This window comes from Pelmatolapia mariae, linkage group LG7 (assembly GCF_036321145.2).
Source record: "Pelmatolapia mariae isolate MD_Pm_ZW linkage group LG7, Pm_UMD_F_2, whole genome shotgun sequence".
Lineage (NCBI taxonomy): Eukaryota > Metazoa > Chordata > Actinopteri > Cichliformes > Cichlidae > Pelmatolapia > Pelmatolapia mariae.
The window spans coordinates 36,170,889-36,242,977 of NC_086233.1; the positions used below are offsets into that span (position 1 = coordinate 36,170,889).

Here is a 72,089-nt window from a genome sequence, read left to right on the forward strand (position 1 = left end):
ATTTTAGAAAAGTTATTTGTTAATAGACTTGATAAATATATAGAGAAGCATAATCTCCTAAGTGATTACCAATATGGCTTTAGAGTGAAAAGGTCCACTTCAATGGCAGTGATGGAACTTGTAGAAGGGATATCTAATGCAATAGATAATAAGGAATATACTGTTGGTGTTTTTATAGACTTACAAAAGGCGTTTGATACAATTGACCATTCTATATTAATGAATAAACTAGAGAGATATGGCATAAGAGGGATTGCATATAAGTGGATGAAAAGTTACCTGGATGACAGATATCAATATGTTGAAATCAATAATGTAAAATCTAATCAGTTGAAGGTAACTTGTGGTGTTCCTCAGGGCTCTGTGCTGGACCCTAAATTATTCATATTATATATAAATGACATATGTAGTGTTTCCAAACTGTTAAAATGTGTATTGTTCGCTGATGATACCACTCTGTATTGCTCAGGTAAAGACCTAGAACAGCTTCTGACTACAGCGGAAAAGGAGTTAAATATATTAAAAAACTGGTTTGATGTAAATAAGTTATCGTTAAATATAAAGAAAACAAAATTGATTATTTTTGGCACTAGACAAATGAAAAATGTATCTAAAATCAGGGTTAATGGAATTGAAATTGAAAGAGTGTATGAAAATAAATTTCTTGGAGTGATAATTGATGATAAGCTGAGCTGGAAGTCTCATATAAATCATCTGACAACAAAAATGTCAAAAACAATTGCTATTCTCTACAAAACAAAGCATGTCCTGAACAAAAAATCATTATACACACTTTATTGTTCTCTGTTGCTTCCATATATGACTTATTGTCTGGAGATATGGGGTAATGCATATAAAACAAATACTCTTCCTATTTTCAAGTTACAAAAAAGAGCTATAAGAATTATAAATCAATCAAACTATATAGAACCAACTAACATTTTGTTTATTAATCTGAATACCCTAAAATTTTATGATTTAGTTGAATATAAAATGGCACAGATAATGTATAAAGCACAAAATAACTTGCTTTGCCGCAGTATTCAGAAGCTGTTTAAAGTCAGAGAGAGTCAATATGACTTAAGGGGAACAGATGTCTTTAAAAAAAACAAGATAAGGACAAATATAAAGCAGAGATGTGTTTCTGTTAGAGGAGTTAACCTGTGGAATAGTTATGACAGTGATTTAAAAAGGTGTAGTTCATTTTCCTTGTTTAAAAACATGTTTAAAAATAGAGTATTAGAAAAATATATTAATCAAGAATGAAAAGAGCAAAAATAATAATTCTGAAACTCTTGATTCTTTTGCTTTGATGTAGTTATCTAAGGTGGAAAGTTTTTTGTTTGTTTGTTTGTTTGTTTTTGCTTTGCTTTGTTTTATTCTTTGCTTCGAGCCCTGTGTACAGGAGCTGCATGCAAAAGATTTTTTGTTAAAAGGGTTGGCGTAATAAGCAAATGCTTCAGCCAATACCTTTTGATTAGCCTTGTCTCATGATTTTTTGCTTTGTGGTAATCTTTATTTTGTATTCTGTATTCACTGAGATATTTAAATGCTAATCAATAAAATCAATCAATCAATCAAATCAAAAGAAACAGAGAGAGTGTGCAGGACAGACAGACAGGTGACAGTCTCAGGTGTATACACTGCTACAAAACAGCACAAGAGAAGGAGGATTTAGTCTTTGTGTTATTACGAGTGCTAAACAAGAAGAGTTCCCAGATGGTACAGTGGACACATGTGTGACTCCTGTGATTAAAGCATCTTTCTTTCAGCTTAACGAGTGAACCGTCAGCTCGTTCAAACACACGTTAAAGTCCGTTTGGCTCGACACCACCGAACAGAGGCAGCAATATAACATAGCTAACATTAACAGTGCAGTGAATCCTGCTTGTGCCGTGATATTCAGGACTGCAAACCGAGCAGCATCACTGACTTTCAGCTTGTTGTGTTTGTGGATATATGACTGACTTTAATTATCCATAAAATCATCACATTCTCTGTACGATTAAGGTCGACTATATATATATATATAGGAGTAAAGGCTTTAAAACCAAGTGAAAGTGCAAACATCACTAATGTCACATAACTTTGCCGACATGTGGCCAACAGTAATGTTTTCATGTTCTTCATTATTAAACATTCGCACATAAATAAGTGACATAATATTCAGTACTTACTTTTGCCAGTTCATTCTTCGGCCGCTCCCTTCTGCCGTATTTTGCGGCAAAATTATCCACACCCACCGCTGCGCTATGAATTGTGGGATATATGGGACCACGAAGCGTACACCGGACCACGCTTGATATTTGGGGAAATCGACGGCGCATTTGGAGTATGAATTTGAAGTACACTTTGAATTGGGACAGCCGTCGTCGCGTGGCGGTGACGTATTCGCACTTGAAATGCGTACTTCAAGCGTGCATACCCTGGCCGCATATGAAGGCCGATTACGTCACAGCCAGGCGACGAAGGCTGTCCCAATTCGTCGACTCCTTCAAATGCGGCCAACAAATGCGTCCTTCATTTACCCGAATTTGAAGGATGGGTCCGGTGTGTCCTTGGCGGCCCACCATATCCCAGAATTCATAGCGCGGCCCAGCCAAATTTCAGCTGCCAACAATGGCGGCCGCTACTAAGTTTTAAAATTAGTCTTATTAATCTTTCTGGGTCGCAAAATAAACTTTTAACATATTTTCAGGCGAGAAAGTTGCTGTGTAAATTACAAATATCTGCTTGGTTTATCAAGACATCGTATATTTGCAAAACTGTGCCGACGTTTTCGGAGACGTCTGTTACCCACCCGCTCGATAGCAAGCCGGGGGGTTCAATGGTCACTCCAGCCGGCGCGAGCAGCGGACTCCCGGCTTCATCGTTTTCAGACCCTCGCTCTTTCGCTACTCAGGTTAAACATGATATATAAGTCAATCGGATAACATAAAAATGTAATTGTTTGCCATTTTCGGTGTTTTATTTGTTCCGGAGTAAATCGGTTTGGCTGAGATCAAAGTTATTAGATTATTAGATTAAATAAAACTTTATTAATCCATCGGGTGGGTTCCTCCGGGATTTTCACACAGCTGAATAAACGTTAAACAGAAAACTGATTAAACAGAAATGTGAGCCGGTTGAGAATTTATGCCTGTTATATTTTAGATAGCAAGGAGCAGACGGCCGAGTTTATTAAACTCCACCACAGCGGTGACGCAAATCTGAAGGCTAGACCGTCCCATTTCACAACCTCGCTCTTCCGGCCTTCTTGGTCTGTGGAGGACCCGGCTCACGTATACCGCGAAGCCCAGGTCCTCCGAAGGATGCAGCCGACGTTTTGGGACACAGCTTCAGAATTGGGACACAGCCATAGGCTGCTCCGAATGCAGCCGACAAATGGGTCCTCATTTTCTCCGAATTTGAGGATGGGTCTGATGTATCCTTCTTTGCCCACCATATCCTAGAATTCATAGCGCGGCCCAGCCAAACTCTAGTTTCCGGTAATGGCGGCCGGTACTACGTTTTAAAATTACTCTTATTAATTTTTCTGGGTCACAAAATAAACTTTTAACATATTTTCAGGCGAGAAAGTAGCTGTGTAAACATCAAATATCTGCTCGGTTTATCAAGATATCGCATATTTGGAAAAGTGCTTCGACGTTTTCGGAGACGCCTGCTACCCACCAGCTCGATAGCGAGCCGGGAGCTCGAGGGTCACTGAAGCCGCTGAGAACGGCACAACTCCCGGCACATCATTTTCAGATCACCGCGGACTTTCGCTACTCGGGTTAAACGTAGTATATAAGTATAATCATGAAATATAACCTGAGACAACCTAAAAATGCTATTGTTGGGCTTTTTCAGTGTTTTGTTTGTTCGTGAGTAAATCGGTTTGGCTGAGATTAAAGTTATTAGATTAGATTAGATAAAATAAAACTTTATTAATCCCCCAAGTGGGTTCCTCCTTGGTTTTTATACAGATGACTAAACGTCAAACAGAAAACTGATTAAACAGAAGTGTGAGACGGTCGAGAATTTACTCCAGTGTCCTGTTATATTTTATATAGCAAGGAGCAGACGGCCGAGTTTATTAAACTCCACCGAGACAGCGGTGACGTTAATCAGAAGGCTGGACCGTCCAATTTCACTGCCGTTTACTTCTGGCCTACCCGACCGTCTGAGGACCCGGCCCACTTAGATTGCGAAGGCCCGGTCCTCAGGAGGATGCAGCCCATGAATTTGGACACGACCAATGGCTGTATCCCAATTCAGGGTCTGCAGCCTTAAAGGCCGCATTTTAAGGCCGATTACGTCACAGCGACGCGACGAAGGCTGTCCCAATTCGAAGGCTGCTCGAAATGCGGCCCTCAAATGCGTCCTTCATTTCCCTGAATTTTAAGGACGTGGCGGTGTAGACTTCGTGGCCCAACATATCCCAGAATGCATAGCGCGGCGGTGGGTGTGGATAATTTTGCCGAAGAAAAACGGCGGATGAGGGGCGCCCGAAGAGTAAACTTTAAGTAAGTACTGAATATTATGTCACTTATTTATGTGCAAATGTTTAATAACGAAGAACATTAAAACATTACTGTTGGCCACATGTCGGCAAAGTTATGTGACATTAGTGACGTTTGTATTAACTTGGTTTTAAAGCCTTTACTTTAAAATATATGCCGTTCAATAGCTGACCTTAATCTTACAGAGAATGATCAAAGCTCATGTAGAAACAAACAAACAAATGAACAAAAGATTTTCTCCTTCATTTCTGTCAAACAATGCTGTATGAAACGTTTCCAGCTGTTAGTATCATGGTTGCTAGGCAACCTGGGCAGCGCGACGGAGGCTAGACCGTCCCATTTCACAAGCCTCGCACTTCCGGCCTTAGCGGTCTTTGAGTACGCGGCCCTTGTGGACCGTTAAGGCTGCGTACTTTAAGGCTACAGCCAATGTTAAGAAAATGAAATAACGCGATAGAATAAGGGTAAAATGCGCATGCGCAGTGCCTTTGTTTTCATATGCACATGGCGGAAAAAGCGTGGTGGCGACGGAGAATGAGAAGAGCGATAGCGGATCGTTGAATGAAACAGATGAACCGGAATTGGTTTGTAAAAATGCTGCGACTTCAGTGGTGTGGAACCGGTTTGGGTTTCGTCTGTCAGATACCCACCACAACCTTGAGACCTCAGAATTAGGGAGACATTCAAAAGGGCTTTTGGGGTGGGGGTATACATATACATATATATACAAAAAAACTTGAATTTTACAATGTTTATTTATCGGATAAAATAAGTTAAATGTCACCGTTATTATTGTCCGGCCGGAAACAGCGGGGGTGTCCAAATTCAGAGGCTGCGTCCACCTGAGGATCTGGCCTTCGTGGTGTAAGTGGGCCGGGTCCTCCGAAAGCCGGGTAGACCGGAAATGAGCGACTGAAACTGGACGGTCTAGCCTTCAGAATTACGTCACGAGCTCTCTCGGTGGAGTTGAATAAACTCAGCCGTCTGCTCCTTGCTATCTAAAATATAACCGGACGCTGGCGTAAATTTTAGACCATCTCACACTTCTGTTTAATCAGTTTTCTGTTTGACGTTTATTCAGCTGTGTGAAAACCCCGGAGGAATCCTCCCGAGGGATTAATAAAGTTTTATTTAATCTAATCTAATAACTTTAATCTCAGCCAAACCGATTTACTCACGAACAAATAAAACACTGAAAAAGGCCAAACAATAACATGTTTAAGTTATTTAAGTGACTTATATATCATGTTTAACCTGAGTAGCAAAAGACCGCGGGGGTTTGAAAACGATGTGCTGGGAGTTTGCTGTTCTCCCCGGCTCAGATATTTGAAGTTTACACAGCTACATTCTCGCCTGAAAATATGTTAAAAGTTTATTTTGCGACCCAGAAAGGGTAATAAGAGTAATATTAAAACTAAGTAGCTGCAGTAGTAGTAGCCATTGTTGGAAACTGGAATTGGTTGGGCCAATCTGGGATATGGTTTTTCAATTTTGTCTGGGTGGAAATTCGGGATTCTCCTGGAAAAATCGGGAGGATTGGCATGTATGCCATAATTAGTACAGTGTTTTTCGGAAAACAAGGCACTCTTAAAATCAATCCTTCGATTTTCTGAAAAATCGACAGTGCGCCTTATGTATGAATTCTGGTTGTGCTTACTGAACTTAACCGATTTTATGTGGTACACGGCGCTCAAATCTCAAAAAATGGCGGGCCTGTTCCGACTTTCAAACTCAGTAAGTCCAACTTTGGGGGCTATCTAGTCGAAAGCTCCAACTCAGACATTGCCTCCCACTTCAAATGGAACACATTATTATAACAACACCTGGCTAATGGTAGCTAGTTAGCCTCTTTATACTGTTACACAATTTAATGGTGGAAAAAAAACATTTAACATTACATCACTTGTTTTTAGGTTAGCTTGCTAGCATTACTATAATAATTAACCTTAAACTGAAAGTTAACTTCCTGTTTATTCAAATAGACATCATCAGATTAAACTGGATTTTCTCTGGTTGATGTTAGTTGCTAACATGGGCACGCTAGTTGACTTAGAATTTATCAGCTAGCTGGCTGACCTTCGCTTGCTCTCAGATGTTTACCCTCATTTACTGATGTACCATATGAAAACATCCATGTGCCCTGTGTATGTTAGCAAATCAGAATCAGTGTGAAGCAGCTGGACTGTGCAATCTGCATACAGTCACGCCCCCATTTTTCTACATTAGGAAACACCTTTACCTGGATGTGAAGCAGAGACATTGGTGATGATGTAAGAGCAGCTCTGAGGCTTTACTGCTACTTTTGTTCTTTTGTCCAGTATCCCTCTCCTCCCCCTTAGCAGGTGGCAGCCCCTCCCTGAGCCTTTTTATGGCCAGAGGTTTCTTCCTGTTAAAAGGGCGTTTTTCCTCCCCACTCTCACCAACTGCTTGTTCACTGTTGGGATTTCTCTGCATGATTGTGGGATTTTTATCTTACAATATAAAACACCTTGATGTGACTGATGCTGTGGCTTGGCGTTATAAGTAAAACTGATTCTGAGCATCTTGTTACCTATGACGTTTAGGACTATAATGATGTATGGTTTGGAGATGGTGGCACTAAGGGTGTCTTAAGATGATAAGATCTTTAATGGCAGTGGGCAGGATGACATCAGAGGAGAGTGGACATATCTGACAAAGGCTGATGAAGATGGAGGAAAAGAGGAAGAGCTTGGGGGAGGTTCGTAGTCTTGCTGACTGTTGATGTTGTGAACATAAGCTCACAAAAAGAGCAGCACTGCTGCTGAGCACCTGTGGCGAGCTGTAGATCACCCGAGATCAAGAAGAGGATGCGAGGCAGCGAGGTAAAAATCAATGAGGTTTATTTGCAGTCACAATGCTTACACTATATGTAGCAGACATCCAAACAACTCAAACAGCTACTCACTCTATGGACCCAACACATTCACATCAGGGACACAAGCCAAAAAATTAGGAACTCAATAAACATCCGTGAGTGCTGACATGGTTAGAGATGAGCTAGTTGTCACAAACAGTTAGCAGCAACATCGTAGAGAGTAACACAAGTTGCTAATAGACTCCACTTCCTGCTTCTCTTTGTACACCTTCTGCCAAGGTTTGACGACCGATCCGGGCACCTTCGCCGCACTCCCGCCTCGATGGTTTCCCCTTGTTGCTTCCCGCTTGGCAGCTCGGACCTTGGCTGTTTGAGCTCCATCGCGGGTTCAAGCCGTCGCAGCACCGTGAGACACCACATACACGCACGCCAGGCAACAGAGAGCCACTCCACTCCACGCACACGCAAACACACACAACATCAACGCACACACCAAAAAGGACTCCCTAAAAAAGGGGGGCAGGCCGAGACCTGGTCCGAGGAATCCAGAGTGTAAACAAAATGGTGGAAACTGCACCCAGCCTACCAGAGGGGAAAATGTAGCTGTGACCATGTTGCTTACACGTTCATCAAGCAGCAGGCGTGCGACACCTGCAGGACGTCACCACCGGCGCAGCCGCCATGCTCAGAGGAAGGCAGAGCCGCGGCGATGCAGACGGGCGCCTTAAAGGGAAGTTCTGCTGCTTTTTTTTTTTTTTTTTTACAAAAAAAACAAAAAAACAAAAAACCCCTCCATCAGTTTCTGTGAATTCAGTCAGCTGACCCTGGAGAGGATTTCACGTTTTTAACTGCATGAAAACGACAAATAACGTGGTGAAACCTGAAATTTCGGAAATTATGACCTTATGTACTCCAAAAACCGTCAAAGAAACAATTCATGTGGCGATGAACAAACGGTGACCCTCCTCCCTGACTTCCTGTGTGGTTTTTCTTGGTCATTAGTCTTTAAACGCCGTCATGTCGCCGTATTCGACTTGAGACTTGGTAGAAATTGGTGCTGCCTGAAGATCTGTGGAGGTTTCAGCTCAGCTTTAAACGTTTTCCTCAATCAGTGGATTCAGTGTTTTGGACTTTGTTCTGTCGGTCAGACACTCAAGAACGTCAACACAGAAAACCTCTGAGATATGAACTCTATTAACCCGACAACATCCTGTAAAAGTCGCAATATTAAACCAGTCGTCAAGGCGAATCGGGGTAATACTGTAATGTTACCATGTGATCACTTTAACAGTGTTTTTCCTGAGTTTGAAGAGTCGTTTAAAGGCTCGTGTGGTTCTGTTTTAGTCAAGCTGAAGCCGATAACAGCAGCTGGTGATCATGATGAACACTCGGGTCACGAGTCAACGAGAAGCTGAAGTTAAAACATGCAGATTCTTAGAGGACGTCTGCACTCCGACACTCCTGATGTCAAAGCAGATTTACGGAGGTTTAAACATGTTGCTTTTATGATCCGTTTAAAGTCTGTCTGAAAAAGAATCCTCACATCTAGTTTTACATGATTCATTGTGTTAATTTAACTGAAAATATGATAACTGAGCGTGATTATATCCTCATTTTCTGCTGGTTTCATTGGGAAAGTTTATTTTCATTACAAAGGAAAAAAAAATCTACAGAAAGCATGAGAATTTTTAAGGTGAAGATATCGGAGAGCTGAAAACTCACTCAGGGACTGTTAAGTGGGGCGAAAGCAGGAAGTCCCCCAGGACTCGAGTCTGAAATGTTTGTTTGAAATGCTGCAGATCATTTTGTCTGATAAATGAATAACATCTGAATAACAGGGAAAAAATGAAAAAAATTTAAGGAGACGTCTTCAGATGTTTGACAAACGTTTAAAAATCCAAAGATGAATCATTTAAAATAACGCAGCTTAAATTAATCATCAGAACGAGCAAATTAATAATCTGCTTTAGTATTGCGGGAAAAAGAAAAGCTGGAACTCAAGAAAAACAAAATATCTAAAAGTTCAACATTTGAAACATTTTGAGGCTGAAAACTTTTACGACCCTTCGTCACAACAGAAGCTCTAATCAAGGAATAATCAGCAGATTATTATATCAAAAATCTGACTGAAGATATTTAATAATTATGTCCAGCTTTGTGTCGCCACTAAAATCGTCACTGCAGCTCCAGTAATAATAATATAATTATTATTATCATCATCATCATACTAATACGGCTTTGATGAAGCCTCTCTGAGGATTTCCTCTGTATTTGCAAACCTGGGTCGTGACCTCCTGTCAGCCTGATGACACCCTGAACTTCCCTGAACGTTGAAATGTCAGTCTGTGTGTTGTGTGATCGCTTGTTTTACTGTAAACTTAAAGAGGTAAAGTTTTGTTTTGATCACGCTTTAGTCAAACTGAAGTTGATGAAGTGCCAGCTTATTGTTCTGCAGCTTACAGTTCTAATAATAATAATAATAATAATAATAATAATGACGACGACAACCACGGGGGTTTTGATGAATCTTTTTAAATGATGGCTAGACAAAAAGTGTCACGTGACCAAGAAAAACAGGAGCTAATCACTATTTCTGCCTTTAAATCATTTTTATGACGCTCTGACAAACATGCTGACATTAGACCAACTTTAAGCTGAAGGTTTAGCGAGCCTTCACAATAAAAGCGGCTCTAACGAAAGATGTTTGGTCTGCTGAAGGTGTTTAATTTTGTCCGAGCACCACGGAAAAGCCCAAAGACCTCCAGGTTAGTGTTTATGGGCAAAGAAAAACAGGAAATGAGGATGGAGGTGGCGTTTTTCTACCTCGCCGTGACCAAAATGTGACGGTTTTGTGACGCCAAGGAGGAAAAGCAGCAGGACGGTCCCTCTGAGGCCGTCATTCGGGAATATTTACATCACTTCAAGCAGCAGAGACAGAGAAAAATGTACAACATGGATGCTCTGAGCCTCCCTTTCCGTTAGTGTGTGTACCTCTGCTTCCTGTGCTTGCCCCGCCCACCCTCCGGCCTCACGCCCACGCAGACAGACATGTGCACTAACTCACTACTCTGTAAAAAGCTCAATCACACGTTGGTTTGTCGTCTCGTCTTTGTGGGTTTTTAAAGTCGATCATTATAAACATTGTTCAAAATGTTACGAAAGAAAATGTACACTTGGTTTCTCGGGTGGTTTCTATACAAGGCAGGCAGAAGCGGATTACTACGTTTACCGGCATTCGTCCTTTCGTCCCCTCGCCGCCTCTTCTGGCTGCGGCGCACTCCACTTCCTGTCAGTGATTCAGAGTGCTCAGACATGCTCCCTCCCCCCTCCCCCCCCTCTGTTCGAGCAGCCAGGCGAGCCGGGCGCGGCGGGCTGGCTTTAAAATAGATCTGTATATATTTATATATGCTTATATCAAAAAGGAGGAGGGGGAGGGCTGAATCGGTGTCGTGGCGGGGTGATGATCCCCGGGCATCCGGGCCCGGGGGGGGAGAGGGGGATGCAGAGAGGTGAGGGGTAGGAGGCCGTGGAGAGGCGGGTCGAGGGGCCGGGCGAGCTCGGCGGGCGGCCGCGTGGAATGTCAGCTCATCATGTCGTTGCTGTTGACGCCGTATGTCGAGTTCTTCATGCTGTCGTTCACCTCCCTCCTGAACACCGACAAGTTCTGTGTGAACCTGCAGAACACACACACACACACAGCATTTTTACCTCGTCAGGCACATGAACAACTCCCCTCAGTGTTCCCCTGCAGGAGGTCAGAACCAGCTAATCCCGACTGTTAAGATCTGCCCATGTTAAAACGCGTTTATTTGTGGAAAACCTCAGAAAGGCAGCGCTCCTTCCAGGGCCTGAATTTCTGACCAGTGTGTAACGGACGTGTTTTTACAGAATAAATTTGTGGTTTTGTGAATGAAGTCTGGTGGAGAGGAGCAGATCTGCGGTATCAGCACAGAAACACTCGTTAGTTACCGAGGGCGAGGGTTACCGTGGGAATCATTAGGATTTTTCGGTTGTTACAGCGCAGACTGATGTATAACTGCTCGACTGGAGTAATGTGACCACGCACTGCACAAACAGCAGCATTATCTGCACGTCAGCCATGTTTAAAACTCTGTTTTAGGTTAGATATAGATCGCGAACAAACACAATATTTGTACAGAAATTATTTCGAGCTCATTTTTCACAGTTTTCGCCCTTTTAGGTCACCAAGACCTTCAGCTGCTGCTCCATCACGTCTTCTGCAAGTTCTCCATTAGCAGCTTTACTTTCCTAATTCAGTTCCTTCCAGCTGATGAGGAAATATGATGTGTTCGGGATCACAATGTAATCTAACATAACTGGACGACTTCCTCCATACACCGATCGTCCTGACATCCCCCTGACAGCAGGTTATATTATAATGCACAATGTGTGTCTCCAAAAATAAGGTGTGTCGCTGTTCCACATCACTAAACATTGGTCTTCATATATCTTTCAGGCTGTTTAGGATTACACAAGAAAAAAATGTTTTCCTCCAGTTTAAGTGAGTAATAAATCAGTGACAGTAGTAATCGAGTCCACAGCAGTACCTTTAGTTTGTACCTACTTCTGGGTGTGGCTTTCTGCAGGTAACCCTGTCTGTGGATCAGAACCTCATACAAGTCCTGCTGCAGAGTCTGAATGATCACAGACTGAGTGACAGTCTGTGAGTGGCTTTTATCTCTAACGCTGAGCTACGATCCTGACCGAGTCTAGCGTGTCTCACGTCTCCACCTGTTTTTCACGTTCCTGACCACCTGAGAGGATGAATGCTGCCTGCTCTCACCTGTCCCGGTTCTTTGTTAGTAGATTTCTCTCAATTCCCTCCATCAAGTTCTCGAAACATAAGTGCATGGCTTGCTGCTTCTCAGGCGGCTGGCTGTTGACGATGCTGTTCCTCAAGTCAGCAAAATACTGCAGTTAGAAAACACACGTGTTATAGCGCACATGGACCCACGCGGTGCCACCTCTGAGGCGAGTGCGAGCGGCAGTTACCTTCTCGTTGAGCAGGATGAGGCCTAAGAGAGGCCGCGACATAGACCACTGGTTCCTGCAGTCCTCGAAAATGATGATGTTCAGAACGGTGGACAGCATCTGATCAACAACAGCAGCAAGGTGTCAACACGTGTGTGTGTGTGTGGGGTCAGGTGACTCAGGTGTGATCAGCTCACCTGCTGGATCATCTCCGGGTGCTGCTGCATGATGTGCAGGAAGCGGTCATCTGTCGCCATGGGAGCGGGCCGCTTCTTGGTGGAGCGCGAAAGCTGCTTGAACAGGTAGGTGACGATGTGGTCGAGGCTGGAGCAGCAGCCGGTGCACACCATCGTATCTGAAACACACACACACACACAAAGACACAATGATGTAACTTCAACACACACGCACATACAAACACACACAAACCTGACCAACGCCGCTGCCTTACCGAGCGCCGTGAGGCCTTCTGATATGGAGGACAGGATGTACATGACCACGTGAGGCTCCAGGCTCGCAATGAAGTTCATGTGGTCCTGCGTCAGCACCTCCAGCAGAGAGTAGAAGGACTGGCTGAGCTTCGGGTAGTCCTGCAGAGACAGGACCAGAGGTCAAGGGTTAAAAACTCACTCAAACGGAGTCCACGTCTCCAAAGTCACAAAAACCTGTGAGGAGGTGGAGCATACCAGCAGGTCACTGTGAGGGATGGACAGCAGTAGTTTGATGAAGGTCTGTAAGGCGTTGTCCAGAGCGTCGTCACCATACAGACGGAAGACCCCGAAGTTGACGTAGTTCCCACTGAGCACCGCCTTCAGCATGGCAAAGCACACGCTGACGCCCTTCAGCTTCACCCCGTACACCTGGTCCTTAGGGACCTCGCCCAGCGTCAGGATCCGATTCCCTGAAGGAGAAAACAGGAACTCGATGAGCGGCCCAGAGCAAAGACACTTATCTGTTTGAGGCGGTTGAGTGGGGGTCAAAGGTTGTACCATAGGTCGTGATCATCTTGCTGGTTTCTCTGAACAGCAGGATGCCGTTTGGCGACGACACATCAAACTGAAGCCGCTGTGATCTGAAAAAACCAAACAAAAACCAAACACAGTTAGTGACCTTTCACCTCTACATTTGATCTGAAAGGAGACGCGCTTTGGTTTCCGAGCCGAGTAAAACATCACTGAAAACCATCTACATTAGTCACGCCTCACCAGAACTCTGAAAACATTAAGTGTCAGACCTCTGAGGCGGCTTCCTCATTGAAAACTTGATCATTCTGCTGACGTTCACTGTGTGCACTCTTAGAATGAACCAATGAAAACACTCCCACAGCTCCTGCTGGGAGGGGAAATGCTACAATCATAGCTGATCCCGGGCCGCCCGTGGGCTGCCTTTACTTTCTTTGAGTCGTCTGTGGATCCTCACAGGCTGAACCGTTGTAAGGATGTGACAGCACAGAGGTCAGAGGTCATACTCTTAAACCTGCCCCTCCGTCACCGGGCAGGTTTACCTGTTGTGGACGAGCTCTGCCATGAGCTTGAGGACTGGCGTGGTGCATGCTGGGTCGTGGTACCACAGCTCGATGGCCCGCTGCAGGATGGGCATGTAGGTCGGGTATCTGCGGAGCGGGTTAAGGACACACTTTCATCGTTTACACAATAAACAGAAAAACCAGGATCTGACCGCGCGCTGATCTGAAGTCAGTGTAAGGATACATCCAGTCAAACAGCATCATGAAGCTCGTCTTGGCATTGAAGGCGAATGCAATTCCTCGCAGGTCCCGGACCAAACCCACCAGAGTCCTCTGCAGGAGGAAGAGGAGGAAGGTCAATGTTTCGAAACGTGCTCAGCTGCTTCTGCTGGAGTTTTCTCGTGTTTAAGCAGCGTCACAGTTTTATTAGCACAACTCTGAGTTACACCCGCTTTATTCTTTATCCCTCCTACACCGCCATCGCTGTGTCACACGTGTGTTTACGCACACACACAGAAACACAAACACATGAGCAACACAATGTGTGTCTGTCTGCAAAAACAGAAATAAATGTTTGACAAAACTGATGCTGTTTATGTGTCTGTGTATGTGTGTGAGGGTGTTCTGACCTTGGCTTCCTGCTCGTTAAAGGTGTTTGTACTCAGCATCTGAGCCACTGCTTCAAACGCCGCCGTCAGAGGCAGCATGAACTGTTCGAACTGGTCCTCATCTTCACCTGCAGACACACACACACACACACACACACACACACACACACACACACACACACGAGGCTCAGTGTAAACTGTGTGTGTGTGTGGCTCCTGCAGACCACGTCACACTTCATTTCCTGTCTCCTGAGTTTCAGGCACCAGTGTCTCTCCTGTTTCAGCTTTTGTGTTACAAGATAACTGCTGCTTCTTCATCACAAGGGGGCGCCACAGTAGGTCGTTCTGGATCTGTGTCTCAGTGACCTTTTGCCAAGTGAAGTCTACAAAAAGTCTGAAACTGGAGAACTTGAAGCCACACCAGCGTGTGTGTTTGTGTCTGCGTACCTAAATCGACCATCAGCAGGCGTCCTAGTGCAGTGTAGAAGGTGGTCCGACACCTCATATCGCTCAGGTTGGACTGGTTGTTCACTCCCAGGAAGGAGAAGTGCTCGCTCTGACAAAGACAGCAGCAGGAAGTTCATCACAGCTCACTTTCTTCTTCTTCTGTGACGCTTGTGTGTCAGGTCAACTCGTTTTAATCAGACGTGAAACTCGGGCTCCGATAAATGTGAAGTACTCACCGTGTGGTTGTTCAGCATGAACTGGACAGCGCTGAGCTTCACCAGCTTCCTTACGCTGCTGTACGTGCAGACAGTGAAGTCAAGGAGAAAATGCTGACCCAGAGCCCCGCCCCTTCCTTTAACTCAGTGCCTGGTTTAACTTTTAAGTCCTTAAGATGGATTCATTATCCTGCTCAGTAGCTTTTCATGACTCACAGTTCATAATTATCCTTATTTATTAGGCACCAGGCCCTCAGCTCATCTGAAACAAGCTGCTCAACATTTAAAGACAACTTTCTTCTGATTGGCTGCCCCTCATTAACGATAAGATCAGGTGGGCAAGGCTTCTTTTGCTTTACTTTCACTTAGAGCTGGGCGATAGAACGATAACGATATGTATTGCGAAATATTTTCTCGATAGAAAAATTTAACTATTGCGATAGGCCTCATCTCTCTTGTCCTCTTAAAAAAAAAAAGAAAAAAAAGAACAGCCAATCCAAATTAAGTAGCGCTGAGCCTAACCAATCACAGCCGCAGCGTCACGTCACGTGACTTGTTACGTGCAGCACAAGTGCCAAGGCGCACATGTGTATTTGTTTTTGCAGCCGGGCCGCCCGGGTAATGAAGGAAATGAGTTTGCTGACTAGAGAAAAATCAACCGAGAGCGTGAGCGAAGGTTACCGAAGAAAAAACCAATGATGGTTCCAATTCCGGAGAGATTGTCGAACGGAAGGGCCATAGAAGTTCCGTAGTGTGAAGGTATTTCGGCTATTTCAAGTCTGACAAAAAACAGAGTAGCGCGCACTGTAAATTGTGCCGAAAGCAAGTCTGGAAATACAATAAACCGGTGCATGCTCAATCTCTGACTGGAAGCGCTAATTCGTCATTCGGCTTTTGTCAGACTAAAGTCACTGTTAAAACTGTTTGAAAAGCTAAGCTATACAACAAGGAGAGATTGAGAATTTCCTTTTAGTTCTCAGTTTATTTGATATTGACAAAAGTTAGTCAATTTTGTCTGTTCTTCTGTAAAACAAACTAAGATTTATTTTTAGAATTAAAATTTTGTTTCTAAGTGGAATTGACAATTTAGTAGTCTGTTTTGTTTGTTCTATTTCGAAACTTAAACGCTTTAGCGGCTGCATTTTGTGTAGTTTGCAATATTTGCCTTTATTTATCTGAAACTGAAGTCTCATGTTCCTTAAGTACATCTACCCTGTTAAACTTATTATGGGAAATAAATATTTAAATTAAAACAAGCTGATAATTATTTCACATTTTACTTGTGAGCAACAGCACATTTAAATCTTACAAATATAGTTATTTGGCTTATATCGTGATATATATCATTATCGCCAGAAATGAAAAAAACATATCGTGATATGAAAAAATCTTATATCGCCCAGCTCTACTTTCACTACACAAAAACAACAACAGCAAAGATAAAAACTAGACTAAATCAACATGAAAACATTCGTGTGGGTCACAGACATGAAGGATATCCTAAGGAGAGGTCGTTCAGGAGCTGGAGTGTCTTGGAGGTGATTGGTTCACACTGGCCCCAGTACTTCAAGTTTGTGATACTGAAAGAGAGGAAAGTTTACTTCTACATATTTACAGCGGCTGAGAGTTCGTTTAGCTTTGAACATCGGCTCTCAGGTGTGCCGGAGTTACCTGGACTTCAGTTACTCACATTTTCCCTATAAAGACGCTGAGTACCATCGTCTCGTCATTCAAGCCCAAAACTTCTGATAGTCGTCGATAAAGCTACGAACAAACACAAACAGGAAGTCACATGATCACCACACGACTGCCGCTTCAGAGGACGCTGTAAGTCATTTCTCTGTTTTCAGTTTGGAACAGTCTGCACCGAATTCTGCTTCTTCTTATTTTACTTTAGTTCCAATGAAAACAGAAACAATAATAATAAATATTTTAATAAAATAATATCAAACCTGTCCACAGTCAGTAAAATACTGAACATTTTACTGAATGCTCAATCACCCTCAGCGTTTAAAAAGGGTTTCAGGACTTTACTACTCCCCTAAATTTAGTTTTAGCCCCAAAACGCTAAATTGATTTGAATCCAGCCAGCCAGAAATCAGTAATTTGGCCCGAGCACTGTATGAACGACGCTCCAGATTTAGCCAGACTTCCCAGCCTGAGAACAGGTACTGGAACTGAATCCAAAAGTAAGGCCTCGGGTTTGACCGATGTTTTGACAAAACCGACTGAGGTTCTCCGAGCTCTGGATGCTGGAGACTTTTCCGAGTTCCTCGTGGGCATCCTGAGGCATTCCTGGGCCAGCAGAGATATATAATCATATACTCTGTGCAGTGAGTTACTGATGCGCCCCGGGGCCGGCTCACACGGAGAATCCAGGCCCCGGATCAGCCTCTCAGCTGGTTTGGGAATGCCTTGGGAACCACTGGAGGAGCAGGAGGAGGAGGCTGACCATCTGACTCACAGCTGACTCTATGCCTACCTAACGCCACATCCTGAATTTTAAACACCACCATGATGCTCTGCAAGCCAGCAGGGGGCGCTAACACCAACCACAATTTACTTTCAAGCACTTATCTGGATGTTCACACTTTGCAGTTTCTGAGCAGAGAGATCACACAGAGTCAGACCTGCTCATTCCTGTCAGCTGAAAGGGGCGGAGCTTACAGAGAGGCGCGCCTTACCTTTGATGATTTCTGCACCTGGTCACCGATGTAGATCTTTCTGAACTGCTCGAAGAAGCTGAGCATGGCGAGCTCCAGCCTCTCATTCCCAGCTTGAGCGAGCCGCGAGTCTGTCAGGTTCATGAGCTGGAGCACCCTGAGGCAAACGCAGGAAACGCAAGGTCAGGCTTTCAGCGACAGGAAGTCACGCCTCCAGACACCGGCTCACCACATTCGCACTCTTACCGACAGACTAACTCTCCATCCATGGCATCCTGCTCGTCTGTGCTCGCGAACGACACGCGTCCTCCGATCACTGCCCCGATTATGTAAACCAACCACGTGAGCCGACCTGCGGAGAAGCAGAGGAGGCGTCAGACTCCCGAAGTCCCCAAAATAGAACAGGAGTGGGGCTCGCGCTCTTACCCTCCTGCACTGTGATGTCCATGGCGCTCGAGTTGGTGGACTGCAGCAGCTCCTGGTAGGTCTGAGCCGCCTGGTCGAACAGCTGGACGAGCAGTGCGCATGTCTTCTCGTACTCGCAGCGGCCGATGGTGGAGAGCTGGTCCAGCTGCTGCTGAACGAGGCCGGCGTCGTCCAGAGGGTCCTCCAGCCCGTCCCTACGGACAGAGACATGCTCAGCTCGTCCCCAAAAACCCTCAGCTGAAGCTTGCCTGAGCCATCATCGACCCAACCGTTCAGACTCAAACCAGCGTCACTGCACCGATTCACAGCCACAAACACCGAACACATCATGGGAGTAACATCCAGAAACTGTTTCCAACACATCTAAGTTTTTATGTACATCTTATGGACGCATTAATTAAATTAATGGAATAAATGAAAATGCAGATCTTTTGCTGTAAAATCAAACGAGATGAAACGTCCTAAATCCTGTCTAACTTTAAGATTGGCAGTCTCACCTGAGGATGACGTGGACCGACTCGAGCCGGGATGTGATGTAGGCCTTGGTGACCTCCGGAGTGTACGTCTCCAGCAGATGGGGCTCCGTGGCTTTAACGTAAGGGACCGACGCTGCCAGGCGCTGCCACAGGCTCAGCAGGTAGTGAACACTGTTGGGGGCGAACTCCCAGTGCTGAGGAGGAAGAGTAGGAGTAAAGAGTCAGGTACACAACACTGCTGCTTGACCACGATGTAATTGTGTGTGTGTGTGTGTATATACACACACACACACACACACACACTTTTTTTTTTTTTTTAACATGGATGACACACACATACACTATTACAGACGGAAAAAGTTAAAAAACCCACCTGCAGACTGGTGACGGTGAAGTTGGCGATGAGGCGGATGACCTCTGGGTAGTTTTCCACTTTGACCAGCTCGCCCAGCTGGTAGTTACTCTTCAGCCTCGCCAGCAGGCGGCAGAACTCGTGGTAGTTGTTTGGATCGGGCAAACACTGAAGCACAAACACACATTGTTCAACACACACGAAGCTACAGAGGTGTGTGTGTGTTTTCAGACAGGTGTGTGTTACCTGTGGGTTTGCCAGTATCCTCTTCACTCCGTCCACCAGGTGTGACAGAAACTTTGCTCGCTCTGCATTGTTGAAGAGAGACCTCCGAACTGAGGCGATCTGAACTAGACACGACAACACCTGCACCCAGACACACACACACGAACAGTAAAGCTTCACGCCTCAGTCTGCAGGCTGCAGTCACATGACTGTGCTCACTTACCAGCGGGGAGAGGGATGGAGGGATGGAATGATATAAATTGAAAAACAGCTGCAGGGTGGAGGAATCGAGGAACGCTGCGGAAGACAAAACACAGATTTAACCGTTTTCACGTTGTCGTGAGGCAGTAAATCTCAGTAACAACGCCACATTAATCTGTAAACGGCGGGCGCCTCGCTCCTCTACCTGATCTCCATGATGTGGGGATCTGCACGGTGCACAGGTCGTCCGACGATTCGTCCGTGGAGGTTCCTATGAAGTCGTAGTTCAGGCAATTGTAGCTGAGCTTGAGGAGCTGCATCAGCAGGCCGTGCTGGGACTCATCATTCAGGTTCAGGTTCTTCCCTGAAGCCTGAAAAGCAAACGCATCATCATCATCATCATCAGCTGCTCTCAGGCATTTAATATGATCTGTTAGTGTCCACAACGAGCTGCTGAAACAAACATTCTCACGCTGCCTCACTCAAAATACATCTTTATATGAGCTTCTAGAGCAGCTTTGCGTGATCCACAGATCAAAATAATCCTTCTTTGTCCTACAATGGGCCTTAGTTCAGCCTCTGTCTCTTTAAGACCCCTATTTTCTTTTGATTGGCCAACTTCTGGAAGCCTGCTTAATGGCAGCACTTATGTTTTTCTTGCAGAGATCACATTTTCATACTTTCTGCTCTTTGTTTGAAGCATCAACTCATGTTTAATATGAACATTAAATATCTGACACAAAGAAGACAAAAGATTTATTCTCTTTGACAGTGTCAGACTAACATGGACATGCAAGTTAAGGTAGATAAATTGAGGAATTGATACAAAATTAAATACAGAACAAAAATAAAATAACACACATCTTAAATAATTAAAAAACTAAAAGAGGGAAATCAGTACAAAGATGAAATGCAGTGTAAATGTAAGCCTGTATGGGAGAAACTGCCGACAGGACGAAACAAACCTGCTTGAGGAGGTTGCAGGAAAGCGTGAAAATGTCAAAGAGCGAGGAGTCTCTGAACGAGGAGGCGATCTTCCTGTGTTTGGTCAGAGGATGCGTCGTGTCGGCCTGAGGAGAAAAAAAAAAAGATCAGAGTCGGCAGAAAATCTGAAGACCAACTGTCATGCTGGTGATTTCATCATCAACAACAAAAAACAAATAAAAATGACACTTCCAGAGTTTAGCTTCAATATCCTGCACTGTACGCTCGCGGTGCACAGATATATTTTATTTTGGAATCAAGTCACTTTATTTCTTTTAATCCACCTTACTGAACTTTTTATTTCTAAGACACTTTATTATTTCCTTGCATGTTCTTAAAGCTGCTGTACTTTTTTGAGCATTATAACTAGGTTGATTTATTTTTGCTCTACTGAGCCAGTATTTGATAACATCCCTGGAGCACGTGACACTCATAGGGATCATTTTCATGTTCTGTAGAAGAAAGGTCAAATGCCCCTTTGCGGTTGGTCAGATGCTGCCAACATCATCACTTTCGTTGAACGTGCAGCAAAACCTGGGTTAGCGAGTTACAAGTTAACGGTCATGTGACTGTTTATCCTGACTGCTGATGTTAGTGTAAGTGAATCTGGATACAGGAGAGGTATGCTGGATATGCTGAACTCGTTTTGTAGTATAGAGCCCAGTTTGGTCTGGACATGTCACCAAACATGCAAACTCTTTGGCCTGCTGTGGTCGTCGATCACCGCGAGGATCTGTTTAAATCTGCCACACCTCCATAAACTGCACACTGTGACTTACCTGATTGATCTCATTGGTCAGCTGGGACAGGATGGTGACTCCTATGATGCAGTGTTCAACGCTGTCCTGTAAAAACAACCACACAAAAGGTTAGAAACGCACACAGATCAGGTTCAACTAATCCAGGCTTAAATGATCCTGTTTCTTTCTTCTCACACATCCAATAAAACAGGTCCAGAAACAGAGTAAGCAGGTTTGAGCCATGCGGAGAAGTAAACGACTACAGGTCATTATGACATCAAAGTACGCTGCACATTTACACCAGATCAAATGAGCCTACTTAACAGTTATAAAAGCACCGAAATCACCATGGTAATGATCCAACCAATAAGCTGAATCTTCTTACTTTTAAAAACCTGTTTAAAACTTTTTATTCTGACAAATTAAATAAACAAACAAACACGAGATTCACAGGACCGAAGGGTTTCAGCGCTCTGACCTGCAGGAAGCGTGTCACGTCTGCGATCACGTTCCTGAACACGTAGTCGTCTTTCTGACAGTCGAACCAGCCCAGTTTGGTGATCCTGGCGTAGAGCTGGATCAGAGCCTGCGTCACAAACGCCGCCAACTTCGGCCGCGTCGCCAGGTAGTTCAGCACATAGTTCCCTGAAAAAACAAACAAACAAAACATTTAGCAGCGGCTTTTCAAAATAAAACACTGAAACACCCTGCTTTGCTTTACTGAAAACCCCACAACCTGTTCAACTAGTAAAATCGATTTTGTTATATTTTCAAAGACAAACATCTTCATTGTCATTATTGAGGTTTGATGAGTGCATCTCTGTTGTGACTGTTAATGCATCACTCCAGCTTCTCTTTAATCCTCAGACTGACCTGACCTGCAGGGTTTATCCGTTTTTTTTCAGGAGATACTCACGGATATCGATGCGTTGCTCGAGGGGTAGAGGGTTGCTGGTCCGAGAAACCAGTTTTGATAAACAGGTGGCTGCGAGCAGCTGAGAATATGAAGACTGACAGGAGACAAAACAGTGAGGTCAGGTTATCTCCTCTGACAGCCATCTACATGCTTTTATTCTGACAACAGAAGAGGAAGAGGAAATGGCCTTTCAGACATGAACTCCAACCTGATATGCTGGTTAGTGAGGGGATGCTCCATCGTTATCTCAGGCAGATGAAAAAAATTGAAATCTTAAAGTATACCTGCACACCTACAGAAACCTGCTCATAAATATGAAGTACGAGTTGACTCCACTTCATTTTAGAGTTACCTCCTCATTAGTGTGGGGGGTCAGTGATCTTCACCTGGATGACACGATACTTCATCCATCCCAATTAAAACAAACCCCTTGAAATATTTCAGTTTGTGTTTATCAAGTACAGAATATGATATAAATATTAAGTACAAATATTTAAAAATTTGTTGTGTTGGGATTCTTGGATTTTATCGTGTGTCTGCACGTTGTGGTCATGTATCTGTGTGATACCATTTCTCTCTATGAGAGGAAACACTGCCCACCCTTGAGGTAAAGCTTTTGCAGGTGAACCTGTGGATGGATTAGTCGGTGCTCAGCTAACCCTCATCAGGGCGTGACTCCTCCCCCTCATTTTTCACTGACTTGACTTTTGTCCGAGTGAAAGATGGAGCACAAAACTGAAAGTCTTCATGCTTTCAGCTTCTCCAAAAATCCCCCATCATGTCTGCTGAGTCTGATCTGAGTCTGCAGGGTCAGGCACAGGACTGTCTGACCCTGCAGAGCATCATCTCTGCTAACGTGGGAAAGTTAAACTGAAGCTGCTCGGACAGTCCGGCTGTAGTTTATACTCACGCTGCCTCTCTCCAGCAGCAGCTGACATTTGCTGAGACAGTCGGGGCTGTTGGTGAATTCCACCAGAGCTTTCTCAGCCTGGTGTCGGACGGCGGTGTCGGTGGTCTCGTACAGCTGCTTACACAGGATCTCCAGCTGGGCGAGGCCCTGGATAAGACAGAGGGAGACAGCGCAGGCTTATCAGCGAGCCGCAGCCGGCTCGAGTCTTTCATCGTTTCAGACAAACAGAGATCACAGCAGATAAGACGGGCGGCCACGCTGAGCTTTACACACTCATAATCACAGACAAACATGCCGAGCGCCGTCTGCTCCAACTGTCTCGGGTTACTTTCTAGGAAAACTACACCGACAGGGCCAAAGATGGGGGACAGCGGCATGAGTGCAGGTGGAAGCTGATGGTCTGATGGTGTTTACAGCCTCCACCTAGGTGCGCTAGCCACCTCCACTCGTGTGATGCGTTGAGGGTACATGGAGTGAGGTATGACAGAGCACTGCATCATGTGCGTCGCACTTCTGCAGGCGTCAGATAAGCGGCGAGCACCAAACCCCGCCCACGGTGATGCCCGCAGACCCTCAGCTTACACTCAGCTTCACGTGAAACTCATCAAGTTCAACAGTAACACACACACACACACACACCTAACATCTAATAACATCTAAGTAAAAGAAAACTAAACCGAAAAGATATCATGCAAAACAATTATTTCAAATAAAAATAGAACGACAACATTTTCCAGTTTTCCTCATAAATTTGTTTTCCTCGTGTAAATTTTCCACGTTTTCCCGAGGTGTCGGCATCAGCCTGATTCCGGCTCTTCCCGGTGCAGCAGCCGACAGATGCTTCCAGTTTCTAATTTTAAATCAAACCGTTTCTATTTTTAAATTTGTGCCGTGCGTCTGGCCTGCAGACGGATGTTTTCTGGATTTTAACTGCTGCTTTTATTTTGCAGATACATACTCTGGGTGCTTTAATCTCACAGGTGACATCGACGCTCTCTAACGACCAGCAGGGGGCGACTCTTCTGAGGTCTGATTGGATGTAAGTCACCTGACCTCTGAGCTCATCACACGCTTTCTGATGAGTTTGTAGGTTAGTTTTATGAGTGAATAAAAGTGAAGTTTATTTTGGTCCCATTAGAGTGAGGGAGGACGATAGCGAGTCCTGACTGCTGAGTCCGTTTTAGATATGAAAATCAACCAGATCTAAGAAACGCTCCCAAACTCCCTGTAACTCTGAAAGCATTCACAGTATTAAGGTTAATTTTTCATGGCTTCATTAAATTAAATTAAAAAGAAAATCAGCTGATTCTGAAGTTTCCTTTGATTTGGTTGATTTAATATGAAATGAACTGTTTTCAGTCTATTTTACAAAATAAAAGCTTCTGTAATTAAGTGAAAATGACGAAGAAATCTGGGCTAGACAATGACCACAGAGGTTCATAGAGAGCTGCATGCTTTACTTTCATTATTCAGGACTAACTTGAACTTCTGCCATTTGAACTGGTTCCCATAACACAGGAGCTGGTTTTACAACTTCCTCACAAAGTTTCCTCACCGTGCTGCCACTGAGCAACACTTCTGGGCTGGCGTTAAACTCTCAGATTTCAATTTTCACAACCATCAAACTGAGCGACAGCAGCGTCACAGATTAGCTCACGACCTTCAGATCCCACTGAGAGCGACGGCTTTTGATGGCCTGTTATTCTGTTTGATCACATGTTTGTGACTGAATATCAGCTCTGTGTGCATCTTTATCCTGATACTATTGTTGTATTTGTGTAACTGCTGCTGCCCTCTTGGACACGTCTCCTTTGAAACAGACTTTTAATGAGACTTTTACCTGATAAATAAAGGATCACTATAAATGTGATGTGACTCGAGCCGGCAGCCTCCAACCATCAGACCAGTTACATGAAATGAAGTTCTCATCAGCTCAACTAAAACTGCTTTCAGTAGGACAGGAAAGACTTCGAGGAAGTAATCTGAATTTCCTGATTTCCAGCAGAAAAATTACAGATAAGAAACCAATCAAACAAAAAGAAAATCTTTAAAGTTATGATTGAGGAGCCTTAATTTTACCTGGCTAACACCAACTTCACCCTGATATACGACTCAAAGTCCTCAAACCACTCATATCGGAAACACTCTAAAATCTGGCTCATAAAGCAACCATTAACCCGAGCATCACGGTGTAAATGTACTGGCTTCCTGCCTCTGGGCTGTATGCAGACCTCCCCTTCATCTCCACCTTCACACCATCACCATCAGGACTGGAGAGGAACTTTCTCTCACTCGATCAATAAATCAATCGGCTTTAACGCTGATCCATGTGGAAATAAGGATGCAGTTTCTTTACAGTGGCAGCTAACATGTCCTCACTGGTCTAACTTTGTGTTTTCAATCCATAAACAGTGTAAACTTCACCTGTGCTGACTCTGACGTCTAATCTAAATTAAATAAACCCAGAGACTGACATTTACCGTCACAAACGACTCAGAAACACAAACAAACGTGAAAGAAGTAGCAAACCTTTGATTCCTTTTGAATTCTGTCCATTTGTCTGCATAATTATCATATTCAGTCAATAACTCTTAACACAGTTGGTCTCTTTTTATTCGACCGTCTGCTCAAAGAGTTTCTAATAACCTTAATCCTAAAACGATGATAACCAGAGGAAAGCACATCTTTAACTTCCTGCTCGTAACCCTGCAAGCTCCTTCAACAATATTCTTCTTTATTATATTCAGGACGTCTAAAACTGCAGAACAGAAGGATGCATTTGTTTTTTAGTTTTATAATAAAGATATAAACCCCAGATTTGTAAATGCTGTAGGTAAGTGTGAAGGTAAATCTGACTTAGAGGGTTGGTACTGGGAGTTTGAGTCCAGCTGCAGGCCTGTGAGCAGCAGCGTGAACGTCACAGATCTGAATTTATCTGCGTCGGAGCTTTTTCTGCCGTCAAACCGCAACTCTGTAAAACTGTAACTGTGGCGGTTTGAAAGGTCGGGTTGGCCACGCTTTAGCTCATCATTTAGAAACATGCCGCGGCCGTGCTGGAGACACGAGCACACAGGTTTGATGATTTCCTCACCGGTTCAGTGACGATGAGATGCTGCAACAGCTGAACGAGACCAAACTTTGTCCTCCTCCCACACCTGCAGTGACACAGAGGTGTCTTTATGGCTTCAGGAGAGTCCAGCCCACTTCAGAAACACCAACAGCCAGTGAGCCAAGCTTCAGGCTGAAGCTTTACAGGTAAGCTAGTAGAGAAACATCTCAGCCTCCCTCTGGTGATGCTGCAGGAGCATCGGCCTCCCTGCTGACGGCACACAGACCAGTCAGAATGAAACCACTGAATAAAACACTCAGCTGCACTAACCTCATCTGCTCCGCTCGAACCCGCAGACGTGCCTCTAACAGAGACAACAACCTGGGAAGCTTCTGCAGCCGGCGGCCTCACACGCCTGAACACCACAGCAGTGCCTTCATTAAGGTTTGTTAGTCCGTGTGCACTCTGACCTTGGCTCAGGTCACACTGAAAATCTGAACAAATTTTAAATTTGGGCCACTCTAAGTGTGAGACAGGACACTGACTAATGACAAGACAATGACACCTGTCATGGAAACACTCCTGCACTAACTTCTCTTTGTTTTCAAGGTTTGTATTTTCTACGATGACTCGACGCGAGACTCGGGAAACTGTTTATTCCTCATCTAAACTTATGAAGAGTCACTTCAATGAAAGTGAGTTACAAAAACAACCGAAGCGTCCAAACAGCAGCCGTGTTCACCAAAGACTTTAAATAACCTGTATTTAAACTGAACATGGTCTCGGTTTTGTACAAATATGCAACTACTTCTATCATTTAATCCACCTGGAAACACACAGCGTTCCGTGGAGGCGCCATAGAGGTCGGGTGTGATCCTGACAGGATCGCAGGTGTAAGGATGGAGGTGATCTGACCCCTGGAGCTCCCTCAGAGACCAGAGACAGGCTGGCAGATTTGGTCATTTGGGAGGAGCTCGTAGCACAGACGCTCCTCCTCCAGCTGAGGAGGTGCAGCACCTGACTAGGATGCGTCCCACAGAGAGAGCTGGGGAGTCTCTGCTTAGACCGAGGTAAGCATCAGAAAACAGAGATAATAAATAATAACCTCACAGGAATAGGTTCAGTCGAAACCTGAGAGCAGATTTTTTATTTATTAACGTATTTTATATTCTATAAACTCCTGACGGCTCTGCAGGCTCGAGCTACGATGGCCCATGTGTGCAGAAACATAATAAACATAATGGAGGGATATCCTTTGAAACCTCCCGAATCATTAAATATTCAGGAGGTGATTTTTGGTCTGCAGCTTATCTCCATAAACAGAGAACCTGTAGGAGGCGTCAGGGAGCAGACGGCTGATCAGCTATTATCTAAAGATTACCAGATGGACATTTAATCATCATTAGCAGGAGTCCTGAACATCACAGGAGCACGGCTGTCAATACAGACCACCCCTTTTTATTCAAATAAACACACAGGTGTGTGAAAAACAGACGATTCAGGGCCTGAAATGTCTGAAGAAAAATCCTCTCCATCATCATCTGCTGTCACTACACAAACATTAGAAACTGTTTTATGGAGCTAAAGAGCGAAAATCTCTTTCCCTGCTGTGGAGTGACTCCAGCCTCACTGCGTGAGGAACACCAGGGTAAACGTTGGACTTTAACGTGAACTTTTTAGACTCGGGCGGGTCACTCTGACCTCATGACCGCATGGCGTTGGCCTTCGACTCGCCACATCACATCATCATTGGATGACAGCTCATAACAGATGAACTGACTAAAGTTAGTGTTTGATCACAGGAATGAAGGTGTGTGGGCTCATGCTCTAACATGAGACGATCTTTTAAAAATTACACATGAATGTTATTTTATTACAGTGAGGAAAGTGAACAACCCTCCATCAGAACAAGGCAGCCACATGATCACCAGTCTGGAGACAAACGGCTGAGTGAAAGCAAACAGCACAGAGTGGATACGAACAGTAAATATCAGCCTGATCTTTATTCCACCAAAAACTGTCTCAGTAACACCAGAAAGAACTTAAGTGGTTTGTTTTCAGTCATTTAAAATCATTAAAAATACTTAAGTCTGCCTTCTTTTAGATTTCACCTAAAAATACTTAAAAACAAGGATCTGGGCTTATTGTGTGTCAGAATCACAGAAATTCAACTTAATCCAGCTACGAGAACTGCCCGACATGAGGCCCTTCTCTTCCTTTACCCACACATTATTAATTATGAATTTATGAGCTACATCCAGCTCAGTGGTACCAGTATAACCATTACATAAGTGAAGACTTTCACCTGGATTATCAGACAGTTTATGGCACTCACAGGATCATAAACCTGGGAGTAGGTGATGGAGTAAGTGTCATTTCCAGGGAAAAAAAGCTTTAAAAACTTTATTTTAGGTTAAATCTGCTAATTTAAAGCTGTTTTTATAAAGTTTGCTGTTTTCATGTCTTTGAATTTATAGTTAATCTGTATAACCATAAAAATAGCTGCCAGAATAATTTATATTATCATTTTTTATCACTAATAAATATTTTCTCCCCAGTATTCTGACCAGAGCTGAGACTGAAAAACCTGAAATCATCGTCACAAGTTTACCCAGAATCCCTCAGAAACTCACCTGAACGTTTGATTACCTGGTAAATTATTGAAATATTAATAAAATCAGACTGAGATGTTCCACTTTGACCACATTCAGTGAATCTGTGCCCCACCTGAGTTCGTACCACCCTTCCTGGGATTAAAGCTGATCACAGATAAACTGATTAAAGTTACTCTAAAGCAGAAACAATAATAACGAGCTGTTACAGCCGCTAACATGAGAGGATCGGATGAGTTTCTCCTCACAGTTCATGCATGCTGTGCGCAATTAACAATATATTATGTCAAGTCACACACAGCTCATGTGACCAGCAGAGAAAACGAAAGCTGGTTTCACCTGTCCCTCAGCACAAAGTCTCTACAGTCTCCTCATAGAGTTCCCTGCAGGGGCATCATGGAGGAAGTCCAGAGCAGCTGAACTTCATCCCTCTCCTCCTTCGGCTTCCCAAACATGTGCCGGAGCACAGCGGCTTAGCTAGCTGCCGCTCCAGGCTGCACACACCAGGGTAAAACCCCCACTGTCCTCACCCTGGAGCCCCTCGCGGGTCCGGCCCGGTACCGTCGCCCTGTTTCACCGACTAACGCTCACACAGACCAGGTCATGTTTTCAAACACGCTCGGGCGGGAGAAGTTGACGTGTGGATATGCTAACGTTAGCCTAGCCTGCTGCATGGCTGGGTGTCGTTACCGGAGCGAGCCGTGAATAAAAACACAAAAACCTGGAACTCCGAGACAGAAGCTCCGGGTACCGCGCCCGGTCCGTCGGTCCGTCCGGGATAAGCGTGTTTACGGCGGTTCCCGGTGGCGCCAGGTGACCGTGTGTGCTAGCCTGGCAGCTATCCGTCTGCAGCTAACCGCCTGTTTCATTGTTTACTTCACTGAAATACATCGACTTTTCCCGCCGCTCGCCCTCCGGTTACCCGTCTCTGACGGCCACGGACGCCGGAACTCACCAGGCTGGACACTCGGAGCCCGCAGACTCCCTTGTTCGCCCCGGAGCCCGAGCCCTCCCCTGGCTGCTAGTAGCGGCTAGCCTCCAGCCCGTGCTGTGACAGCAGGCCACAAGTCAACACAGGCGGCCGCATCCTTTCTTTCTCCCCGCTAGCTCCACCGCGGCCGCCGCCCGCACGCACCAGCTGCACGCCGGCTCCGTGCCGGGAGCGGCGCACTCGGATCCGGCCTCAGCTTCAGCTGCGCCCGCCTACAGAAATTATCCGCGACAAAAACATGAAACCTCTGCTTACCTGCACATGATCCGCCATTTTTCTCCATTTCATGCACCTCTCACTCCCCCGCTTATGGGTAACCAAAGTGACAACAGCGCCCCCGCTGGTGGCCGCTGGCAGGACTCCAGCAGCACGATGCAACACAATGTAACACAATGGAACGCAATTTAATATAACACAATACAATTTAATACAATTAAATACAACATAAAACAATTTAATACAACACAATGTAATTTAACAATACAAATAGATGAATAAACTATACATCTCATTAATACAATGCTGTAAGACAATATGTTACAACACAACACAATGTAATGCACTACAACACATTGGAATCAAATACATAGAGATATGAATGCATAATAACATGTAACAAAGTTAAGTTATGCATACAATCAGAGTTTGTTTAGTGACAGACATTTTAAAAACTCATTTTTTTTTACAAACTTCTGACTTTTTAAATTAATTTTACTGTCATATTATTATTATTATTATTATTCTTATTAGTAGTAGTAGTATTTTAACTGACATTTTTAAAGGTGCTTATAGATAGATGGACTAAATGGACAAATGTAATGTAACATCCTATCATATAGTAAAACATCAAAAAACATAAACAGTATTATAATGTATGATTTATTAAATTGAATATTTTATTTGTATTTTTAAAGTTATTTTGTGTTTATTTATTGCACTTGCGATTTTTATATTATTACTAATTATTTATATTTACATTTATAATTATATTTTGTTGCTGTTTGAATGAATGTCCTAAACGCTGGATTATTAAAATATTTCTGTTGTTGAGTCATAATCTTAAACACCACAGTGATGTAGTCCAATGAAGCACAATGTCATCTAATACCATAACATGTTTTAGTATAAAACTGGAAGGTGTGTTGTGGGTACTGCAGCCCCCACTGGTGGATGTTAGTGGATCTACACAGGTAAGCTCAAAAGTAATCAGAAAGGAATAGATTCATATTTTTTCATTTATTTAAATTTGTAATTTTTGAGTGTTAGCACCATAACCTCACAGGAAGAAGGTTGTGGGTTTGAATCCATCGGTTGCCTGGGTTCTTTCTGTTTGTATGTTCTCCCCGTGCACAGCCCAAAGACGTGCTCGTTAGGTGAACTACTGATCTGGAATCTGCTGTAGGCATGAATGACTGTCTGTGTTATTCCTGCCATATACTGGTGACCTGTCCAGGATGCACCCACCTCTTGCCCAGTGAGAGCTGGGATAGGCTTCAGCACCCCAGCACCCCTGAACTGGGTAAATGGATGGGTGACTGTCATTTTTATGATATTTCTATTTAAATAAATAGATATGTGTATAAACAACAGGTTTTATGAGCCTCTGTGATCACAATGTGATCTCCACATTTGCAGACAGATGTGCAGCTCCTCAAAGAATGAGCTTTGAATGAACCTGACTTTCATGTTGTTCTGTAATCATCATCATGCACTCATAGACAGTCTGTGTTTAACATGCAGACTAACAAAGACTGCAGCTGTCAGGCGCCACACACACTTTTTTCTTAAAATAAAAGTCACATTTAAACATATTTTATGTTTCAAATGTTGGATCTTTTTCCCTTAAATTCTGAATTTTGTGTTTTCTCTTCAGGCAAAAATAAATAAATAAAGTTTTGATTTGGGCTGGTTTTCTAATTGTTTTTTCCCCTCTCTCTGTTATTTCCGGTTTTTATTTGGTCACAGTCATGTTGTTATTGTAAATTGTTATGTTGCTGTTGTAAATAAAGGTTTGAAGGTTTGAAGGTAAAAAAAAAAAAGAGGCAGGTTTGATAACGATGATAAACGTCTTCTGCAGTGGCTTAGACAATACTGTAGTTTCAGGTCTGACCGCCAGAGGGCAGAAAACTGCCAGCACTCTGACAGAGGGTCAAAACTTCCTATGCGGACTTTCAAAATAAAACCAGTAGCGTAAACAGATGCCACGAGAGAAGATTTACTAAAAGTAGAAACACGGCAGGAGCAAATGACTGTTTCTGAGTTAAAGAGTGTATAACGTTTGATATTTGCTGATGAATTTCAAGTGTTTGGTTTGATCAAATAAATATTAATCAGAGGTAGAGTTATGAAAAAAAAAATCCTTCATCACCCCAACCCTCTGCATGTCGTCCTTCTTTACATCCATGAACCTCCTCTGAGGTCTTCCTCTTCTCCTCCCACCTGGCAGCTCCATCCCTCTTCTGAACATGTGCAAACCATTTTTAAAATGATAGCACAACCTCCACCACCTTACAATGCTGTGACTGCAGCCTTTCCTCAACTCTCTGTTTATTATTTAAACTAAATCATCAGAACATGGAAACATAATCATCACATCAAAATGATGTCATTGGAAGAATGATGTCATTGCTCCTTACTCCTCCACACTTCAAGGTGAAGAACGTGGATGTATGAATATTTCCAGAGTTCTTTGAATATGATCCTGTCTAATCAGTTTTCAATAAACAGAACAAAAATAACCAAACCACTTTTTATCCAGCATAACTCCCCCTCAGCTGAACTCTGAATGCTCTGTATAACACTGATACATGTTTCTGTACTCAGTAAAAGCATTTATCAAACTTTGTTCTGAAATGAAGCTTTTTGACATTCATCCTCTGATATTTGGTCTTCAGCTCGAGTCTTCATTAGTAGGAAAATTTCCTGATTTAACTTTTCTTCTGTTTGCATCAAATTCCGTGAAAATCAAATCAAAGTGTGAGAGTCCCCTGATAATCAGATTCTATAGAAAACATGGAGACTGTAGAATATTTACACTGAATATGTTCATTTGTTCCCTTCAATAAAAATCAATCAGTTCATCAAATAAAATCAGTCGTTGATCGACTCAGTTTGATTGACAGGACAGATGATCAGAGGTGCAGAGTTTTTACCACCATCATTCTTACGGGGACAGAAGAATGGGTGGAGTTTGTGATTGAAGGAGCAGCCAGTAAAGGAGTGGATAATAGCTGCATCACCTACATCATAAAAGGAGACCAGACCCTCCTCATAATCCACAAACACCCCCACCATCTCAGGGCCAGGCTGAAGACAGAGGGGGACTGGAGGACCAGCAAGAGCTCTGTATTCATTTCCATTTCTCAGCCACACAGTCCAGAAACCATTCTCAGGACACAGTGTGATTTCTCCCTTCCTGTTGATTGACTCTCTGGCCACTCCTAAAGTCCACTCAGTCTTTCCTTTAACCTGAACCTCAAAGTAAAATCTGCCTGAAAAGAAACAATGCTTTCCTAAAAGACCAGCACACTGAGAAAATCTCGCTGGGTTGTCTGGAAGCTTCTTCTTCACATCACTATGATACACTTGTTTTCCATCATCAGACAGGATGATATAAGGATATGCTGTATCAGGATCTGTAGCCTCAGACAGCTTCTTCTTCCTGAGTTTCCTGAGTGTCTCCTCCAGCTGAGCCACAGCTCTCACCACAGTCCCCTCATATGATGGTGGATGGACGCTGACCTCTGTCCAGTCCTTAGTGGGTGGAGCAGCTTTCAGGGACGAGAAGCTTTGGAGGAGGTGGAGGTGGTCTTCAGAGCGTGAGAGCTGCTCCACCTCAGAGCTTCTCTTCTTTAGCTCAGAGATTTCTTGTTCCAGATCTTTGATCAGACCTTCAGCCTGTTTCTCTGCTGTTTCCTGTTTATCTTCGATCTCCTTTATGAGCTCCTTCAGGCCTCTATCGACAGACTTCTTTAGAGCAGTGAAGACCTGAACACCTTCTGCTTTCTGTCTGTCTGCAGCACCTTTACTCATCTTCACTGACTCTTTGATCTGCTGAATCTTCAGTCGTCTCTTCTGGATCATCTGCTGAATTTCAACCTCTGTCTTCTCCAGCTCTGCCTTCTTTCCTTCATATTCTTCTCTCAGAGGAACAAACTTGTGGTCTAAAACAGAGCAGAGCACGCAGACACATGTCTGGTCGGTGTTACAGAACAGCTCCAGAGGTTTATCATGCTTCGTACACATCCTGCCCTCCAGGTTCTCCACAGCCTCAATCAGCTGATGTCTTTTCAGGCCTTTCTTTATCAGATGAGGCTCCAGGTAAGTCTGACAGTAGGACACCTGACACACCAGGCAGGACTTCAGGGCCTGCAGTCTGGTTCCAGTGCAGATGTCACAGGGAACTTCTCCTGGTTTGGCAACTTGTTGCTCTGAGCTGCTGCTGCTGACTTTCTGCTGAACTTCACGTCTAAACTGAGCAACCATCTCAGAGAGCAAAGTGTTGTCCCTCAGCTGAAGTCTAGTGTAGTAAGTCTCTTTACACATGGGTCACCGACACATGACATTCATGTCCCAGTGCTGAGTGATGCAGTTTTTGCAGAAGTTGTGTCCACATGGTATACTGACTGGATCAGTGAACACATCCAGATAGATGGAGCACAGAAACTGATCTTCAGATCGTAGATTGCTGGCAGCAGACATGTCTGACACACTCTGACGGAGAAAGATTTTTATTTAAAATTCACTTTAAATTTCATTGTTAAAAAGAAAGAAACAAGTGTCAGTGTTGCACTCTTTACAAAAATCGGTATGATTGGCAGATTTTCAACTTTCTGATGGTTCTTGAACAATGTGTGATAGACGTTTTGGTCCCAGAAAAACAAATCTGAACCTAAAAATATAACATTTTTTAAATCAGGTTATTCAGAATGTCTCATTTCAGAATTGTCCAAAAATAAACCTTTTACATCAAGAAACTCTGCTTTGCTTTTATTTTGAAAGAGCTACAGTAACAGTGTAAGAGTAGGAAGTGATGTACAAACAGTAATTTTTTAGAATGATCAATATTGACATAAAATACAAATTGAGTACTCATGTAATTGATAACATTTACAATGTAAAGCAATAAAATCAAATAAAGAGAAAAAGAAACAATGAAACATTCAGGAGAGGTACATGTCAGATATTTCAAAGTAAATCTTTAAAGACATTAAAATGACTTTGAGTCTTGATGGCTTACAGATTTGTAAAGTTCCCAGGTAGGTTTTCAGTTCAGCCTTGAATTGAGGATCTGATTTGAGGTTCTTTTTCACAGGAGCTACAGTATCCAGGGTCATCTATCTATCTATCTATCTATCTATCTATCTATCTATCTATCTATCTATCTATCTATCTATCTATCTATCTATCTATCTATCTATCTATCTATCTATCTATCTACATCTGTTGGAGTAGTGTTCAGGTAGCTGCTCTGCTCTGTGTTGGTACAAGGCATTGAAGATGAAAACAGTGGGTGTATTATATTCCTAAATTTAGTTACAGCACTTTCAGAAAGACATCTACTGTGATGAAATCTATTCCCCACTGCTGTGGAATCCATCATTGTAAATTTAAATGTTATTAGGAAATGATGAGACAAGAGAGGGTTTTCAGGAAACACTTATGTTATGATGAGATCTCGAGTGTGATTAAAGTGGTGGGTGGGTTCTTTTACATTTTGAGAGAAGCCAATGGACTACTTGCACAATCACTTCCGCGTTCTATGTAGTCCTGCCCCAGTGCTTCCGGTATGATTAAACCATGGCGACGTTCTACACTGCCTACAAGAGCTCCCAAAATTGAACATCACTGATGTTCATCGGATTTGCAGAGTGACGACAACCCCCGCCAGCAAATTAGATAAAGGATTTAAGTTATATGCTGCATCATATATACACAACTACGAAGGTAAGAAAACGTAAATTAACCGACAAAGAAACGTTAGCTAACGTCAAATGCAAACACTACGTACTCCACTCTTTCCTTCATTTGATGTCAATTCTCTACATTACATGTTTTCTTAAACTGTGTTTTATGTCGTCCGAAACTATAGTTGAGGTTTTCTTAACTAATGTCACTTTTGTTGTTAGACACTGTTATAATAGCGTTAGGTAGTTGGCTAACTAAGGAGGTAGTTAACTACGTAATGCTACTCTTGCTAAGTGTAAAGTGTATATGTTTAAGACGTGCTGACATGAGTAATACAGAAATAATGCTAATGGTACTTGTATCTTTATTCAGTGTCCAATAAAGACAGGTTGTCAGGGGAGGTTGGTGTGAGAGCCCTGTGCTACAGGTCAATGAGGAAGAGTGAGGCACCACACAGACTAAGTGTAGGCAGGAAGCTGTGTAAAGTTGTTAATCCCCGTTCAGTGGGGTTCAGTTCATTTAAGCATTAGTTAAGTTCATTCCTAAAGGCCCATCAACTTGAATGTTTTCCTTGTCTCCCTGCTTTATCACTCCTAATTTGACTAGTCAGATAGTTTAATCAACGTGTGTTTGGGTGATCAGAAACATTTGACACCAAGTTAATACTGCAAATATACACAATCTAAGTTATTACAGTTATCAAGGATGGTTAAGTTGTTTTACAGTTTTTCTCAGTTGCTTTGGTGCATTTCTCACAACAGAATTAAACTTTGCACAACAGTTAGTTCAACCTCCACAACATGTAGTCGTTTTGGCACAACCTTGTATGGAAGAAATATAGTGTCATCAGAATCCAACTATTTTTAGACATTGAATTTATAACACTGAATTTTTATCCTCCAAATTTCCCTGCAAAAAATATTCACCTGCAAAAATTCGCCTGCAAAAAATTCACCTGCAAAAATTCACCTGCAAAAAATTCAACTGCAAAAATTCACCTGCAAAAAATTCACCTGCAAAAATTCACCTGCAAAAAATTCACCTGCAAAAATTCACCTGCAAAAATTCACCTGCAAAAGTGATGACCTTAAATGACCCAAGCCAGAGCAATCAGCACTAGATCGAGTCGAGCGGCTCTCAGCCAATTAAATTACGCTGTTTGATCACATGACATGTTAGCCGGCAGTGTCTTCTGAAAAGAGAGCTGTTTAGAGGTGAGTGATTAAGTTTTTCTCCTAAATAGAGATCATTACAGAACGCCTAGTCCTACTTAAAATACCATTCATTTTTCTTTTATTTTATCATCTACTCGAACTGAGGAAAACGTTTGACTAACTCAAAGAAAAGTTCCGCGCCTCCCCTGCCTGTCTGCAGAGGCAGTTTTGAATTCAGGAGCGGCATGATGGCAGCGGCAAACCCTGGCGGTTCTCCGGTAAGTATATTATGTTTTATCTTCAAGTTTGTCTTTTGAAACGTTAATTTTATTTAAATCCGTTGGTCACGTATAAGGTACACAGACGGGGTCTTTGCTCAACTCGTCTGATGCGTGTCTCACTAAGCGCTACATGCTAGCATCCTGCTAACCGAGCTAACCTTTACATGCTGTGCTCTACAAAATAGGATACTCGGTACAAAACCATAATCCGCAGATATTGATAGATAGACGAACACTGCAAATATAATGTGGGAAACGAGAACGGCATTGGGTTAAGGGGTAAAATACACTATGAATAAAGCCATAGAGTGAATGGCTGCCATGGTTGCAGAACGACCTGATTTAATGACAAGAATGGGGAAGAGTGAGGAGAAGTGAACCAACCAAAGCCACAAAACACGGTCAGGCAAGGCGGGAATAGGGCAGTGATATGTCCGTCAGTATGAAGTTGGTGTGTGCTTTGGTGAACAAAAACTCGAGACCCGTAGCAGGAAGATGGGAGACTCGTGTTTCACTGAAATAGTGGTGAATTAAAACATCCTTTGTTGGGGAAATTTAGGTGTAAATGCATCCATACAGGCGAGACAGAGGCAGACCAGGCAGTGAAGAAAACAATGCAAACATTAGAAATATTAAAACGGAAATATGGGATTAATATAACATACAATTAGGGAAAATTAAAGGAACACAATGTAAATTATACTGTAAAGTCATTAAAACAGCATAACCTGATTAAAAGAAACATGTAATTGGGTAGGATGATGATAATAATAATAATAATAATAATAATAATAATAATATTAAAAAAACATGTACAAGATGGGCATGTATACTTGTACCCAGAATTTAACAACTATAAAGTTGTGGCATGCCAGTACCTTACCCCATCCATTATATCCACACTTTCAGAAAAGGATATGGTCAATATCTTTACAAATACTATCTAAACTTAAACAGATAGCATAAGTTAAACGGGATATTCCCTCTGCGCTCTCCTAGAGTGAATACATCAAATTAAACAAATAAGTAGTCTATGGCATTTAAAAGTGGTTACCTACAATTCTGAAATGATAATACTAATTCTTATTGATGATGATATTGTATTTGAAATCCTGGTGTAACACTGAACCCGACATCATAAAATGATTACCCTTGTAATGTCAGGGAGCTACAACCAAGGAGGGAAAATATTACTATCTCACCCCTTGTATCCAATTACATAACAGCACTGCTTAGTAAAGGTGTTGAATTAGCTGGGTCGCTCAGTTTGGGGAAAATTGTGGGGAGCCTGCAAGGGCCTCAACTTCTCCATTCCCACAATGTGCAACAAATGGGCACAGCTGATCTTCAAGATTGGAACATCGGCCAATTACTTCCAACTTTAACGTGTTTTTGCAAAAGTATTCTTAAAATTGTCTCTTTAAACAGATCATAATGATACAAGATGGCACTTGTGTAATTTCCTATAAATTCAATAAATCTAAATAATTGTTATCAACCTGGTAAATCCTGAAAAATGTTTTAACAGCTGTGTTAAATTAAACTTCATACTGACACATGCTGGAAAGTGCATTCATGAGACAATTCATGTTTTATGCCTTCTAGAGCAGTAGCAATCAAAGACTTTAAGGATTCTTTTAAATTTTTTAAAAACACTCTGATTAAGGCATAAGTTGTTCTTTATCATCAGATCTAAGTTTGTTTAAAGCTTCGAATGTTTTGGGGTACTCTTCTTTGTTTTCAGGGTTCGTGGCAACCACGGATGGGAAAATGTGGAGGTTGCACGGCTGATGTTTACTGTTCGTGGCACAGGAAGAGGCAGTTTCATTTCAGGAATGAGTGTGCACAATCAAAGGTTTGTTCTCATAAAATACTGTCAACCTCAAATGTTTCTGACATAAGATGGAAGGTGTTGCAGCTTTATTTCCATTATTTAAAAATACATAAACATTTAAAGGGTATAGTTTTATGAAAAAAGTTTTATAGTAATATGTCTTTAGAGAACAGTGCCCTATCCAGCAGGATATATTGTCTGATATGTGTTAGGTGTTTTTTGTTTTGTTTTGTTTTGTTTTTTGTTGTTGTTGTTGTTTCTTTCAATTTCCATTATTTACCCCTCAAGGAAGAAAATATTGGACAGGTCCTACAAACCCCAAAGAGCCTTCAGGACTCTGCCCTATTTTTAGTTATTCACACACCTTTTCCAGTCTGTTACTTCCTTCCAAGAATGTTCATTCTGTGTTAATGGGCTGGTTGTCATCTCATGTATTGCCACTGATCATCACAACCCTTTTGACACCTTTTAAGTGATATGCCTGGGTCCTTCCTACATGCCCTGATAATGTATTATTACTGTTGTCATGCACACATTTCATGTAGGGTTAGAAACAAGCAGGGAATTTCTCATACACACCAAAAGAAAGGCCATACCTAATTTAAATATTTTTTTATATATTATTTCAGAATAGAGCGACTGTGGAGAGACCTCTGGGTGGCCGTTACATGCATTTACTACGATGTTCTTCACAACCCTGAGGAAGAAGGCCTTCTTGACATTTCAAATGCTGCACACCTCTTTTGCTGCCATTACATCTTTCTTCCTCGACTAGAGGATAATTTTAATACATTTTGCAGTGGATGGGACAACCATCCACTGCGAACAGAAAACAACATGAGTCCCCCAACCAGCTGTGGGAGTTGGGTCACAGATATTACTCTGTTCCAGAAAACACACAGGTAAAGGTGCACATTTTTAGTACTCATTGATTCTCTTACAGAGAATGTGATGATTTTATGGATAATTAAAGTCAGCCATAAATCCACAAACACAACAAGCTGAAAGTCAGTGATGCTGCTCGGTTTGCAGTCCTGAATATCATGGCACAAGCAGGATTCACTGCACTGTTAATGTTAGCTATGTTATATTGCTGCCTCTGTTTGGTGGTGTCGAGCCAAACGGACTTTAACGTGTGTTTGAACGAGCTGACGGTTCACTCGTTAAGCTGAAAGAAAGATGCTTTAATCACAGGAGTCACACATGTGTCCACTGTACCATCTGGAACTCTTCTTGTTTAGCACTCGTAATAACACAAACACTAAATCCTCCTTCTCTTGTGCTGTTTTGTAGCAGTGTATACACCTGAGACTGTCACCTGTCTGTCTGTCCTGCACTCTCTCTCTGTTTCTTTCTCTCTGATTGTGGAATAAAAGTATGAACATGTATTTATAAGTTACACTTGTGTTTGAATCCTGCAGCTTATCACACATTTGATTTCCATGTGTGACGACTGCAAGTGTCCAGAGTGAGGACAGACTGAGGGACCCACTGCTGCACATCATCTGTGAGGCTTTGCACCCCTGATGATCCACCAGGACACACTCAGCAGTGTGTGAGGAAGAGGAGGAGGAAGAGCCAGCAGCAGCTGACAGATGGAGAGAATAGACAGACTGTTCCCTGTTTGTGAAGCACTGCTAGAAAAGTTTAAAATAACTAATTGTCTGTCCTGAATCAGTCTTATTAGGTAATGTTCAAATAATGTTATCATTCCAGTGTTTTCAGTGTGGGAGAAAGTACTCAGGGCCTTCAAGTTACACACTATGAAAGGCAGCAACAAGTTTAATATTCAGAAACCTAAAGTATGTATCAGCAGCAGAATGGAGCTAAAAATAAATGTTTGTTTCAGTTCTATGAAGCTTTGAGTATTTTGGATTAGTAGCACTGCTGTGTTTGTTGCATCATATTGCTGTAATTGTTTATATGCTTTATATACTCAGAGGTAAGTTGATCTATAGTGTTACATCATATTCTATAAGGATGTTATGTGTTTGTATACTTTCTGCCCAGTTTGACCCATTTAGCAGAAGTCAGCCTGTTTAAGGCTCTGATATCTATTCTGTATGACTTAAAGCAGTTATGACATGGTCTGATTTTCTCACCCAATAAAGGAATATTTCATATATCAGTCTACTCTTCATTCTATCAGACACAGTTATCACAGCTCGTACATTTTCTTTTTACACATATATGTGAGCATTGAGCCAAATTTAGTAATGCCAACATACTGAAAGAACAACATTTGTCTCTTATATATAATACATATACACTGTCAAACATATTTGTCTTTGAGTGAAGATTTAAGGTGATAGGACTTATAAATAACTGGAACTTGAATCTTTACTGAAGCTCAGTTTTAGACACAGAGTTCACTCACATGAATTTCACTCACATGTGCTGTACCAGTGTACCTGCACATGTGATGTGACAATAGAAGTGATTTGATTTGAGAGTTCAAACTCACTGCTGTAATAACTTATAATGATTAATATAATAACTATAATATTGGCCATATCATATTTACACTGACTTTAGTCTCATGAACAACATTGGCTAATTGTTATTTACTAGCTAATCCTAAATGACTGTTCAGTACAGATATGAAGGCCAACAATCATGTTTTACAGTCCTGTGGTCTCAGCCTCAGATACTTATTAAATCACACAAAGCTCGTGTAGAAACAAACACACGAACAAAATATGTTCTCCTTCATTTCTGTCAAACAGCTGTATGAAACGTTTCCAGCGGTTGGTGTTATGGTTGCTAGGCAACCTGGGCAGCGCGACGGAGGCTAGACCGTCCCATTTCACGAGCCTCGCACTTCCGGCCTTAGCGGTCTTTGAGTACGCGGCCCTTGAGGATCGTTGAGGCTGCGTACTTTAAGGCTGCAGACCCTGAATTGGGATACAGCCCCTGAATTGGGATACAGCCTTAATCCCTCACCTCTAAACAGCTATCTTCTAGGAGACACACTGCTGGCTAACGATGTCATGTGATCAAACAGCGTAATTTAATTGGCTGAGAGCCGCTCGACTCGATCTAGTGCTGATTGCTCTGGCTTGGGTCATTTAAGGTCATCACTTTTGCAGGTGAATTTTTGCAGTTGAATTTTTGCAGGTGAATTTTTGCAGGTGAATTTTTTGCAGGTGAATTTTTGCAGGTGAATTTTTTGCAGGTGAATTTTTGCAGTTGAATTTTTTGCAGGTGAATTTTTGCAGGTGAATTTTTGCAGGTGAATTTTTTGCAGGCGAATTTTTGCAGGTGAATATTTTTTGCAGGGAAATTTGGAGGATAAAAATTCAGTGTTATAAATTCAATGTCTAAAAATAGTTGGATTCTGATGACACTATATTTCTTCCATATACCGGCTGAATAGTCATTGTCCATACAACTAATAGTCTTCATTTCATTGCTTGTGTCAGTGCACTCAAAATTGTTGAACATCTTGTCAAACAATTTGTACACCCATTTTGAAAACCCTATTTCTAAGGAGTTTCCATGAAAATCTCCATAAATTACTTTTCTCAGGTGAACCTTATCTCACACTAATGAAAATTGGTGTGTGTTACTCTTACTTGCAACCAATGAAAAGCCTCTTCTACCCAGTCATAGGTGAATCACGTTACAGTATCCCCTACTCTACAAGTATATATAGAATGTAAACCAACAGACAGGATTGGCATGAGGTGCATACTGAATCTACAAAAGCTTGTGATGACATCACAGCAGAGTCCTGCAGAGGATGGATTCGCCACTCCAGGAGATACTTTCCTCGCTGCATTGCGAGGGATAACATCTGTTGTGATGTAGATGAAAATATGTGGCCAGACAGACAGGAACGTCTGGATGTGCCAGAATGATTTACTGTACTGTTACATGTGCTGTTTATTGTTCACATTAGTGCACAGCTCTACCAAATGGGTGATTTTATGTTTACATGTATTCTACAGTGAACAAGTGACTGTAGCATATTTTTCTTTTGCACAATTCTGTAGGATTACAAACACTTCAACACAATGGAAATGTGAAACATACGTATTCAGTGTCTCAGTTACTCCCAAGACTCCCATAACATCTACAGTGACTTCACTGCACATTTCAGATGGCTGTACAGGTAGGCCATAGTGCTGTCGTCAGCATTTTCAGGTGTCACCAATTGTTTTTGCAATGGGAAACACTGAACTTATAAACTGTCATAGTGGAAACATGACAATGCCATTTGACTATCTTGTTCATACAGATGGTGTCAAGACTTTTCATTTTGGTGGCACTGGCAGTTTCATTGACATGGATACTTGCTTTTGCGGTATGGATAATCAATTCTGTGCATGTGACGTGCTTTTGCAGGCTATCCACTAGATTTTGCAGTTTGCACTAATTGTTTTGGGAAATGCACTAACTGCTGTGCAAATGTTGATGGTGTTCTGAGAAACGCACCAAAGCGACTGAGAAAAACTGTAATAGGGAGAGAAGGAAACACTAAGCATTCAGGAGGGTAAACCTGTAGGGGTCAGTAACCATAACACTGAACTATGTTCCTGTTTGACTCTTCCATGAAGATGATGTTACATTTTTAATTTTCGTTCTTTCTTCGTAGATTAAGCTTCTGGATTCATCGCCGGTGGTACTGACACATAGCCAGTGCTCCTGTGTGGCAGGCGCTGTTATGTGCAATCAATCTTCTCGTTTGGCTCTCAGCGAAGGCGGTCGCACTTTTCTCCTCTCCTCCTTCCCCTATCTTCCCTGCTCAGCCGCTAATGTCCTTGTCTTGTCTCGTGTTTTTCTTCTTACTTCCCTGGAACACTCTCTCACAGCCTGTGTCTAAAACCTAAAGGCAACTATGGATGTGATCAACTGGTCTCTGAATGCTATTGACACCCTCTTCTCAACGAGAAGTTTGGGCTCGGGAGAGCCTGAGTGCCCTGCAGGGACTTTCCCTGCTGGATACACGATGGACGGGTGGCAGAAATGGAGGATCGTGTGCCTGGCGGGACTGTCGATCGAGGACGCTGAAGATATCTACCTATTCGGAACCATGATAACAGGGTTCTTGCTGATCGGAGCTGGCTTGGCCCTGGCTTATCGGAGAATTAAGACAGCGGAACCGGCTGCTCAAACCCCCACAAAGCTGCCCGCTGAGATTGAATTGACTGGACGAGGCGCGGCTTCTCAGAAAGGGCTCACAGATGGGGACATGATCAAGAGCTTGGAGGCTATTGCGGCTGCAGTGAATACTCAGAATAACATCTCTGAGCGGATACTGGGTTACATCAGGGAAGAATCAGCTCAAATCAACAACTATGGGCGGAAGCTGGAAAACATCACGGATCAGTTGGCAACGGTCGTGAGGTCTCAGAATCTGCTCTGTGAGCAAAAGATTGACAAGATCACAGAATTGAAGGTAAACAACATCATGGAGAAACTGGCGGCTATCCAACAGGAGATGGAGAGACCAGTGTCGGTGTGCTAAAACAAAACTGCTCGAAATTCTCATGAGCTGTTGGAAAGAAATCGCCATCTTAATGCGGCTACCCCTCCGGCACCAGCTGCGGGCTCAAGGCTGGAGCCGAACAAAACAATCCCTGATAACGACTGTGTTGACACTGTTCCTCCCCATTCTATGTGGCCACCTGGGTTGGCTGGCAGACTGTTTACTTAGCCTGGCAGGGCGAAGGACACTGTCTCCGCTGAACTATGGACACGCACACACATACACTTACACTGATAACCACACACTCATCCCCCTCCCTTTCCAAACGCCTTCGATGCTTGTTTCCTGTGGGGGAACACGGCGGGTCTACGTGCCGCGCTGGATAAGATAGCGCTGTGCGAGGCGGCTGCTGGGTTTGCTTCACATTGCTCCTTACCCATTACCCTATCGTGTGGCTTGTTATGTCTTCCCAATGTTGGGTTGTGGACATTTATGTGCTTTTTTGTGCAGAGGAGTTTTTTTTTGTTTCCTGTTCTCATGCTGTCCTACCATGGAAGCACAGCATGAGAAGGGGTCTCTTTTTTTCCTCTTGTACTTTCCCATTGTGATGTACATTTCAATGTTTTTTTCTCTCCAATGCTACCAATCTCCGACTTGTATCCCCATGTAATGTCTGTGTGTGTATGTAAGGTCGGGGGGGGTCCCATTTCACTGCAGGGCCCCCCTGCATGTGACGAATAAAGCCTTGATTGATTGATTGATTGATTGACACAGTGGCATTGCTCTTCCAAACAGCACACTACTCACAACTCAGAGTGCCGGTTGTCCCCCCTGTGCATAGCTGCACGGAATCTGAACAGCAATGGCACAAGCCACGGACAGTGGTAATTTAAATGAGGTTAAAGTTTTTGAATTAGTCCATGTTTACATATGAACAGCAACACCATCCATAGTAAATGTGTCTTCTGTTAGGGTGTGAAGCCAGGACCCATCAACTCCATGATCTTCACTAAGCCGGTACCAAATAGGATGGCCCAGACTGGAGTACGGTAATTGGATTTGTAAAATTTGGTTTCCTGTGTTACAAATGCATGTTGCTATTTGTTCATACATACATGTGTCAGAATAGGTATTAATTTACATACAACATTACACTTTCTGAAGACGGCTAACTCAGTCATGTACATATACATCCCAGTCTCTAACTTATGCACCACTGTTTTACACCTTTTAGTTTTTAGTTTAGTTGTTGTTCAGTATAATAACCTTCTTCCTTACATTATTGTCATTGATGTTTTCTTTAGGAGTGGCTTCTACAGAGGCATGGTGGGTCCGTTACCAGATCCCTGCTTGTTCAGAATAACGGAGGCATATGCAAAATTTAATATTGAGGACAGGCCACTTGTGACCACAATGAACATGATACCTGACAAGCCCCTTGTGGAAAGTGCTTTTGGGCTGGTGCAGGAGGGCAGTGTTCTGTCATATCAGCAGCCGGTTTTGACAACCCGGTACATCACACTACACCGTGATGCACCACCAACACCGCACTTGCCTCTGGAGGGGTATGACATCTTGCCATCAGATTGTGTGTTTGTGTGCTCAGAAGAGGAGCTTCTGCATCTGAAAAGCTTGTCTGTAACTCTGGAAATGGCTCACAAAATAGAGGAAGCTACACGTGAGCAAAGCTCTTCATCTGAGTGGCATCAGCTCCGCAGGCCCAGAGTGACTGCCTCTAGGTTTCGGGAGGTGTGTCACGTCAGAGGCCAGAGCTCGGCAGAGTCACTAGCAGAGCGTATATTGAAGGGAACAAGGCAGACAGCAGACATGAGGAGAGGAACTGAGATGGAGCCTGCAATAGCAGCAGAGTATAGTAGGCTAATGAATGTTAACTACTCACCCTGTGGTCTGGTCATTCACCCCATTGCCCCCTGGCTTGCTGCATCTCCTGATGGTGTTGTTTTTGACCCCAATGAATACCCCCAGTTTGGCCTTGTCGAATTCAAATGTCCCAATGTACAAAACTTTATTGACTGCAAATATGTGCAAATGGAATGTCGTACCCCTAAACTAAAAAAGAGCCACGCATATTACTGGCAAGTGCAAGGACAACTGCTCATCAGTGGGATGCAGTGGTGTGACTTTGTTGTGTGGGCACAAGAGGACTACCTAGTGCAAAGAATATACATGGATACAGATGTGCACAATGCAATCAGAGAAAAGGTTGACTACTTATTTTTTTTACATATATATATGCCAAAATACCTGTGTTTGGAAAAATGAACAGTGAAAACATAGCAAAAAGGAAAACAGATCCTTCAGGCTGGCTGGAACAAAATAACTGATGTTTTATTTGCAAAGTATTTCATGAAGTTTTTTGTTGTTACTTGTTGTTACATGTTACTTTTATGTGAAATCAATAAACTGTTATTTAAGCAATGGCATCAATTTCATTTTTTTAAAACACACATTAAAACATTGAATTTGTGCAGAACATGGTAAGTATTTAAAAATCCATGCCTAGCATACTGACATACATTTAGACAATAACACAACTGAATGAAGAAAATGACAAATGGTATTTTGGATGTTACAAAAGCACAATGTCACTTATGATTTTAAAACGATTTAGTGATTTACTTTATAATTTTGATAAACAATTTTGTTGAATATGAATAGTAATATAGTAGTATAATTAAACAGTATTATTAACATTCAACATTTGCAATGAATTAGAATTATCAATAACTGGAACTCAACTATCAGCACTCAAGTACCAGTTCTGTAATCAAGTTTTGTCAAGGAAGAAATGCAACTGTAGTGGCCTCAGCTGCAGGTCATTTTCCATAAGTTACTTGTACTGGCACTGGTGTCTTGGGAAAAGTCCATCTTGTCTCACTTAACCCATTTTTTTAACTAATGCTGTGTTCTGGTAATTTGACAGCATACATGCTACTGCAAACAGTTGGTTGATATTGTAAACATGTGACATGGTAATGATGCTATCAAAAAGTTTGTTCTGTTTTATCCTCCTAATGACTCGCTCCACATGTACCCTGAGTCTGGCTATGGCCTGCGTCTCCTTAACCTGGTATGCTGGCGTCTGCTTCTGCTTAGATAGAAAAGGTGGGCAGTACACTTTGCATTTACAACAATCGGTGATTAGGAAGCCCTTATCTACCATCACTGCCATGTCTTCAGTCAACTTCTCAGCAATGCCTGATTGTTTGAATAGTTCCTTGTCACTAGCCGAACCAGCATACAGATTAGAGATGAATGTCACTGGACCATGTGGAGCTATGCCAACCAGGGCTTTCATCGTACAGTGGGATTTGTACGAAGAGTACATTTCACTTTGGAGAAGTGGTGAGGATGGTGTCTGACACCTCAGCTCTGTACAGTCAAGGATCATCTGGGTGTCTGAGAAATCTTTGAATTCCTCAGGGAGGTAAGCTTGCACTTCTTCACGTGTAAGCCAGACGCATTGAGACCCCAGTGCAGTGGCAAGAAAATTTGTCCATGTTGCAATAATGCAGCTCACTGTGGACTGGTGTGTGTTAAATAGGTGTGCCAGGTCCCTCTCCTTCAAACCAACTGACAGGAAAACCAGGAAAAGAAAGAACTCGTCAATTGGCTGTAGCAGCTGCCTCTGGAAGGTGAAAACATAAGGGAAAATGTTACTCCTTAAGTTATGAAATAGTAAAATTATGCTTTTCTGGGCTAAATGTTTTGTAATGGTTATGCATACCATACTGTACCATGGGGTAAACAATGAGGTGCTGTAGTACACAGGTGTATGTATGTAAAGGATGCTGAGTCCTTTAGCATATATACACCTGTGTATGTATGCTATTGTACATAATGTAATGTTATTGTACATAAATACATTAACATTACACCTCTAGTTCTAACTACCAACAAACCCATAACCTACCGTTGATGTGCGTGCAGGTGTCAACACTTCTTCGTTCCTATTGGCAGCTGACTTGGCTCTTGAAACCCGGATCATTTTATAGATGCAAGGCTCAATCAAAAACCAAAATGCCATCAAATGATCATAGCTTGGAAATCTATTCACGAGAGAGACATACATTGTGTCAATCATTAATTAACATTACACACTGACATAAAAATAATGTAAACTGTGACAAATATGCTAATGGTATGCTATATAACATAGTCTGATTAAGAGTCTATTTGGTGTTGTATTTTACCTGTAGCATATCGTTTAAATACTAAAGCATCTACATGAAACATACAATCAGCAGAGAAAAAGTAAATATCTATTTTGTTTTCATTAAGACTGGAAACACTTTCGAAATTTAACTGATGGTGACCTTGGTATATTTTAAACAGTTAGCTTGAATAGAGCTTAGGTGTACCTGGTATAGAATCGGATGTCAGTGTCGGAGCCAGCAAAACGCTGTAACCCAAATTCTCGCTGGACACGTAGCTCCTGTATCTCCTTCCTCAGAGTCTCCACGTCTTTGGACAGGTCTTCTGCAGCTGATGCAGATATGTCCAATGCAGACGGCTCAGGGACTGAGCAGTAGTCATGATCTCTTGTAAGACTGTGCTCTTCTTGATCGTCAGGAGGAACTAGTTCAGGGCGTCGCTCCATTCTCTCCCAAACACTACGCCGCGATGGTTCAACTTTATAGCCATTCCACTCAAAAAGTGTTGGTACAGCCCCTTTAATAAGCCGCCTTTGACCATCAAGGGTTGTTGGCTCTATGAGTTGATCACTGGCAAAGTGTCTGCTGCAGACCCTGGTGTGAGAGGTAATCGTGAAATGATCCCGGCGTATGTTTACCAGCCATTGTCTTCTCAAGTCGGAATGGGTCGGAAAGCCATGAAAACTTAGTATGCCGTTAAATTTGGCTGAAGCCGAACAAAGTGGGACACAGCAATGCTCGGAGTATTTCTTCTCCTGTTTTTGAAAATGTTCTGTTTTAAATACTTTCCTTTTTATACTCATTCTGAAGTGACATTAGCATAGCTACCGATAGATAAACAAACATACCGGAAACATCCAAGCGGTAGTATTTGGAAACGGAAATATGTCACATGCCCTAGTGCAAGTAGTCCATTGAGTCTAATAACAGATTAAATGCCATGTTGAGGCTGTCATTTTTAGCATCTACATGGATGTTAAAATCACCCACAATAATTGTTTTATCTGATCTGAGCACTAAATCAGATAAAAGGTCTGAGAAATCAGACAGAAAGTCGGTGTAAGGCCCAGGTGGACGATAGAATTATCACAAATATGGCTGGTTTTTGAGTTGTCCAGCTAGCTTGGACAAGGCTAAGCATCAGGCTTTCAAATGAATAAAAACTCTGTCTTGGTCTTTGGTTGAGTAAAAAGGTGGTGTGGAAAATTGCTGCCCCACCACCCCCTTGGCCTGTGCTTCAAGGATTCTAATAGGTAGTATGACTCTGGTGTGTTAATTAATTTAAACTCCGCTGTGTCCATGTCAAGGTTGCGTCATTCTGTCATGTACTTAACATAATCATCCTGCTGCAACCAGGTTTCTGTAAGGCAGAGTAAATCGATTTGTTGATCAATTATTGATTCATATATTAACAGAGACTTGGAAGAGAGAGACCTAATATTTAGTAATCCACATTTCACTGTCTTACTCTTTGGTGCAGATGATGATACTGTATTGTTCTTTCGTTGTAATTTTTTATGTTTATGTAATTTTTTGCTGTTTTTTAGTTAGTTTTTTGTCTGTTTAGGAGCTGACACCGTCACTAAGGGGATGGGGTTTTGGGGGTATAACAGGAGGAGGAAGCTGCAGAGAGGTGTGTTAGACTGCAACTCTGCTTCCTGGTTCCAACTCTGGATAGTCACGTTTTGGGGGGTTTATTAAATTTGGCCAGATTTCTGGAAATGAGAGCTGCTCCATACAAAGTGGGATGGATTCTCTCTCTCCTAAGAAGACCAGTTTTCCTCCAGAACAAAAGAAAACGGAGTCTAAAACAAAGAACCAGAAGTACAGGGGGTCGACTGTGTGGGAGGTGGCAACGCCGAAATGGTTCTGGAGGCTGTCTGCATGGAGAGCAGCAGCACTGAATCAGTTCTGGAGGCCATCCGCGTGAAAAGCGGCAGTGCTGACTCAGTGCAGGGGGCCGACTGTGTGGAAGTCAGGAGCACCGAAACATTTCTGGAGGCAGACCACGTGGGAGATGTGGTGACAACGAGACAGTTCTGGAGGCCGTCAGCGTGGGAAGCAGTGGCGATGAATGAGTTTAGGAGGCTGCCCTGGTGGCCTGGAAGGTAGCTGGTGACGGCATGCCTTGGTAGATGATTGGTACTGGGTTGCTTTGGCACATGCAGAATGTGCAGATGATGCAGGATGTGGATGTACTGGCCGTGCAGGACGTGGATGTGTAGGATGTGGACTGAGAAGGACGTGCAGGTCGAGATGGCTCGCTAACCTCTGGCTTGGGCTGAGCAGGACCAGGTCAAGCAGATCCAGATGGCTCAGGCTGAGCAGGACCAAATGAGGCAGGACCAGACGGTGCGGCGACCTCTGGCGGAGACATTGCTGGATCAGACAGCCCAACGACCTCTGGTGGAGATGGAGCTGGACCAGACAGCGTGATGACCTCTGGTGGAGATGTGTTTGGGCCAGACGATGGCATGAAAGATGCAGGTGGCCGAGCTGGTGGTTGAGCTGGTGGCTGTGTGGAAGCAGCAGTCACCTGGACGGACTCTTCTGAGCCCCCAACAGGGAAAGACAAAGCCTGGACGGACTCTCCTGAACCCCCAGCGGAGACAGGCAAAGGCTGGACGGACTCTCCAGAGCCCCCAGCGGAGACAGGCAAAGGTTGGATGGACTCTCCAGAGCCCCCAGTGGAGACAGGTGAAGGCTGGATGGACTCTCCTGAGCCCCCAGTTGACACAAGGAACTGCTGGATGGGCTCTCCTGAGCCTCCAGCGGAAACTGGAGCAGAGCCAGTCGGTGTGGAAACCTCTGGTGGAGCAGAACCAGATGATGCGGAGACCTCTGGTAGCGACAAAGCTAGCTGGAGCTGCTCAGGGCACACAGCCAGCTCAGGATGCAGCGGCTGGGGCTGTGCAGTGCACAGAGTGTGCTTAGGACACTTTTCAGGCACAGACAGCAAAATGGAGTCCGTAGCTGGCTGGATAAGCTCGTCTGAGGTTCCAACTAAGACAGGAGACTGAAATGGCTCAGCTAAGCACCCAGCAGAGGCTTCTGCATATGGCTGAGATGGCTCAGCTGAGCTCCCAGCAGAGACAGGTGGCTGGGATGGCTCTGCTGAGTTCCCAGCAGAGGCAGGTGGCTGGGATGACTCTCCTGAGCTCCCAGCGAAGACAGATGATGGGTGAACAGGCTGCATTGGTTCCAAAACCTCAGGTGGTCCAGAGGCAGCTGAGGTCACAGGCCCAGCCGCTGGGTAGGCCTCGGGAAGAGTTTTAGTCTCCGAGCGTAAATGTTTAGCATTGTCAAAAACAGTCTTGGCACACACAGATGCTAGAGTCTTTGAAGTTATCGCACAAAACTCAGAGTCTGCCCTGGAATTACTAGCTGGGTGGGACATAACACAATCCAGGGCTGAAACAGAACTCCCATAACCCAAGGTAAACTCAGCAACAAAACAATTATCCCTACCAGACTCAGGAACGGAGAAGACAGTTTGCGTATTGTCCATAATAATAGTCCTTTCAGAAAGTGTATCAGTCTCCAAATGAACAGATCGAGTTGCACAAACAGAAACAACATCATGCAAAGTCTTAGAATGAGTCAGCTGAGGAACACAAAACGTAGCTTCAGAGGCCTGGGAAACACACAGTTTAATTTTGTTGGGGGTCAGTCTGGATTCACAAACTGAGAGCTTAGAGTCCTTAAGTTTTGTCTCAATGTCCGTAACAGAACAAGGTAGAGCAGTTATTGTTAATCCGTGCTTGGAAGGAGCACAAGGCAAACAGTCTTTAAAGTCCACGGAACTGGAATAGATGGCCTCAGAATGAATAGACTTTTTCTTTCCCAGCTCGGACGGAGCACAAAAAAGGTCTTTTTTACTCACCACGACTGGTTGCTCAAAGGAAGTACTGGGTTCCAGCCATGGTGATGTGCGCCGGTGGCGTGGACGCCGCTTTCTCCTGGAAGAAGGAGCAGAGATAACAGAGGAGGTCGGTGATGATGGGGAACTGGTGACCTGCTCTTTAACCTCTGACCACATTGCAGCCGGGAAGGAGGCAGGCGAATGCGGGTCAGATCGGGATGTGGAGGGGAAGAGATTCCGCGGCAAGGAAACAACCGCCCCCTGCTGCAGCGACATGGAAGAATTCATCTGCTGCGACAGTGTGGAGACATCCTTTTGCTGGGACGTGGTTGAGGGTGGTTGGGTCAGCTCCATGCCTTGGAGTGCCTCTTTTGCTTGGGCCAGATTATGGGCAAACTCTGAAGCTATGGGTAGCTGGCGCAGGTGAGGGTTATCCAGAAAAATTGCCTCAATGGCATTAATTCCAATAGATAAAGTCCGTTTATCCGAGGCGTGGGAAATGCGCTGCCACAGCCTTAGGAGGCGAAAGACATCTCTCGCTCTTTCAGAGTCCGCTGTGTCCATGTCGTGGTCGCGTCGTTCTGTCATGTACTTAACATAATCATCCTGCTGCAACCAGGTTTCTGTAAGGCAGAGTAAAGTGATTTGTTGATCAATTATTAATTCATATACTAACAGAGACTTGGAATAGAGAGACCTAATGTTTAGTAATCCACATTTCACTGTTTTAGTCTTTGATGCTGTTGAGGATACTGTATTGTTCTTTCGTTGTTATTTTTTATGTTTATGTAATTTTTTGCTGTTTTTTAGTTTGTTTTTTGTCTGTTTGGGAGCTGACACAGTCACTAAGGGGATGGGGTTTTGGGAGGTAATAGGAGGAGAGAAGCTGCAGAGATTTGTGTAAGACTCTGTCAATGGCAGGCAATTGACTATGGTTGCTGTTGTCGCTAGCTTCACATGTCTCAGAACAGAATCACCAATAACCAGAGTTTGATCGTCGGCAGTGTCACAGGCTGGGGAAAAATGGTTAGACACATAAACAGGTTGGTGGTGTACCAGGGGCTTCAGTTTAAGACTATGCTTCTTCCTCACTGTCACCCAGCTATCCTGTTTCCCCGGCTGCTCTGGACAGTCTGCCATGGGACAACTAGCAGTCTACGCTACCTTCTGCTGCACCGGCTACAGGGGCCCGGCTAGCTCCAGGTTTTTCAAGGGTCCAAAGACGAGTCTACATTTTAGTGATCCTGGCCTCCAGAGCTGCAAATAGGCTACATGTATTACAAGTATCATTATTTCTAAAGGAAGAGGTCATGCTGCTAGCTGCTGCTATGAGCTAAGCTAAGTTAGCGAATCCCTAAAGCCGCAATGAGTGAATAATGTGAATATAACTAGTAGATGAATCAACGTGCTTAAGAAGTTAATTAGAAGTTATTTATAAGTTTTTAATTAACTAACTAGGAATACACTAGGCAGCCAAGAAGCACACAGGAAAATACACAGCTACTGGGACAAAGTGACAACTGGCAGAGGAAAACACAGGGCTCAAATACACAGAGGGATAACCAGTAGCGGTTTTAGATACGGGCAACACGGGCGGTTGCCCGGGGCGGCATCGTGGTGGGGGGCGGCATCACGGGCATCGGCAAAAAAAAAAAAAAAATTGCTCGTACTCATACTGCCCCGACATCAGCCAGCGCATATTGGGAATGGCATAGGCACCGATCGGTTTTCTATTGCCCATTTGCTGGGAGTAATGGCGCCCTCCGTTAGCGAGGTGCGCCTGCTGCTTGCGGCACAGGGAGGAGAGGGCGGGGCGGTGGGGGATTCTCTGGCTGGCTGGAGCAGCGTCTAATAACCAACTCACAAAATAAAACAAAATAAAAACAAACCAACAAACACGAAAACACCAAACATTATGATACAGACTTATAATTTGCACCAATGTTTTTTCGAAATTGCTTGCTGCTGAAGTCAAAGTAAACTTTATTGTCATCTCCGCTACATACAGTCCAGTATATAGAGAGACGAGACGACGAGGCTCCAGTTACAGCAGTGCAAGTAAACAAACAATAAATATAAGAAGAGTAAGAAAATGAATATACACTTTAGGACTAGGGGTAAAGGGATCAATAACAATTTAAAATTTACAGTTTGATGATTTAAAGTCTCACACACAACCCGTCGAAAGGGGAGGGGGGCTGGCTGCTTCCAAATAGAGCACATTTCATTATAATGTTGTAAATCCAAGCCCATTATGGATTCATGATTTGAATCCTGGGTTGTGTGAAATCTCAGAAATGCATCTTAGACAAAGTGAATCTGTGAACTAAGGTGTAGGTCTATTAGGTTATGTTGTGGTGATCCTCGGGTTGAGGGATGGGTGTTCATACTGGAGTGCAAAATTAAAACCAATGGAAGATGGACAGGAAAAGTTCAAAGCCATCAGGCGCTCAGTTTAGAAAAAATAGAAAAGAAGAGGAGGAGAAACGAGCAAAAGATACAGGTAAGCAGATGTGTCATTGGATAATGGCAGGGCATCCTGAAACAATCAGAATCAGAATACTTTATTAATCCCTAAGGAAATTATGTTTATTGTTTATTTGTTTATTTATAAGGAACCCCATTAGCTTCCACAACAGTGGTTGCTAGTCTTCCTGGGGCCCAAACCATCAAATACCATCAAATAAAATGTTACACAATGAAGTGGATGCAAAATATCCACATAATTTGGCTCTTACATCCACAGTAAGGTTTTACAATTCTGAAAATATAAGCATGTAAATATATCTATATCTATATATCTATATATATCTATATATATATCTATATCTATATAGATATATATATATATGTATATATATAAATATATAAAAAACACTCAAACAAAATACACAATTTCCATTACAAGTGACATTACCCTCTTACAATATTTACAAATAAATTAAAAACTGCCTAAATAGGCTTTTAGGTGATTTTTAAAATTATGAATAGAAGCCAATTCTCTAATTGCATAAGGCAACTTATTCCACTGAAAAGATGCTCTAAATATAACAGAGTTTTTCAAAAAGTTACTTTTAACTCGAGGAGTTACTAAATTGTGGTTAGTTGAGAATCGTGTAGCATGATTATGCATTTCATCTGGATACTGCAACAGAGCATAAAAAAAGTGTGGTGTGTTTACCAGTATTGCTTTCTTTAAAAATACAAGTAAGCCATAGTATAATTTAGCTTGTACAGAAAGCCAAGAAAGTTTATCATGCATTTTATCAATATTTGTATAATATGAACACCTTAACACTAATCTGGCCGCCCTATTTTGGACTAACTGAAGTCTGTTCAGATCTGTCTTATTAGCTGCTGACCAAATGATTGAGCATGTCACGGTTCTGGGTCCGTTGGACCCAGTATTTTGAGTTTATTATGCTTTGGTTTATTTTGCATCTGGGATTGTTTTATTGTTCTCTTGTTGTGGTTATGATGATGTCTATTATTAGAGTTTCTGTTTATTGGTGATAAGGATTTGTGTTCTCATGTGTGGGTTTAGGTGTCTTTTTCTGTCTGTCTCTCAGTGTCGAGTCTGCGTCTTTGTGTAGTGTTCTTGTTTCCTGTTTTATTGTGAAGGTCTGCGTCTCATGTGAGTGTGTTCAGTTTTACCTCTGTCTCGTCTTGTTAATTACTCCCAGCTGTGTCCACCACCTGTGTGTAATCTCCTTGTGTTTCTCTGTGTGTATTTAAGTCACGTCTTTAGTCATTGTTGTTGCTGGTCCGTCTGTGTATCCTCCATGTCCTACTCGTGTGTTCTCCCTGCTGTCACCATCCTGTACCGTCGTCCACCTTGCTTCATGCTTTATGTTCAGGTTCGTGTTCTTGTTCATGCTCTGTGGTTTAGTTGTCCCAGTATAGTTTAGTTCTCCGTTTTGTCGTTTGCCTCTCTATATTTTTGTATCAATAAATCACCTTCACACCTTCACGACTGCCTGCGCTTGGATCCTCTTTTTCCTTTTTTCACACGGCTCTTCCCACTCGCCGTGACAGTACGGACCAGCCAGATATGGATCCAGCGGCAGTCACCCCACCCAGGGAGCTTCAGGAGGCCGTTATCAACTCAGCTTCTAAATTAATTTACCAGTTGTTAGAGTATGAGGGAGAAGCCTCTCTTTACACTGTGGAAGCGGACCTACAACACCTTATTTCCAGTTACCCCTGGTTATTGGACTCATTGCACCCGCTCGTACAAAACTTTATTCTCCACGAACTACACCTTCACCCCCCCGCCGTCACTGCTCGCCCGCTCGCTTCAACGGAGGACGTGCCGTCCGTACCGCCGGATGAGGAGTTACCCGGCCCGTCGGAGCTGCCTCCACGGAGGAAGCGACGTTCACGCCGTCGGCGCGGCACCCCACAGCCGGAATTCAGAATGTCAGAGCAGCCGGCTGTGGTGAGTGAAAGGGACACTTTTTCTGCTGCATCAGACTCCGTGACTGTGTTTTCTGGAGCTATTTTTGTGTGTCGTTTGAAGATAACAATGATTTTTCCGTCTCACCCATGGCCACTGCCCCAAAGACTGCCTTTTCTGAGCCTACATTTTGTGTTAATGACTGTGTTCATGCTGTTGTGTCCAAGCCTGGAGTACCTGAGTCTAGCACTATGAACATAGGGAACTTAAGTGTCAGGGAAGTTTTTTTCGTCTCCATCAGTTCATTCAGGGGAAGTTGTAAACTTCACCGAAGCAGTTTTTCCTGATCATGTTTTCCCATCTACACTTTCACCACAGTCTAATGTGGGGTCTGTAACACAGCTAGCAGGACAGTTAGCAATTCAGTCAGCAGCCACGCTGCCCTCAGTTCAGTCAGCAGCCACGCTGCCCTCAGTTCAGTCAGCAGCCACGCTGCCCTCAGTTCAGTCAGCAGCCACGCTGCCCTCAGTTCAGTCAGCAGCCACGCTGCCCTCAGTTCAGTCAGCAGCCACGCTGCCCTCAGTTCAGTCAGCCACTCCACCACCTGTTACAACCTCGCTACTTGTAGCTCAGTTACCACCGGTTCAGCAGCCTACCCACCCGTTCATTCAGTCACCGTCCTCACCGTCTCATTCTAAGCAGGGAACACACTTCACCACAACATCTGCTGGTTCCCTTAAGCTGGCCACCTCAGAGACAGTTACTCCCTCTAGGGCCTCCCCAGAGGCTGGGTGTCGCTCACCAGCTGACTCTGGACCCCTAGAGGTCAAGACGCCAGCACCAGCAGTTTCACCGGGGAACTCACCAGAGCAGCCTCGGCTCTCAGCACCCCCTGAGAGCTCAAGTGAGTTCACCCGTCCGCCTCCGTCCTCTGCTGAGTGTATTGGGGAACACTTTCAGCCCTCTGAGGACTGCATCCCACTGTTGCTGCCTGAGTCTAGCCACTGTGCTGCTCGGTTCCAGCCAGTGTCCACACCGGCAGAGGTCTGCGTACCTGCTGCCTCGGTGTCTGTTTCCACTGGAGGGCCTGAGGAGCCCGTCCAGCCTCAAGTGTCGTCAGCTGGGGGTTCGGGAGAACCCAGCCAGCCTCAAGTGTCGTCAGCTGGGGGTTCGGGAGAACCCAGCCAGCCTCAAGTGTCGTCAGCTGGGGGTTCGGGAGAACCCAGCCAGCCTCAAGTGTCGTCAGCTGGGGGTTCGGGAGAACCCAGCCAGCCTCAAGTGTCGTCAGCTGGAGGGCCCGAGGAGCCCGTCCAGCCCCATGACTCGTCAGCTGGAGGTTCAGGAGAACCTAGCCAGTTTCTGGCCTCATCAGCTGGAGGGCCCGAGGAGCCCGTCCAGCCAACCGCAGCTTCATCCACGCCTGCAGCCGCAGCTTCATCCACGCCTGCAGCCGCAGCTTCATCCACGCCTGCAGCCGCAGCTTCATCCACGCCTGCAGCCGTCCCGCCGCCGTCAGGTTCCGCAGCCGTCTCGCCGCCGTCTTCCCCTGGCCCGGCCTCTGTGTCTTCGTCCGCGCCTGGCCCGGCCTCTGTGTCTTCGTCCGCGCCTGGCCCGGCCTCAGCCTCTGCTTCTGCTGCGCCTTCGTCTGGCCCAGCTCGTCCTGCTCCGCCTTCGTCTGGCCCAGCTCGTCCTGTTCCGCCTCGCCTCTGCCGGCCGCTTTCCAGGCCTCTAAGTTTGCATCATGGCCGTCGAGGACGACTTTCGGACAGGGTTCGTCGCCGCCGCTGGCATCGCGGCCGACCTCCGGACCTGCTCAGTGGCCGCCACTACCTTCCAAGCGGTCGGCCTCCAGAACTGTTTGCCCGTCGCCGCCGCTGCCGTGTGCACGGACGGCCTCCAGAACTGTTTGCCCGTCGCCGCCGCTGCCGTGTGCACGGTCGGCCTCCAGACCTGTTTGCCCGTTGCCGTGTGCACGGTCGGCCCCCTGAACTGTTTGCCCGTTGCCGTGTGCATGGCCGGCCCCCTGACCTGTTTGGGCTCCTGTATGGCCGACCTCCGGGTCGACCCCCTGAACTGTTTGTGGACTCTTGTTGAGCTCTTGTTTGGTTTTTGGTTTTGATGTGTTTTCCTGTGTTGTTTGGACTCTTGTGCTCCTTGTTTTTTGTTTGGTTTCTGTCCCTCCTTCCTTGACCCCCTCCGCCCACCCTGGTTTGGTGCTCATGTTTCGTTCTGTTTTTTTTTTTTTTTTGTTTGTGGCTGTCGGGAGCCAGCCCTTAGAGGGGGGGTACTGTCACGGTTCTGGGTCCGTTGGACCCAGTATTTTGAGTTTATTATGCTTTGGTTTATTTTGCATCTGGGATTGTTTTATTGTTCTCTTGTTGTGGTTATGATGATGTCTATTATTAGAGTTTCTGTTTATTGGTGATAAGGATTTGTGTTCTCATGTGTGGGTTTAGGTGTCTTTTTCTGTCTGTCTCTCAGTGTCGAGTCTGCGTCTTTGTGTAGTGTTCTTGTTTCCTGTTTTATTGTGAAGGTCTGCGTCTCATGTGAGTGTGTTCAGTTTTACCTCTGTCTCGTCTTGTTAATTACTCCCAGCTGTGTCCACCACCTGTGTGTAATCTCCTTGTGTTTCTCTGTGTGTATTTAAGTCACGTCTTTAGTCATTGTTGTTGCTGGTCCGTCTGTGTATCCTCCATGTCCTACTCGTGTGTTCTCCCTGCTGTCACCATCCTGTACCGTCGTCCACCTTGCTTCATGCTTTATGTTCAGGTTCGTGTTCTTGTTCATGCTCTGTGGTTTAGTTGTCCCAGTATAGTTTAGTTCTCCGTTTTGTCGTTTGCCTCTCTATATTTTTGTATCAATAAATCACCTTCACACCTTCACGACTGCCTGCGCTTGGATCCTCTTTTTCCTTTTTTCACACGGCTCTTCCCACTCGCCGTGACAGAGCAGTACTCTAGATGAGATAATACTAGTGCATTAATGACATCTTTCATAATTGAAGAAGTAATTTAAAATGAGCATTTCCTAGCTATAGCTATGCCCTGTCCCATTTTCTTAATAACAGAGTTGATGTGCTGAGACCATGAAAGGTGGTGGTTTATGGTAACACCAAGTAATTTAATCTGGGTGACCTGTTCTAATACCGATCCAGCTATGGAAAGATTTAGTTGTGGGCTGTTGACTAAGCGTACTCTACTTCCTATTAACATGGATTTGGATTTAGACACGTTTAAAATCATGTTGTTTTTACTTATCCAGTCAAACACGTTCAGCAAATCTTGTTGTAATAGGCTTGTCAATTCAGAGTAGCTACTGGCTGAATAAAACATGGTGGAGTCATCAGTATACATTACAAGATGAGATTTATCCAGGTGGTACGGCAAATCATTCGTGAAGACTGAATAGAGAAGTGGACCGAGGCAGCTGCCTTGGGGTAGATCACAGTTCATTTCACAGCCCTCCGAGAAATAACCATTATAATAAACCTTTTGCCTTCTTCCAGACAAATAACTTTCCATCCAGCACAAAGCAGCTGGTGAAAATCCATAACATTTTAGTTTATCTATCAAAAGAGCATGATTTATCAAATCAAATGCAGCACTAAAATCCAAAATACCACCCCGGCCAAATTCCCATTATCTAGATATTTATACCAGTTATCTGTCATGTGAATGAGAGCTGAACTGGTGGAATAACCAGGTTTGTAAGCATGGTGAAACTGAGTGGGTTACAGTTGCTCCAAGAAGAAATGGTAAAAATAGCAACAGTAACAGACTAAACTCCAAACAATACCTTATGTTACAGATTTTAATATTAATTAGTCATTGGGAGAAGGAGTGTTCGCCCAGGGCGCCAAACAGGCTAGGACCGCCACTGGGGATAACAAGGGAATGAGACACAGGAGGGGAACACAGCTGAAAGCAATCACATAGGGCTGGGCGATATGGCCTAAAATCCATATCGCGGTATAATTTGAAGCACGTGCGGTAACGATATATATCGCGATATATTCTTTTCTTCTGTATAACATATTTTCCACACTATAAGGCACACTTAAAATCCTTTAATTTTCTCAAAAATCGAGAGTGTGCCTTATGTATGAATTCTGGTTGTGCTTACTGACCTCGAACCGATTTGGGTGTGCAGAAATCTGTTAAAAAATGTTTTAGTACAACTTTGGTAAGCCGCACTGCTTGATGGATTGTCAGAGCAGTACGGCTGCCGTAGTGAGGAGCTTCGCGGAGTAATCTGGGTCCAAAACTCCGTCTGCTTCAGGTCCCAAAGTCAAACGAACACTGACATGTTAAAAACGGTCTAAATTCTTTCATCTTTAATAAAATGATCAGCGTTGCTGCTTTACCAGGTGTAACAATTAAGTTTAACATCCATGCATCCATGAAAACAGAATTTATTAAATTTAACGGAGTTACAAGTTAACAGGAAGTTAGCTCGCTAGTTTCCACCTAAACATGACATACCATGTTCTGACTGAGAGATTTTTGAAACTAATTAAAACGTACAGCTCTGCTACCACTTCCAACATAAATGAAGACAGAAAACTAAACAGCAGTAAACTGGTGGCATATTAATATAGTTATTAATATACTGCAACAACATGGGAATAGAACAGCTGCGAGAGAATTCAACATTAATGAATCAATGTTACGGAAGTGGAGGAAGCGCAGTTTTTGGCTTTCCCCATATTTCAAAAGTGCTTCATCTCTTTGCTATGACTGTTGCCCGGCATAATTTGCAGATGATAATGGTTGTAGCCGCTGCGATGCTTTCGACCAAAACAGGCGCAGCTTGATGACATCATCAACATGCGCTATCGCGGTAGAGCGGTATAGGGCTTTGGAGTTGACGTCACGCCGCAGTGCATTGTGGGATCGCGGCGCCATGACAGAAGGCCACAAATCAAAACACACTGTGTTGGAAGCAGGACTGCCAGAACCATGCTTAAAATCAGCGCAAAAGACAAAGGGCTGTATCGCGACCAATTGCGCCCAGACGCCAAGAGACGGTACTTGGAAAAAATAGCGTGCATCGGTAATGTGGACCCGTATGAAATAAGGCAGTGGAGCGGAAACCCAGACAGCCTACCGCCGTTGTCCTATCCCGATATTTTCGCGTACTTTGTCTGTGAAGTCAGCGCATACACGGCGAATCATTTTCGGAATTATAAATTCCTGGAGGCGCACATCTAATTCACAAGCGGTTGGGTACAAGATTTGGCCGTTTTTAAGCCTCCACGTTGTGAGTATGTTGACCATATGACCAAGATACAGCCAGAGGTTGCACATAACACTGACTTCTCCTCAGCAGCTGCCCCCAAAATTGCTCTAGATGAATGATTCACGATTGATGCCAGCTGTGCGTTGCCATGTAAATAGTTTGCATTTCATGTGTACCTGCACATGTACTTGCTAAGTACATGTGGACAGATCTTGAATAAAAAAAAATAAACATACTTTTCATTTCTGTTTTATTGAAACCACTTTACAGAAAGTACAATTATTTACAATGAACTGTACATGCAACACAGCAGTTTTATGAATATTCAACAAGAGCAAGTTTCATTTGGCCCTGGTTTGACAACCACACTGGGGCACATATTCACCAAAACACAGCACACCTTAACATTCTTATCAAGCAGTGTTGTGTCTTCACCATCACATGATATGAGTAACTCCTGTCCACAGCCTCCATGACATGGTGATTTTGTTGTTGGTCTTCTGTCAGATCTTCATCTATTACTTCTGCACGGGGCACACCTTCATACTCTGCAGCTGCATAATGAAAGCCTGTAAGATAAAATTAGTACATACACATAAGGTAAATGTACACCAGTATTTCAGGTGCGTGATTCATCTGAAAGTTATGTGCAGATTAGCGTACAATGAGCGCAATTTTATATGTTTTTGGGGCGGGGGTTACCTCCAATGGGTGCTCTTTTTCGCTTTCGTTGCACTCGCCTTGCATGCCGGTCCAAGTCTGACCGCTGCAATCCAAGCCTGACGTCTTTGTTTAGTAATATCGGATACATGAGATCCCTCCCGTTGCCTCCAGGAGGGGAAACGATGAAAAGAGAGCCCATTTTCCAGCTTCTTGCCTTCCCTATCGTGTGATCTAACGTTGCAACCGACAACACAGTACGTACGAACCATAGCTGACGCTTCCGTGTGCTTCATTTGGCCTACTGTCATGGCGGGAGGGGGCGTGGCCCCCCTCCCGTGACATCACGCTCCAAAGCCCTATAGTCAAAATCTCTATCGTTGGCCAAATTTATATCGTTTCTATCGTATATCGTTTCTATTGCCCACCCCTACAATCACATAAGTAAAGTAAGTAAAAGTTTATTTATATAGCACTTTTCACAGACAGATGTCACAAAGTGCTTCACAAGAGAGAAAACAAAAACAAAATATAGTCATAAATACGTCATAAAAACCTTGGTCTACATACACGGGACAGAGAGGAAGCAAAACTGAACGCACTAAACACTAGACAAGGGACTATCAAAGTGAAAGAGGAAACATGAGACACAGACTAAGACACGGACTTAACATTGAGACCAGGAGACATGACTGACTAGGGAGACAAGGGAACATAGTCTGGACACAGGAGATACATGAACATAGAGACAAGGGTGACTAGACTTGAAACATGGAATATGACAGGGAAGGCTTAGAAACAAACCTAAATCCTAGAAACTACAGAAAATAACTAAGAAACAAGAAATACAAAGACTATGACACGAATCAAACTAAATCAAAGAATATTCAAAAAGCAGAAAACACAAACCCTGGGTCCCAAGACCCAGTACTGTGACAGGAACAGGAAGTGATACTCACCAAGTGACCACAGTGTGACTGTTTCACACAGCAGCTCAGTGTTTCTACAGTGGATCTGTGGCTACATGAGCAGATTTCTATGGAACCAATGCGACAGTGATGAGTCAGCATGAAGTGAGCAGAGTAAACTGAAGATTTGTGTAGAAACAGAAAATGCACTCAACACTGTTGCTGAGAGAAACCTGATGGACTCCGGTGAGTCTTCTTTTAGAGACTAACAGGTCTTGACTGCAGCTCTGCTGCTGCTCTCTCACACTTTCACTTCTGGAAAACGACCTTGAACTTCTCGTCTTTCAGGTGTTGCTCCGCCACTTCCTGAAGCTGTTTTTCTGGTTTTACTGCCTCTCCCTTTACATGAATCAGCAGGTTTATACTCTGCGACTGTCCAGCAGGTGGGAGCAGTGAAGAGTGGTGTGTGGGTAAAGTTCACACAGTAATGAAGGCCTCAGGTGATTACCCATTTTTCCACAGCAGACTGAGAGCTTCTGCTGGACTATGAAGGAGGTCACAGAGAGAAGTGGTAAAAGTACAGACATTCAGTACTTAAGTGGAAGTACACATGCTACTGTTAGAAAATACTCCAGTAAAAGTGCTAATTCAACTTCCTTACTCAAGTAAAAGTGAAAAAGTACCAGCTCTGAAATGTAAGAAAGTATATATTTTTATATAAAGCTAGCTGAACCATATGCTATATCAATGTATATTATAAATTACATTATAATATTCCCTGCTTGAATCAGGCAAGTAGGACATGAGCAGAGAAAGAAAAGAAAAGGAAAAGTACCTCTATTTTCTGTTGCCTCCATTGTAGAGGGTCACTTTGCCTCTAAAGAAGAAATGGGTATAGTGGATTAAAGTGGATTCAACAGGTGGATGAACCCTAAATTTGGTTGTAATGGACCAGTAGGGAGAAAAGAATCATAACATAATCATTTCTATTGAGTGCTCCAGTAGATTTCTTCGTGTACAGGCTGTGATCAGCTGACCTACTGCTCTTTCATTAAACTCAGTTGTGTAAATCCACAGATGTGAGCAGATGTTTCATGAGTTGCCCTGCCTGATTTCCATCCTCTACACTGACAGTACACTGTTTATTCTATCTTTATATTAGATGGTATAAAGTTGGTATGAAGGTGGAATTCAGTGAATGAGTCTCTGCTACACTTGGTAACCTAATTCTGACTATGAAACCACAGCCACTGTGCACCAGTCACACACTGTTCTCAACTTTAAATCCATCACAGTACAGCAAACTAACCGTTTATCCTGTGCTAACTTGCAGAGGATTTTAATGCAGCCTTTAAATAACACAGTTAGTCTGCCTCAGTTTGATTTAAAGCACATTTAACAGTCTAAAAAAACATAATGTAACATGTACAGACACAATATCTGAAAACACGATTAAAAACACTTAAAAGTGAGCAGTCCTTACCTTTAAATCTAACCTCTCTTCTTCCTCTCCTGTCCTGTCTTTCTTATCTTTTTCTCCATCTCTGAGTGAAGTTAGCTCTTTCTTTTCTCTCCCTGTGAAATACAGCAGCTGAACCTTTAGCTAGCAACACGCTGCGAGACAAACTGCACACAAACAGTTTGCAAACAGAAGTTTTTTTCCCTTTATGCTATGTTGAGTTTCAGTCGTTCTGCTTCTCTTTCTTCTCATGTGACAGAGGTGGGGCTCCACTGTTGGATGGTTTTGTGGGATTATTAAAGTATTTTTGTTCTGAAGTTATAATCCAAAACAGTACAGTGTCATGTATCATAATGAAGCACAATCCAATCTAATACAAAAACATGTTGTAGCATAAAACTAGAAGCTGTGATGTGCACCTGCGTGGGTTTCTATGGAGTCTAAAGAAATTAAAATCGCCCCTAACTTATATCTTTACTCACCTGACAAGAAGACATTAATTAAACAATCTAAGAATCCCTCCTGAAAAACACCATAATGATCTGTTTTGAAACACATAACTACTTGGGAGAAACATCACAACTGTCTAGATTCACTCCAATACTTGGAAATAACAGCTTTCCTCCTGGTAGAGCAGATGCAGGCTTCAGATTCTGGTTCGATCAAGGCATAAGAAAAGTGTCTGATCCAGGTGCTGAAGCACCCCCAAAAATGAATCAAAGCACCCCCAAAGATTCCTTACTTATTTTTGACAATATTTGCTGTTTGTGTGACACACTACTAAAAATATAAAAACCATACAGTAATTGGTTGAGAAGTAAAATTTTAACAACACAAGTATAGATACCGAGACAACCAGGTTCATAATGGATATAAGGAATTTTTTTCAAAAAAGGAGCCACATTCAGGTAAAAGTGTAAGATCAAATGATCCGTCAACCAAGAATAATGTTGGATTGGTGTTTCAATATTTATATCTTTTATTAGATGTACATGTAGTTTGGTTATTTGCTTTTTGGTTGAAAGTACACTGAGAGAGGACATTTTTATTAGTGATCTTAATAGTTTTTGTTTTTCATATTAATGTATTTTTTTCATTCAATTGAATACAATCTATTTGTGTATGATTGTTAGTCCAAAGAGGGAGAGAGGAAAGAGGGGAACGTGAGGAGAAAGTACAAGGTCAGGAAGAACCAGGTAAGAAAACAGACAGGGAACAGTGACAGGCAAAACAGAAACTGTTAAACTGACAAAGAAAAAAAACCTAATTTTACTCATACAATCTGGAAGTTGTGTTCTCCCGATATTAAAGCTGCTATACAGAATCTGCAAAACAAACTGGATTGAAACATATTTTTGACCCTCTTTAACAACATTCCAACATAATATTATCATTGATTGGGGAGATTAAAAGGAATGATGTATTTTTATGTGGTTCAGCCACAACTCTACTAAAACCTCAGCCAATAATAGGTAGGCCAACTTTTGGACCATCTAGTTGTCTGTATGACTGCCGCAGACCGTGCACCACATTTGCGCACTAACAGAAAGTGCCAAACAGTGCCCTGGTGGAGTGAGGAGCTGTAAAGAGAAGCAGAGTGCTCTGTTTATTTAAGCTAGCTTGTGTCAAAGATTCTGTACAGCAGCTTTAAATGCTTTCTAAAAGCACACATACACTTACCTTAGCAGTGCTTCTCAAACTTTTTACTGTGTGTACCACCTGAGAAAATATTAAGCTCTCCCAAGTCCTATTATGAAAGCATGAAACTCATAAATCTTACAACACAAAATTTGTATTATTAAATTAGTAAAATTAGTATTTGCAGTAAAGATCTTTTCATACATTGCATACATTGTACCATAGGCAAAGTTGCCTCCATTTTTATAATTTGTTTTAATGAATATTTTGTACATTTGTACATTTCAAGGACTCTTCTATTTTTGGAGTGTATTTTTAAATCCCCGTGTATTGTGAGTCCAGCATTTGGGTCCAATCTCCTTCCTGCCACACAGTGTTTCATGACAAATAATGCTATTCATCAAGTCTAAAAACAGCATGTTAATACGTGGAGATTCCGGAGGCTGCTCCAATAATGATCAGATTATATTTTAAATATTTGCTCAATTCTCTTCCTAACCCCAGCTGTCTATTGTAAGTTTTGAGTATTTACTAAAATAAAAATAAAAGTGTTCCAACATCTCACCTGTTTGTTTTTATTTAGGCCCACATGCGTACCATTTTTATTAATAGAGAGATTTCTTTCATGTAGTGATTTTGCTTAACTGTATGAAGCTTATTAGACATTATGAAACAGATGATACATAAAAGCTAATTTTGCCAAAGTACTTAAGATACTTTTTAAAATTATCTGTTTTTTCCTTAAAGAAATCTACATCATGTGTAATTTCCATTGCAAATATTAATCACAGTTACATTAAGAGGGGATGGCAATAAAAACTCTGTGTGATGTTATCAAGTACACTGCTGTACCAATTGTACATAAATCACGCTGTGTTCTTGCATTGTCGGCAAATCCGGACTCCCGCGTGAACTTACAAGTTCGGACTAGTGAGAACGCGAGTACAGACTTGAGTATTTTGAAATGGCCGAACTGCAGTCTTGCAGTCTATGAACTAACCTCACCTAACGCCAGCTAACAACGTTAACTTGGAGACGAGTATCCTTCATTAATAGTAATAAAAATCACACAGCAATAGTACATCAAAGATACTGAAGTTTCGCCCATCCCATTCTTCTTATGAAGTGGTGTCGGAATTTCCAAGTAAGAAATGAATTCCTGCCCGTGCACTGCTGGCTCTGTTGTGCTCGCTCCGGGTCCATTGTGTAACTGACACCGTGTATTCCATTTATTTCAGCAAAGTAACTGTATAGTGATTATCACCTATTTAAATGGTAACTGTAATGGAATACAGTTACTCATGTTTTGTATTTTAAATACACAGTAAATCATATAACAGAATATGATGAGTGTATGTTCAGGGGAACTAAAGAGGAGGAGAGGAGAGGGACAGGTGCTGCTAGGGCGAGACAGACGTCTCTCACGGAGTCCTTTAGTGCTGCAGGCAGGCAACATGTTCAAATAGCGCACAACTTCAGTTTTGTTTATTTCTATATGATAATTGTGCATTATTAAGCGATAAGAACAAGTAATCTGATGTCCTGTAATCATTATGAAGCTATAATTTGAGATGCAATAAAAGATACAATAAATAAAATAAGTTTTTGTACAAAGTATCGGTATCAGATTAGTATTGTCGATACCACCCTGCATTTTACTTGGTATTGGATCGGAAAGGAAATCAGTGGTATTGCACATCTCTACTGACAATGGTCTACAGCCAATCAGGATGCAGAACACAATGCTCTGTAAAAAAAAAAAAAAAAAAAAATCCACCGGCTGCTTGGGTTGTTTCTGTTTGTATGTTCTCCTCGTGCTTCTCCCCACAATCCAAAGACCTGCTCCTTAGGTAAACTGCTGATCTGGAATCTGCTGTAGGTGTGAATGACTGTCTGTGTTAGCCCTGCCATATACTGGTGAGCAATGTTCCCTCTAAGCTGCGCGCGTGCGCAATTGCGTACTGCTGGCACGGTCTCTGCGCACAGAAAATCTGTGTTGCGCACAAAAAAAAAATCTAACCTGAATTGAAATTAAAATTAAAACTTTAACAATTCTGTTTTGCAGTGTTAGTCAGTAAGTGACTGGCTGCTCCCGTATGGGATTAGAACGATGCCACCTTATCCCATAGTCCAGCCAATAATGCGATTCACATTCGTATATACGCAGCTAATCAACGTCGTTGACAGGCTATGACAGCGTCCTTATGTGCCGACACCGGTGTTTTAGCTAGCAAAGCGGCGTGGCTGATGTGGAGTGAAGCCACGTTAATGACAACGTGTACAACCATTGGAGAGGTGAGCAGGACAGACGGAACAACTGACGGAAAAAGTGTGGACTTTATACCAGTTTTTAAATTGTGTTGATAGGCCACGTAAAGCCAGAATTATGATAAAAATATATGCAATGTTTGGTTTTCTTCCTGAATACTATCGTTGTTTATATTTACTGCGGGAAGAAACGGTAAAAACGGCGTTTTATAAGGAAAACGCTCAAAAGCACTCTCCGCCTGTGAGCAAAAACAAAACCAAAAAACCCCCCACCCTGTCCTATTGGTTGAAAAATGTACCATGTCGACCAATCAAAAAATGATATGGCAACGTGGCATTTAGTTGTTTAGGAAGGGGGAAGTTTTATGAGTGACGGCGGTGTTTTGAGATGTGAGAGATTTGAGACGTTTAACGCAAATCTTGTGTAGTTAGTGTGTAGTGTAGTCAATAGTTTTGTTGTGTGTGTCAGAACAATGAGGCGACTGCTGAATGTTACAGGTGTTACAGGAGTGATACATCTCCTGTTGTCAGGCCTGCAGGTATCAGGCTGTTGTTCTCCTTTATCTCATAGTGGACAAAAATTATTTTTTGGAGGGGCACAAATAATTTGCAGAACACCTGATTGTTCTGTAAATAGTTTGAAATGTTTATTTAAAAAACCGCGTTGGCTGCATTTTTAGGTAAACAGCTTCAAAAAACTTTGTTGTTTGTGTAATGAAGTAGATTCTGGGTTAGGATGTTACATGATGTCCATAAACGCACCACTGACATCCACACCTTCCCAGCAGATAATTACCCGGCTATAAGAAACAGCTGCGCTTCACTACTGACAGAAGGCATTTGGCAGTCTTGACAATCCAAGGTGGCTGCGAGCATTAAGCAGTCGAGCACTGTATATCTCTTAAGGAAAGCTACTCAGAATTGCCCTTTAGAGAGTGGTAAGTGCGACCTTTGTGTTCATCATACCGTGGCATAGTAGGGTGGACTTTGACTACTGTTTCCCTCCTTTGTTGCAGGTGTGCATTATACTGCTGCTGTCTTGCCAGATGCCGTTTTGTTTGTGTAACCAAGTACAGGATAGGGTAGGGGAAGTTAAAGTAAGATGGAGAGAATGGGCCAATAGCTAGATTCGTAGGAGGGATAAAGTGAGTTGCGTGGAGAAGAATGACTGGAGCCACAGGTAAAGTTGCTTTGAATTGTATTAAACTATTCAGAAACAATTTAACAGCACTTCATAAACAGGAATGAAAACATAAAATAAAATACAGTGACAGCAATAATAATAATAACCAGAATTGTATCTGAGCTCAGATATGTCAGTCTTGCCGGCTTAATAGTCAGTGTTCAGTCAAGTCAAATCCAAGGGGTCAAAAGTCTGTGATTGGTGCGATTTCGTCCTACCGCACTGTTGCAATTGTTCGTGAGAGAAGAGCAACCTGCCCTTCTGGGCCAACTCGGAATGGCTGTGGTTCGGTTCAAAGGGAAAGGCTCGCCATCTTCCTCGTCAGGAAGAAATCCAGGTCTCACGATCCCACAAAAAAACCTAGCCAGCACGCTTCTAATGTTCAACTCTCAGAGAGGATCTTGTCCGTTTCATCCGCACCCGTGCAGATCGCGATGGTTTCAAAGTCCAAAATGTTCACAACTAATCAGGTCCGGTTCTCCAAGGTCCATGCAGGTCTCCGGTATGGATATTTGCTCAATTTATCAAGTTTATGGTTATTTTCCAGCAACAAGCTTGGCGGTGAAAATCAGCGATGGTCTCGTGCACCTCCGTCTCACTCTGTGTCTGAGCACAAGTGACGGTACAGAGCAGGGGAAGGCGGGGCTTGTTACCTCCTAACCAGTAGGGGGTGTTAAATATACTCTTTGGGGTTTTATTCTTATATTTATAGTATTTATTTTTTAATATTGATTTACTTTATCTCAACTCTGTGATTAACAGAGTAATGATGAATCAAAATTAACAATAACAATGCTGTATTGCATTACTGAGTCATGTAAACTCACTGGGTTACATCCTCCCCTCTTAAATCTCATGCACGTTCCCGTGCATGGCTCTAGTGGAATAGTCAACATCATGAGCAAGGGAGTCGATGAAAGCTTTGTTCAATCCTTGAAAGAGTGATTTAACCACTGTTACTAGTGGGTTACCTAGCTGAGGATAAGTGAGTCTTTGGGATGGTTGGCGAATTCTTTCAGATCTCCTGATCTGTGTTTCTGTTTGCAAGGTTTCAGGTTCTTCATCATTTTCAACTTGTCTTTCAGGTGAAAGTTGATGAGTTGAGTTCTCTGACAACGGTGAATCTGACAAACTGGTCGACAAAACAATTTTGTCTTTCCGAGTGTCTGTTTCAGATTCACTTGGTGTGTTGTTTTGTAGGCTTGTGTCACTTCCACTTCGTGGTAAGTTTGCTTCACTTTCACGTTCTGTCTGAGGTAGGTCTGTTTCACTGTCCATCTGAGGTAAGTTGGTGTCAGTTGAACTTCCAATTCCGCCTTCAGGTAAGTATGTTTCAGTTCCGTTCTCAGTTTCCTGCTCAGGTAAGTATGGTTCAGTTTCGTTCTCAGTTTCCTTTTCAGGTAAGACTGTCATGTCCGGTAATGTGTTAGGTCGTTCGTTATCATTTACAGGATTTTTGTTTTGTTTGAATCCTTGTGTTGGCGGTATGGCACATACTTGGTAAAAACGTCTGTCTTTCACTTGTGGAGGTTCAGGGTAATAAAACTCATCTTCCTCTTCCTCAAGTGTTTGGTCGGAGTCAACTTCCAAAGCTGAACTTTGTCTTGTGCGTGGTCTGTTAGTTTTTGTGACTTGCTCAGGTTCATGCTCTGTTGGTGAGAGAAATCCACAGGGAAGTAACAGATCTCTGTGGAGTGTTCTGTTAGGTCCATCTCCGTTTTCTGGTTTTACAGTATATACTGGTAAGTTTTCCATTTGTTTGGTAACAATATACACTGTTTGCTCCCATTTGTCCGCTAATTTGTGCTTCTCTCTCAGACGGAGATTTCGAACCAAGACTCGGTCTCCCACATCTAGTGTGGATTCACGGATGATTTTGTCAAATCGTTTCTTGTTTTTGTCTGCTACTTTCTGGGAGTTTTTGATGGCTATTTCATAGCTCTGTTCAAGGTAGCTTTTCAACTGCTTGACGTATTGAGAGTGAGTCAACTGCGGCTTGTTTGGCTGTGGCAGGCCAAAGGCAATATCAATGGGCAAGCGAGGCTGTCTACCAAACATTAACTCATAAGGAGAATAGCCTGT

General features: G+C 43.1%; 1 protein-coding gene, 2 long non-coding RNA genes and 1 pseudogene across 3 annotated transcripts; 2 read left to right on the forward strand and 2 right to left on the reverse strand.

Moving 5' to 3' along the window:
* Positions 1-7,349: 7,349 nt before the first annotated feature.
* xpo7 (exportin 7) lies at positions 7,350-29,973 on the reverse strand. The gene is made up of 28 exons (XM_063478932.1): positions 29,869-29,973; positions 22,962-23,108; positions 22,052-22,145; positions 21,614-21,780; positions 21,175-21,240; positions 20,377-20,481; positions 19,617-19,782; positions 19,434-19,507; positions 19,232-19,351; positions 19,007-19,153; positions 18,655-18,827; positions 18,158-18,351; positions 17,978-18,083; positions 17,753-17,888; positions 16,759-16,832; positions 16,568-16,648; positions 15,090-15,153; positions 14,854-14,962; positions 14,428-14,534; positions 14,043-14,131; positions 13,838-13,945; positions 13,323-13,405; positions 13,020-13,234; positions 12,785-12,923; positions 12,531-12,688; positions 12,355-12,453; positions 12,146-12,273; positions 7,350-11,015 (listed from the first exon to the last, which is right to left on the reverse strand). Exons 1-28 carry the CDS (start codon positions 29,899-29,901, stop codon positions 10,922-10,924), a joined length of 3,276 nt encoding a protein of 1,091 aa, XP_063335002.1. The 5' UTR covers positions 29,902-29,973; the 3' UTR covers positions 7,350-10,921.
* A 2,730-nt stretch (positions 29,974-32,703) lies between these two features.
* On the reverse strand, positions 32,704-34,314 carry LOC134631751 (E3 ubiquitin-protein ligase TRIM21-like; annotated as a pseudogene).
* Positions 34,315-36,652: 2,338 nt separating this feature from the next.
* LOC134632225 (uncharacterized) lies at positions 36,653-40,566 on the forward strand. The gene is made up of 4 exons (XR_010094485.1): positions 36,653-36,952; positions 38,700-38,810; positions 39,419-39,691; positions 40,211-40,566. It is a non-coding gene; the product is annotated as an uncharacterized LOC134632225 (long non-coding RNA).
* A 4,428-nt stretch (positions 40,567-44,994) lies between these two features.
* On the forward strand, positions 44,995-45,635 carry LOC134632226 (uncharacterized). Its single transcript, XR_010094486.1, has 3 exons — positions 44,995-45,104; positions 45,193-45,269; positions 45,525-45,635. It is a non-coding gene; the product is annotated as an uncharacterized LOC134632226 (long non-coding RNA).
* Positions 45,636-72,089: the final 26,454 nt, after the last annotated feature.

What these genes read in the sequence shown, in the direction of transcription:
- xpo7 (XM_063478932.1), bottom strand. Translation starts at nt 29,901, where the DNA reads ATGAAATGGAGAAAAATGGCGGATCATGTGCAG. An exon ending in CTCCATCCCTCTCCCCGCTG is followed by an intron (nt 19,352 to 19,433) that starts GTAAGTGAGCAC and finishes GTCTGGGTGCAG; the next exon opens with GTGTTGTCGTGTCTAGTTCA. An exon ending in GGATACTGGCAAACCCACAG is followed by an intron (nt 19,154 to 19,231) that starts GTAACACACACC and finishes TTTGTGCTTCAG; the next exon opens with TGTTTGCCCGATCCAAACAA.